Source organism: Tachyglossus aculeatus, chromosome 6 (assembly GCF_015852505.1).
Source record: "Tachyglossus aculeatus isolate mTacAcu1 chromosome 6, mTacAcu1.pri, whole genome shotgun sequence".
Lineage (NCBI taxonomy): Eukaryota > Metazoa > Chordata > Mammalia > Monotremata > Tachyglossidae > Tachyglossus > Tachyglossus aculeatus.
In genome coordinates this window covers 12,787,375-12,850,854 of record NC_052071.1, presented here as the reverse complement: position 1 = coordinate 12,850,854, position 63,480 = coordinate 12,787,375, and the positions used below count along the sequence as shown (strand labels likewise).

The following is a 63,480-nucleotide window of genomic DNA, read 5'->3' as shown; positions in this document are numbered from 1 at the left end:
CGACCCTGCCGGGGAAGCGCGTGGACCACCAGCCAAGCTCAGGTCTGGCCGGGACAGCGGGGAGGGGGCATCTCTTAGATGTGGGGATGTCATACACACCACACACACCCCCGCAGGAGGAGAGCGAGGCAGGGTGGGAGATCAGCACGGGCAGCGTTGCTAGGGCTCAGGGATGTGAACCGACTTTCATCCATCAGTAGTATTTATTAGCACGCTCACTGTGTGCAGAGCGCTGAACCGAGCACTTTGTACCTTTCGCCTGTGCCACTCGCCCAGGGGCCGGTTTCTTGAATGACAGCCACAGCTCTGGGCCCGTCCAAGCGACCGTCCCGGCAGGATGAATTTGGGGGCCTCTGTTTCCCCAGCTGGGAAGCGGGCAGAGTGGGTAGGTGCCGAAAGGCAGCGAGTTCGGTTTCCTTCAAAGCCCTCCAGGTCCGGCCATGGGGCCCGAACTGGGAGAAATGCCAACACCCACAAGAGTATTCGTTAGGCAAGATGATGGTCCGGGAGGGCAGTTAATCATTCATTTGCTTTTTGACAATGTTGATGATCTTAGAACAGTGCCTGGCACATAGTAAGCGCTTCACAAATACCATCATTACTATTATTGTTGTTATTATTACTCAGGAGCTCAAAGCACTTTACGGTCACTGTCATGACGGGGAGCTGGCCCGAGGCGTGGGAGCCGTCAGAAACCCGCGGCAGAGCTTGTGGTTCTCGGTGTAGACCGCATTTCCCTTTTACGGCAGCAGCATGGTGTAGTGGTTGGAGCACAGGCCCGGGTGTCAGAAGGACGTGGGTTCTAATCCCGGCTCCGCCACTTGTCTGCTGTGGGACCTTGGGCAAGTCACTTCTCTGGCCCTCAGTTACCTCATCTGTAGAAGGGGGATTAAGACTGTGATCCTCATGAGGAACTGTGTCCCGTCCGATTTGCTTGTATCCACCCCAGCGTTTACTGCGGTGTCTAGCACATAGTAAGCGCTTAACGAACACCATAATTATTATTATTAAAGCCACATCCTGGCGGGTAGGGGGCTGTCGTAACAGTGCGGCCGGGCGGAGGGGAGAGGGCTCTAAAGACCCGAGATTAGAGCAAGTGAATGTCTCCTCCCGGGCAAAAAAATAGCCGCAGTGTCTTTGTCCGCTAAGCGCTGCCTGAAAGCCCCGGTGCCAACTAGCTACCAAGCCTTCCCGGGATGAGCTGGCACGGATGGCAAAAAGTGGAATATGCCCACGGAGTAAAGGGTGAGAACCAGGAGCCCGTTCGGGGAAAGCCGTTGGCGGTGACCCCTTGGCTCCACCTGGTACTGACTGTTGGCGGGGAGACAATGGTACAGAAAGTCACCTGTTTTTTGGGTTACCTACTTCCTACTGCCCCGGCCTGGACTCCCCCCTGGGTTTCTTTTTATATATATTTATTTTTATGGTACTTGTTAAGCGCTAACTGTGTCCAGGCTCTGTACTAAGCGCTGGAGTAGATACAAGTGAATCAGGTCGGACACAGTCCTTGCCCCCCCACGGGGCTCACAGTCTTAATCCCTAGTTTACAGATAAAGCACTTGAGGCAGAGAGAAGTGACTTATCCAAGTGGCAAAGGCAAGATTAGAACCCAGATCCTCCTGACTCCTCGGCCTGTGGTCTGTCCATTAGGCCATGCTGCTTTTTGGTTCAGGAAGTGTTCTGGGGCCCCAGGCTACTTACGGCCGCTCTTCTTGTCTATCCCAGGTCGGCTCTCTCTTGATTCTGGTTCAGTCCATCGGTGGTATTTATTGAGCCCCTACTGTGTCGAGCACTGTACTAAGCGCTTATGGGAGTTGGAAGACGCGATCGCCGCCCTCAGGGAGCTTATGATCTAGTGGATTGTTCAGTCCAGATGCTGGGGATTCTCAGGACTCTTGGTTTTTGTCAGATGTGATTTCAATCAATCAATCGTATTTACTGAGCGCTTACTGTGTGCAGAGCACTGTACTAAGCGCTTGGGAAGTACAAGTTGGCAACATAGAGAGACAGTCCCTACCCAACAGTGGGCTCACACTCTAAAATGGGGAGACAGGGGGAATTTCGGTTCCATCCCCCACGCCTCCCTTTCGCCGTGGCGTCAGGTTGTGCCCTCGGCTTCATTTAAGGATCATCTCAGAGATGGTTTTCGGGATTGAACTGCCCTGTGTAGCGGAACGGACGCCTTCCCTTCTTCTGGGCCGAGGTCGTGGATCCATTGCTCCTCCCCAGATTGGTATTCCCAAGCAGGCTCGCGTCTTTACCAACGGCGGCTCCTGTTCAGATTGCGGAATCCGAGCCGGCCCTTTATAAACGCTCGATCTCCACCCCGGCGTCATCACACGTGACCGGTTTCCAGAGAATCATCTCTGTGCCCGGCCCCTCCAAAGTCTCTGCTGTGACCGGTCCAGCCGGGCTTTGGGTCCCTTGGCTAACCCCACCGAGGCCTCACGCTTTCAGTTTGACCTCCTGACAGGCTAACCCACCGCAGAGCTGCAGGAAACTGGTGTGGTCCATGCCTTTGAGGTACTTACTGCACTTGCTTTCTGTCTAGGCACCGGCCATGAGAAGAGATGGCAGCTCTCTCCTTGTTCTTACATTCCCCGCTCCACTAAAAACCTCTCTCTGACAGAAGCGGGCGTGACGTGGGACTTCATCTCCTTTGCGTGCGTCAGCTGCGGCCCACAGGGATCTAGGATCTCTCGGGCAAAATGGGGTTGGGGGCAGCTTGGTGGCAAGAGAAAATCCTTTTGGTCCAAGTCCCTGTTCACCTCCATATGCACATGGAATGACCGTTTTTCCCACCCTCCAAATCATTCTAAGGTTTGATCTGCCCACAATCGTTCTCATTTCTGGTATTTCCAACGTGCGTCCGAGAGTTGACCTAACAGCCTTTAACTAGGTTGAGTGGGGTTAGGACGTCCGATTCGAGGTCAGAAAACTTGGAGAGTTAGTTAATCCAAAGTGGGGAACGCCACTTTTTTTATCCACTTAGAGATGGGTGAAATAGGCCTTGGACTTTTAGAGATTTCTGTGCTCCTCTGTACCAGATGTCCCTGATCTGGGGCAGAGGAGCCTGTTCCTTGATCTCTTTCTATTGACATCTTGCCCGGGACTCTACTTGCCATGGGCCTGATGGGTTAAAACAGCCTCAGTACACAGTAAGTGCTCAAATTCCACTGATGATTGTATGTATCCTCATATGTGTAATTAGTTTCAGGACTCAAAACCAAGTTTTATTTTTCCATCTGAAGTGAGTAATGCCCTGGGAAATGTGTAAGTGATTAATTTCTCCTTGGTCCTTTCCTAGCGTGGTGCTGTAGTGTTAAGATTTCCCCAAGTGTTGGGGCGAGGGGACCGTGCCAGTGAGGGCTGCTTTTCAGGATGAGAAGAAATGCTGGGAATTCAGTGAGGTCGAAGAGGGAAAAAAAACCCACCTATGCAAGTTAATACAGGCAATGAGGAACTGGGCCAGTTCTGAAGTTCCTTTTTGAACCTTGCTCAGTGTCTGTCTTAAACACTGTCCTTCCCCCAGAGCACCACGGGACGGGATATTTATTTATTACACACCTTTGTGCACAGGGCGTAGCGCTGAGAGGCAGCAGACTCTTTAAGGGTCTTCTCGCCGAGTGGTGAACGTTTCCCTGAAAGCAGCCGAGTCTTTCTACAGTCAGGGCTGAGGACGGCAGGGATACAGACCGGCTGCGCCAGGGTTTCGAACTCATCGGGTACCCTGTGAAGTCCTCTTTTCAGGCAACAGGGGACTGAGCGCTTCTAAGTTAAAAGGGAGTCTTACGGTGTCTGCGGTTATATCATGTAACTCATCAGCGATGATTTTTGCAACAGCGACGTCAGATTTTAAAGGTCAGAAGGGGTTTTTGTGAACATTTTTGAAATTAGCATTAACGTCGTTTTTACTATCATTCCTTTATTGGTTCTTCAGAGCTCTGGGCATTGTTTGAAGAGCACTTTTCATACCTTTTTAGGTTTTCAGGCGGTGTAGCATTTCTGTGTCTTTCCCCCCCTGCGTTTTGGGTCTGTTTCTTTACTGGAGAATGTATGCAGTTTATACACTGTGCCCCGGAAAACTGTATTAAAAACAACCTTGTTTGGCTACTTCGGTTCAGCTTGAGTTACGTTGAGACCCTGACTAGCTTGTTAAAGAAAAACCATCTCCAAACCTGATACCAAGAGGGATGGTGAAAGGAACCGGCTGATCAAAAAAAAACCATTTGGAGTTTTTATTATCACCGTCATCACCTCCGCTGGGGTGGGGGTTGACCAGCAGACACAGAAACTTCCGTTTGGAAAGCGCAGTTTTCTTCTCCCTTTCCAAAGTCTAAATGGGAATGCACACTCATTTGAGTGTAGCGAAATGGGACGGGTCCAGCCCCTCATTTCCCAAGCCGAGTCCTCCCGGGAAAACATCAGTTTTGGTTTCTCACTTTTCAGCCAGACACTCTGCCTCTCCCCTCCGACCCACTCGTCCGTTTCTGATCCGCAGGGCCGTCGGGGGTCGCGCGGCTTTTCCCGGCTCGGAGAAGCGAGCCCTGGAGCGCGCGCAAAAGCCAAACCCCGTGCGGGTGCCTGACTCTGAGCCAGCCCTCTGACTCGCCAAGGTGGAGAGAGGTGAAACCACATCCCCACAACGCGCCCTCGAAAACTAAAATCTAAGTGGTGGGGGGGGAAGCAAAAAAGCCCCAGAGCACTGGCTCTTGTTTTGGTTTTATTTCGGAGCTGCAAGCAGCTGCGGACGAGGCAGTGCAGAGATCAGATAAGTCAATCAAAGCACGGGGTTCAGTGATCGGCATAAGCGCGTTATTATCCGAGCTTCCTCCGCTTATTCAGAGCGCCTCATTTATTGCACGTGGTTCCAGCCGTCAAGAAATAATCCAAAAAAAACCCGAAAATAGCTCTTGAGAGTTTCCCCTTCGGCCTTAACCTGCCTCAGCCTCCCATCTCAATCCCCGAGCGAAACAGATGGAGCCCACCGTCGCAACGTTACCCGGTTTCAGCCCGTGCTCCTCCCGTAACTTAGTCCGTCCCAAAGTACTTCTGTCCGAAGTGGGTTGGCGCAACGGGGTGAACTTCTGTGGTTAGGATGGTGATGTCGGGGAACTCCTGGATGATTGATTTGGCACCTTGGAGAAGGAAAGAGAAGAAGGCCCGTCTGCTTTGTGACTGCTTGGAACTTTTTTGATCCTGCGTCCACAAGAGTCCAAGACAGGAGCGCTTCTAGCCCTGGAGACGGTAAGACCACACCCTCTCACCTCCCGTGACTTCACTCAGCTGCCTCTGACACCACGGACCACCATCTTCCCGAAATCCTCTCGGGCCTCACTTTGCTTGGCTTTCCTGCTGCTTTTCAACAGATGTCCCGAGGCTTTCTTCTGTGCCCCCTGCTCTTCTCCCTCTACACTCCCTTGTGGGGGGGGGGTTCAGCCACATTTTGTTATTTCTCAGTTATTTCTCAGCCTCCTCGCTGGTCCTCCTCACCCTTCTCTCCAATCTACACTACCTGCTGCTGCGTAGATAATAATAATAATAATAATAATAATAATGGTATTTGTTAAGTGCTTACTATGTGCCAAGCACTGTTCTAAGCACTAGACTAGGGTAGATAAAAGGTTAGCGGGTTGTCCCAGGTAGGGCGCTCGGTTTTCATCCCCATTTTACAGATGTAACTGAGGCCCAGAGCAGTTAAGTGACTTGCCCAAAGTCACACAGCTGACCAGTGGTGGAGCTGGGATTCGAGCCCGTGACCTCTGACTCCCAAATGGCTCTCCATTTCCCAATCCCGGGCTCCCCACGGTTGGCTTCAACCGACTCTGCCTCGTCTTTTGTCGGTAATACTGAAACCGGCCGGCGTGTTCTCCCTAAAATCTCCCCTGCTCCCATCTTTCCCATGTCCCTCAAGAGCTCTCCCTCCTCCCGTCTTCCCACCCTGAGCACGATCCGAATAATAACAATAACAGTGTTATCTTTTTAAGCGCTTGCTATGTGCCAAGCACTGTTCTCTAAGCAGATACAAGGTAATCAGGTCAGACGGTCCCTGTCCCTCACAGTCTTAATCCCCATTTTACAGATGAGGGGACTGAGGCCCAGAGAAGTGAAATGACTTGTCCAAGCTCACACAGCAGACAGCCAGGATTAGAACCCCACTTTCTCTTCCCCACTTCCAGGCCCGGGTCTTTCCACTAGGCCCCGCTTCATTTTCCAGCGGCTCCCACCTCCCTGCTTTCAAACACGTTCAGGTGTCTCCTATCCTAAAAACAGCCTCCCCTGACCCCACGGGCCTCCTCTAAAGTCACCAATGATCTTGGCAAATTCAAAAGTCTCACTCCCATCCTAATTCTTCTCAGCTGCCTTCAACCACACCCTTCCTCCTGAAAAATTAGCTACCCCAACATGTCCTCTCCCGGTTCTCCAAGCTCTCTTTGGCGGGCTCCTCCTCGGCTTCCCCCCCTCCAACCGTGGGAGTCCTTCGAGGCTTAGTTTTGGGGTCCCCTTCTCAAATCAACACCGCAGAAAAGGAAGAGAGGCCAAGAGCTGGGGAGGTCGATTTGGGTATCACCCGCATAGCGACAGTAGTTGAAACCGGGGGAGCAGATGAGTTCTCCAAAGGAGTGGGTGTTAAGATGGAGAACTCGTCTTCCCTATCAGTGTAGACAACATCACCACCCCCCATGTCTCACAAATCTGTCATAACCTTGGCATTAAAGCAGCAGCAAAACCTAGTGGAAAGGGCATGGGCCTCTATGGCAGAGAACCTGAGTTCCAATCCCAGCTCTGCCAAATGCTTGCTGGTGTGACCTTGGGCAAGTCCCTTAACTCTTCTGTGCCTCAGTTTCTGTAACTGTAAGATGGAGAGTCAATAACTCGTCCCCCTCCTACTTAGACTGAATCTCATGTGCGCCTTTGACCATGTCCAGCCTGATTAACTTGTTTTCTACCCTAGCACCTCGAACAGGACTTGACACGTAGAAAGCACTTACTATCATAATTATCAATTCACCTCATTCAGTGTCACAAAATCCCATCAGTTGTACCTAAGCCAAACCTCAAGAATCCGCCCTTTCCTCCTGCATTCAAACTGCCACCGCGCTGACGCAAGCACTTACCCTATTTCATCCCGTTTCTTCCCTCTCCAGTCCTTAATTCACTCGGCCACCCGGACTGTTTTTCTGAAAGACCGTTCAGTCTACACCTCCCCACCCCTGAAGGAACTCCAGTGGTTGCTCTCCCACCTCCCAAATCCAACAGAAACGCTTTGCCCTCAGCTTTAAGGGTAAGCCGGGCTCCCCGCTTCCAATCTTACCTCGTTGATCTCCTTCTACAACCCGCTTCGTTCCTCTGTCACCAACCTACTGACTGTACCTCCATCTCTTCTATCTCGCATCCGGCCCGTTGCCCACATCCTCCCTCTGGCCTGGCCCTTCCTCCCACTCCAAGTTCAACAGTCCACTCTCCCCATCTTCAAAGCCCTCCTGAAAAATCCCATCTCCTCCGAGAGGTCTTCCCTGACTAGCCCCCGCCCTCTCCTCCAACCCATCTCTGCTGTGTACCCCTTAAGCACTCTGATACTGCTTAAGGGATACCTGTATGTATGTATATATGTTTGTACATATTTATTACTCTATTCATTTACTTATTTTACTTGTACATATCTATTTTATTTTGTTAGTATGTTTGGTTTTGTTCTCTGTCTTCCCCTTTTAGACCGTGAGCCCACTGTTGGGTAGGGACTGTCTCTAGATGTTGCCAATTTGTACTTCCCAAGCGCTAAGTATAATGCTCTGCACATAGTAAGCGCTCAATAAATACGATTGATGATGATGATACTCACCCCAAAATGACAGCACTTCCTGGCCATACTCCTTACACTCTATTTCCCCAACCTGTAATTTATCTAGACTGTCAGCCCGCTGTTGGGTAGGGACCGTCTCTATGTGTTGCCGACTTGTACTTCCCAAGCGCTTAGTACAGTGCTCTGCACACAGTAAGCGCTCAATAAATACGATTGATTGACTATCTTACCGTTTACCTCCCCCTTCAGGGCGTCCGCTCCTTAGGGGAAGGGACCGTGTCTACAACCTCTACTGCACGGTACTTTTCCAGGCGTAATTTGTACAGTGCTCTGCACAGAGTAAGCACTGAATAAATACCACTGATTGAGTCGAAGCTTTCCCAAACTCCCCTCACCCGAAATAGCTGTTCTCTCCACTTGCACCTCCTCCCCAGTGTCCCAGGCAACTACACTTCCCCCTCAACCCTCCCGCCTCTATCCCCTTCCTCTTACTGGCCCCCTGGCCTACAACTCTCTTCCTGCTCCACCCCACGATCCATCACACCTCAGCTTTCTCTCCAGCATCAAGGCCTTCCTAAAATCCCCCCTCCTCCAACAGGCCCTCTCCAATTAATTCCCAAGCCCCCCCAAATCATACCCACCCAACAGGCATCCCTACCACCTCATCCTTAGCACTTGTGTAAATTCAAATTTACCTTCAGTTACTTATTCCGATACCACCGCTCGTCCACATTTTCACCTCCCCCAAGAGAGTGTCAGTTCCCTGTGGGCAGGGGCCGTACCCAGGGCCGCGGTTGTATTTTCCCAAGTGCTCGGAACTGCGCACCGCACCCAATGACTACCGTTGGAAAAGCCCGGCTTGGAAGAGGAAAGACTGTGAATTCACAGTCCCAGTTAGGCTCTGCGTCAGGTACCTAATTCTGAGTAGCCCGGAGGCTTAAGTGAGAAAACCGCTGGGGAGGCCGTTCGCCCTTCTGATTGCTTAATCCGGAATTCTCTCAACTACAACACAACGGTTAGTAAATGTATCCTTCAGAAGAGGGGACGGTTATGCCCCTTCAATGAGAGCTTAAGGAAAGAAACAAAAAAGGTGGCCCTCATCCGTCACTCAAGGATGGAGGGCAACCTCAGCCTTCTCCTAACAGTGTACAAAAGTTGCCCCGTCTTCTGGGTAGCCTAGAAGCCAGTCTGCTCTGGAAATCCAAGCCCACCCACTAATTCAGAAATCATACTGCCCTTTAATGATTCCGGCCACTCCGATGTCTTCTAGATCGGGGGCCTTTTAGTGTACAAAAGTTGCCCCGTCTTCCGGGTAGCCTAGAAGCCAGTCTGCTCTGGAAATCCAAGCCCACCCACTAATTCAGAAATCATATTGCCCTTTAATGATTCCGGCCACTCCGATGTCTTCTAGATCGGGGGCCTTTTAGTGGCCTTCCCCTTCTCACAAGCCTGAGCGGACCCCAGGTAGGAGGCAGTCGGATCCAACTCCCCTCCCCGCTTAATAAGAAATGGTATCCATTAAGCACCGACTCTGTGCCAAGCACTGGAGTAGGGCCAAGGTAATGATGTGGTCAGAGACGGTCCCCTGCCCCACACGGGCTCGCTGCCCAAGTGGGAAGGAGAAGACTGAGGCCCGGACAACTGGAACGATTCGCCCAAGGTCCCACGGCAACCAAGTGGCAGAGCTGGGATGGAAAGCCAGATCCCCAGGCTCTTTCCACTAGGCCACACCGGGGAAAGAAAAGAGTGGCTTGGTCCCTCTGCAATTGAGTTGCTAAGGCAACCAAATGCATGTACCGGATCGCCGCCACACTGTAAGGTAAAATAATAGCTTACCCGAGGTCAGACCGTCTGCGATGTCTAACCCTCAGAAGCGGCCACTGGCAGAATCCGAACTGCCTTTCGCGGTGACGCTTCTCCCTATCACCCGACTGCCCACCCTTCTGGGGGTGACTTATTAAAGCGAGCAGATGCAGCCCTGATTTGCTCCGGGTAAAAGGTCCAACGTGCTTCCCCAGCCCGGACCGCGCCGGGATCCGTCCATCTGCCCTTACCGTGGGGGGTGGAGAAGAGGCTGAGCAGGATGATGACGCTGGGTTGGACGCCGTGCTCTATGAGAACTTTCACCGCCTCGATCACAGTGTTCCCAGTGCCTGAAATCAAATAAAACCCCGGCCCGTTAAAGCCTCCAGATGGACACCTGACGGTTTCCTCAGAAGCCCCCGCGGCCTGGCAGTCCGGTAAACCACCCGGGGAGAGGCCAGTCCTTTAGCGACGGGCGATTCTCGTTATCAGAGAGCACGTGCGCGCTTCTCGGGGCCATCACCTGCCCCACGGATCCTTACCCGCTCTCGCGGGTATCTGGGGCCGGTTCCCGCTGGCTGGGAATTAATCAATCGTATTTACTGAGCGCTTACTGTGTGCACAGCACTGTACTAAGCGCTTGGGAAGTACAAGTTGGCAACATATAGAGGCGGTCCCTACCCAACAGTGGGCTCACAGTCTAGAAGAATTAGGGCGAAGAACGGTTTAGCCGGGACACAGATCTGTCAGATCTGGGAAGCCAGTGGGTGAGAGTGCTTCGCTTGAATATGCTGCGTTCTCTAAGTTTCACCTCATTAGATCCCTTCGGTCTCAACGTGTACGTTTCGCGACGGGAGACCTTTTGAAGGTAACGCGGTTTGACTAACGCATATTCTGGTAAAGTCTCGGGTCAAATGCCCGCCCTGGCCCCCGCGTTCAGATCCCCCGGGGGGTCTCGGCCCGAGTTGTATCCCAGGCCAAGGTCCCGATGAAGACAGGCTCTTACTCAGAATTGGGTACATCAGGAGGACTTTCCTTCGGTAGATGTCGGGGGGGAACTTGGCATAGTACACTTTGGCTCTCTGCGTCTCCTCGTCGCTCTGGATCAGGATCTTGCCGATGCGTATGGATCGGCAACAGTCCCGCAGGCCTTGCTCCATCGCCTCCCCTGCAGGGGAAGATCGCGGGGAACAGAGAAGGTAAAAGAGCCCAGGAGGGGCAGGGCCCAGCGCTGGCGTCTACGGTGACTGCCTTTAGGTTCTTTTATAACATCCCACACATACACCGTTTCCATTATTGAGCAGGTAACAGGAGGCAGGGCACTGTACTGAGTGGCAGTAGAAACAAGACACACGCCTCCAAAACTTTGTGAGCCCGTTGCTGGGTAGGGACCGTCTCTATATGTTGCCAACTTGTACTTCCCAAGCGCTTAGTGCAGTGCTCTGCACACAGTAAGCGCTCATAAATATGATTGATTGATTGTCCAGCTGTCTAAAAACCAGCTGTTCTCCAAACTCTGGCCATCAAGTTCCACCAGTGGCTTCACTCATGGATGAAAAGAAGTTCCTGGAACTCACGGTTCTGTTTCCTTGGGATGCCCACTCGCCGTTATTTCATTTACTCCTTCTACTGATCTGAGCGCCAACCTGGTGCACGGCCCTGAACTAGGCTCCCTGGATTATTCCAGAAACCTCGACTGAAAAGCGCTCCTGCCCACAATCTAGGGGGAACGACGTATCAGCGTGGCTCAGTGGAAAGAGCCCGGGCTTGGGAGCCAGAGGTTGTGGGTTCTAATCCCGGCTCGGCTACACGCCTGCGGTGTGACCTTGGGCAAGTCACTTCTCTGAGCCTCAGTTCCCTCATCTGTAAAATGGGGATTAGGACTGTGAGCCCCACGTGGGACAACCTGATCACCGTGTATCCCCCCAGCGCTTAGAACAGTGCTCTGCACATAGTAAGTGCTTAACAAATGCCATTACTATTATCATCATTCATTCATTCAATCGTATTTATTGAGCGCTTACTGTGTGCAGAGCACTGTACTAAGCGCTTGGGAAGTACAAGTTGACAACATATAGAGACGGTCCCTACCCAACAGCGGGCTCACAGTCTAGAAGGGGGAGACAGAACAAAACCAAACATATTAACAAAATAAAATATGTACAAATAAAATAGAGTAATACATACATATATACATATATACAGGTGCTGTGGGGAGGGGAAGGAGGTAGGGGGGGTTCATTCAATCGTATTTATTGAGCGCTTACTGTGTGCAGAGCACTGTACTAAGACGAGCGGTTCGTGGAGAGAGTGCGAGTTATCTCATCTGTCCATCAAAACCTTACCTTTCAAATGGAGGCACTAACCCATCCCTCGTCGAGACCAGAAACAGCAAAGCGGCTGTCTGAATATTTTCCAAGTCGCTCACTGCTGTGGGAGATCGGGGGTCGACGGGAGGCGGTCCACGGATGGGATTCTCCAGCTACGCTTCCTCTCACTCCACCCGCCCTCCCGTCCGCTCCCACAGACAAATGAACGAGCTCTCTCTCCCTCCTTCCCGAACACCCTCCGGCCTCCCCAGGGCCCCAGCCCCGCAACCCAGTGACCATTCCTAACGCTTCAACTTCCCCTCCGTCTATCTCTCAAATTACCCAAGTGGTTTCCGACCGGTCGCTTTTAGCTCTAGCTTGTAGCTGTCGATCGAGATCCGCTTCTACTTTGTATTTATGCCCTCTGTGATCCTTCCCCGGGCCCCAACGGTGCTCTGCCCACAGTGGCTCCTCAGATATTTTTGCTGCTGTTTTGAACCCTTAAAACTCCCGTTTGGGGAGGTAAACAGCTACTGCTCTGGGACTACGAATCCCAGCAGCCTGTGGGTTTTACTCCCATCTGCCCCGCTCAGGTGTGCCGTGAGTGATGGTGAGGCAACTCTCCCCACCCGCTTTGAGGTCTGAGAGAGGAACCCGACCGGCATTTCCACAAAATGCTCGGATCACAGGCCCGTCGCTGTGCTGGGGAACGTGGCTGCAGGAGACATTGGGCAGGCCTTAAAACCTCCAACCCAGGCACAGGGTTAAAGATACAACCTCTCGCTTCTGCCTGCACCGTCACCGATCTCACCCATCTTTACACTTAATGACTCTAGGCCATCATTCGGCCCAGGCTGCCACCAACAAATGAAAGGATAAAAATCACCTGAATTTCTCTCCAAGCACCCTCTCCCCTCTCTGCTTCTCTCGGGAAGATCGGCGACTGCAATTAGGCTACACGTTTACGGACGCCCCCAGGAACCGGGGGAGGAACACAGGTGGGGAAAGATTTTGCAATTAATGATGATGGTCCCTTCTCTCTCCGTGGAAACGGGGAACCACTTCCGTGGGTGACAAGCAAGGAACAAAACACACTACCTACCACTTCTCATGATGCTGACTCCGCAGTTTCCTTTCTCAAATTTCACACCTTCGTACTTGTACCCTGTTTGGGGGCGGGAGAAAAAAAAAAAAGACGCGTTATCCTTCATTAGTGGGGTGACTGCTCGGTCTGATAGCTCCCTTTTCATTTACAGGCAGTGGAAAATGTTAAAAAAAAAAGGGAAAAAGCATTCTCTGGACATTGTCATTTTTTTTTTTAATGGTATTTGTTAAGCCCTTACTACATGCCAGGCACTCTAAGCGCTGGGGTAGATATAAAATAATCAGATTGGACACAGTCTATGTCCTACACAGGGCTCACAGTTTTAATCCCCATTTTTACAGATGAAGTAACTGAGGCACAAAAGAGTGACTTGCCCAAGGTCACCCAGCAGACAAGCGGCAGAGTGGGATTAGAACTCAGATTCCCTCTCGGGCCCACGTTTTTTCCACGAGGCCATGCCGCTTCCTCACTACCTGGTATAGGTAAACTTTCGGGAAGGGAAGAAAGAGAAAACAAAGGTGGCCCGTGAGGCAGTGGAACTAAGGCAGGAAAGAAGGACTTTAGACTGTGAGCCCACCATTGGGTAGGGACTGTCTCTATATGTTGCCAACTTGTCCTTCCCAAGCGCTTAGTACAGTGCTCTGCACACAGTAAGCGCTCAATAAATATGATTGATTGATTGATTCTCCAGAGTCATGCACAGAGTCGTCTCAGAGAGGAAGGGGACATTGGCAGGTGACCGTCATACAAGTTCATTTCCCCCCAAATGAATTCAGAGATGGAACTGATCTCCCCTGATGCCTGCGGGGCCTCCTCCACCTGTCTGACTGAAATCCAAAGAAGGTCCCTCTTTTCCCTGCCCCAAAGCAGCAAGATTGGTGGGAAAGGGATGGATGAAGGGAAGGTGACAGTCCAATTTCCTGGGGGAAGCCGCTTCCCTGGAGCCACCAATTTTGAGGGGGTGGATGGGTGGGGAGGCTGTGTTAGCCCTAAGGGCCGGTTCCAAGAGAAGGACCATCAGCAAGTACTCCCGTTCCTTAAACTCACGAGGCCCAACTTGGAAGTGGGGAGTTTGGGAGTTGGGGTACCCTTTGCCCCGGTACCCTGGCTCATCTGTCCGTCGACCCTCAATCAATCAAGCGCACACAGTAAAGGGTAAATACAGGGTAAGCAGGTTGTCCCTCGTGGGGCTCACAGTGGGACAACCTGATGGCCTTGTATCTCCCCCGGCGCTTGGAACAGTGGTTGGCACATAGTAAGCGCTTACCAAATACCATCATCATCATGGATGATGTATATGTATGTACATATTTATTACTTTATTTATGTATCTTGTACATATCTATTCTATTTTGTTAGTATGTTTGGTTTGGTTCTCTGTCTCCCCCTTCTAGACCGTGAGCCCGCTGTTGGGTAGGGACTGTCTCTATGTGTTGCCGACTTGTACTTCCCAAGCGCTTAGTCCAGTGCTCTGCACACAGTAAGCGCTCAATAAATACGATTGATTGATTGATTGATTGACCCCTTCTCATCCCAACGCAGACCACTTTATTTAGCCGACCCCAGGGAAGGCGGGAAGGGAATGCAGTATTTAGCATTCTCAGGGAACGGGAGGAGCATCCCAGCCACTGGCCTGAGAGTCGGAGGACCCGTCTGCCAGCTGTCTGCTGGGCGACCTTGGGCCTCAGTTTCCTCATCTGTGAAATGGGGGTTCAGTGCCTGTTCTCCCTCCCACTTAGACTGTGAGCCGGAGACTGTGTCCTACCTGATTAGGCTATAAGCTCGTCCTCGTCCCGTGGCAATGTGATATTGTACTCTCCCAAGCACTTACTACAGTGCTCTGCACACAGTAAGCACTCCAATACGACTGAATGAATTAACGTGTATTCACCCCAGAGCTCAGAACACTACCACCATGATAATAATTTAAAAAATAATAAATTTAAAATTTTTAAAAAATAATTAAAAAAAAAAAATCACGACCAGTCAAAAATGCTGAAGAACCCCGGAAAAGTTTGCAGCCATCAGGAGAGCACCGTTTGCTAATTACATTAGCCGAAGAGCAGACCCTGCTAGGACTCAGAAGACCGCACGGTCACACGGAGGGACAGCCGGGCCGAGGAAACCCGGCTGTGTTTACACTCAGAAGACACTCTGTTGATCAGATTATCTCCTAATCTTCCGCTGAGACATCAAGGGAGAGTACTGTGCGCTAATCACATTGGGAGAAGAGCAAAACTGTGCTAGGATTAAGACCACCCAGAACAGACAGCAGCAGGGAAAAAGAAGCTCACCGCGCTGAGTACGAGCTACAACAGTTTGCTAATCGCGTAAACCTTGTTTATGCCCACCCAGGAGGATGATCTGAAAACTACCTTTTTTTTCTTTCCCCTAAAAGAAATAAATACATGACCAAGCCTGTCCTTGGGTGGGGATTCCTCAAGTCCTGGTCATAATCAATCAATCAATCGTATTTATTGAGCGCTTACTGTGTGCAGAGCACTGGACTAAGCGCTTGGGAAGTCCAAGTTGGCAACATATAGAGACAGTCCCTACCCACAGTGGGCTCACAGTCTAAAAGGGGGAGACAGAGAACAAAACCAAACATACTAACAAAATAAGATAAATAGAATAGATATGTACAAGTAAAATAAATAGAGTAATAAATATGTACAAACATATATACATATATACAGGTGCTGTGGGGAAGGGAAGGAGGTAAGATGGGGGGGATGCAGAGGGGGAGAGGAAGGAAGGGGCTCAGTCTGGGAAGGCCTCCTGGAGGAGGTGTTCTAAATGCTGGGGTAGATACAAGCTAATTGTAATAATAATAACCGTGGTATTTGCTAAGCACACTCCTTGGCGTTGGAAAGGGACAGAGGTGACACCAACAGTGCTAACCGTTTTGCCCCGGCCGACGGGATCCGGCCTGCATTCTGGCTCCTGATATTGCGAGTTATTAGAGTTATTACTCTATTATTACTCTATTTATTTATTATTATTTTATTTATTACTCTACTTATTACTCTATTTATTTAACTTGTACATATCTATTCTATTTTATTTTGTTAGTATGTTTGGTTTTGTTCTCTGCCTCCCCCTTTTAGACTGTGAGCCCACTGTTGGGCTGGGGAAGCAGCGTGGCCCAGTGGAAAGAGCCCGGGCTTTGGAGTCAGAGGCCGTGGGTTCAAATCCCGGCTCCGCCACCTGTCAGCTGTGTGACGTTGGGCAAGTCCCTTCACTTCTGGGCCTCAGTTCCCTCATCTGTAAACTGGGGGTGAAGACTGTGAGCCCCTCGTGGGACAACCCCTTTTAGACCGTGAGCCCACTGTTGGGTAGGGACTGTCTCTATATGTTGCCAATTTGTACTTCCCAAGCGCTTAGTACAGTGCTCTGCACATAGTAAGCGCTCAATAAATACGATTGATGATGATGATGATGTCCGCTGTGTGACCTCGGGCAAGTCACTTCACCGCCTCTGTGCCTCATCTGTAGACTGTGAGCCCACCTTTTAGACTGTGAGCCCACTGTTGGGTAGGGACTGTCTCTATATGTTGCCAATTTGTACTTCCCAAGCGCTTAGTACAGTGCTCTGCACATAGTAAGCACTCAATAAATACGACTGATGACAGCCGGATTACCTTGTACCTACCCCAGCGCTTAGAACGGTGCTTTGCACATAGTAAGCGCTTAACAAATACCAACATTATTATTATTAGGGACTGTCTCTCTCTGTTGCCAACTTGTACTTCCCAAGCGCTTAGTACAGTGCTCTGCACACAGTAAGCGCTCAATAAATACGATTGATTGAGTTGCAAGTGGTCCTGACTGGGTTGTATGGCTGGACCAGGAGTCCCCATAGTTCGTGGCCCCTATATCTCCGAGGGGCCACCACTGGCCAGGCCTCAGAGCCCGCCACAAGGCCGAGGACTGGACTGGGGCCCCTCCCGGACCTGCCGTCCACTCACCTGGCCCGGTGGAAGGCCGCTGGGTGGGAGCTGAGTTTTTGGAGCCGTCCACCTTGGGCCACTAAGTCACGGCCCAGGGGTCCTGCCCCACGCCAAGTGCCGCCGGGCTGGACAACCGCCACCCAGGGCCGCTCGCTCACCAGGCCCCGGAGCCCCCGGACAATCCCTGGCCTCGCGGCGGCCGGGAAGAGTGTAAATCTCCCAGCTCCAACTTGGAGCCATACTCGAGAAGGATGGATGGCCCAGGCATCATCATCATCATCATCAATCGTATTTATTGAGCGCTTACTGTGTGCAGAGCACTGTACTAAGCGCTTGGGAAGTACAAGTTGGCAACATACAGAGACAGTCCCTACCCCCAGGCAGTGACAACGCCCCTCCTCATCCCCCTCCCCCTCATATATACAGATGTATATATATGTATATATATATGTATATATGGTTGTACATATTTATTACTCTATTTATTTATTTATTTTACTTGTACATTTCTATCCTACTTATTTTATTTTGTTGGTATGTTTGGTTCTGTTCTCTGTCTCCCCCTTTTAGACTGTGAGCCCACTGTTGGGTAGGGACTGTCTCTATGTGATGCCAATCTGTACTTCCCAAGCGCTTAGTACAGTGCTCTGCACATAGTAAGCGCTCAATAAATACGATTGATTGATTGATTGATGTATATAGGTTTGTATGTATTTATTACCCTATTTTATTTGTACATATTTATTCTAATTATTTTATTTTGTTAATATGTTTTGTTCTCTGTCTCCCCCTTCTAGACTCTGAACCCACTGTTGGGTAGGGACCGTCTCTATATGTTGCCCACTTGTACTACCCAAGCGCTTAGTCCAGTGCTCTGCACACAGTAAGCGCTCAATACAACTGAATGAATGAACAAGGAGGAGGAAGAGAAGCACTTATGTACCTATTTGTAATTTATTTAGATTGATGTCTGTCTCCTCCTCAACCCCAGACTCTTTGTGGACAGGGAATGAGTCTGTCTATGGCTGTACTGTACTCTCCCAAGCACTTAGTACAGTGCTCTGCACACAGTAAGTGTTCAATAAATACTACTGAATGAATGAGGAGGAGGAAAAGGAGGAGAGTGACAGCAAGAGTACAGCAAAGAGAGTAAGTGAATTCACTGAGAGCCTACAGGGGCCAGAACACAGGATCCTCTTAACTCCCCCCTCCCTTAAACCCTTTCTTTCTTTCCTCTTCTACCCCTATTTTCTAATCCCCCCCTTTATCCCCACCACCTTTCCTCTTCATCCCTTCAAGCCCCTAACCCCCCCCCAGTGCCAGATCCCTTCCTGGAAATCCAAACCAACAACTGGCACGCCTATCTAATCTATTCAGTTCTGGATCCCTCAGTCTGGACTCCTGTATCAACGGTGAGGTGGGTGCCCAGGAATCGAATTCGGCTTTTATTCACGGTACTGAGTCCCAGGGGGCCGGCGGTGTGGGTTTTAATGCGATGCAAGCAAGGCCTGGTGGGAAGACCGCGGGCCTGGGAGGCGGAAGGACCTGGGTTCTAATCCCAGCTCCACCACTTGTCTGCTATGTGACCTTGGGCAAGTCATTTTACTTCTCTCGTCTGTAAAATGGGAATTCGATGCCCCTCCTCCCTCCTCTCTAAACTACGTGGGACAGGGGCTCTGTCTGACCTGATTATCCTGTATCTTCCCCAGAGCCTAGGACAGTGCTTGGCCTTTAGAAAGGGCTTAACAAACACCACAATTGTGATTTTTATTGTAGGAGAAACCCTGGGGCTAAGACTTTGGCTCTCCCTCAACTCAGAATGAAAGATCCAATAAACTGGAGAACTCTGGGCTTTTTTTTTTTTTAATTAGAAGGCTAATTTTCTTACAAAATACCTCCCCCTGAACTTTTGCCATTCTCTCCTGCGGGCTGGGCTCTCATTCTTCCACTCTCCGCTCACCCCCGCTCACTTGTTTCAATAACCAAAGAACCTCTGTCTTCTGCTCTCGGCCGCAGTTGTCACACGACTGCCCGCACGCAACTCCTAATTACGGTCCAGGTTGGCCACACTGAATGCAACCCTTGTACATTTGGGGACATTTTGTGACCTTAAATTGACTTTTTGTAGACTGAAGTCAGGACAAAACCAGCTCTAAGCCCACTTCCTCACTAGTCACTTTCCACACTTTAGAAGCTTAAGCGATCAGTGCACAAACCAAATCAACTAGACCGCTTATTCCCTCCAGTCCGCCCCGACTTCGCCATTCCCCCGTTCCTCCTCATCAACTCTCCGAAGAGTGGGTACGATTTTTCCGGTTACCTGTTGGAGTGGTCACTGTGCATTCCGTGTAAGGCAGCTGATTCAACCCTTCCTCCACCACAAGTCGGATCTGCAGGACCAACGGAGGAAACGTTAGCGGGGGGCTCTCAAAAGGTACAATCATTTCGCCTGAAGCAACTTCGGCACAGTGGCTAGTGCGGTCCCTTTAAGCCTGCCATTCAAAGCACAAGGCTAATGATGTCTTTCAGCCTTTTTTCTTTTCTTTGGCGAGGGCGGGGAGGATGGCTGCTGACAGGGATGCATGACACGCTGGATTCAGGGCCACTCAATTCCCTGACTTCTATAACCATAACCTTTTATCGCATCACAGTTTATAAAAAGCCGCCCTGGAACTGACTCACTGGATAGTAACAGGTGATGCCCTTCTTCAAAACACTGCACAGTCCCTCAATTTATTATTGCTTGGTCAGAATCACTCAATCGTATTTATTGAGCGCTTACTGTGTGCAGAGCACTGGACTACGCGCTTGGGAAGTACAAGTTGGCAACATATAGAGATGGTCCCTACCCAACAGTGGGCTCACAGTCAGCTGCCAGACCGCGTCACAAGAGAAAAACACCAAGAGGCCCACTGGTAAATGTGGTCCTTTGGTGGACAGTCCTCCTGTTCAATTTGGTATATTTCTCCTTCAGGCACGATAGAAAGCCAATTATAGAAACCTCCGTTATAAGAACCTTGGCCGGCTTGGATGATTTTTTTTTTTAAAGTTTCGAAAAGCAAACAAAACGGCCGAGTGCCTGTCAAAGAGAGCCGCACCCGATTTGGTTCATTATTCGAACTCTCCTGGCATTCGATTAGTTTGAAAAATGGGCTTTCTACGGGCAGCTTAACGTATGGCCTTAAGAGTATCTGAGAACCGTCTCCACAAAGGGGTAGACTCTGCAGGAAAGACGGGGCTGAGTTGGCAACGCAGGTTTTTCTTCAATCAATATTACATTAGTGATTGCCGAGCGGAAGCGGGGAGGCGCCGGGCTGGGCGCCCTGTTATCGCAACACAACACAACACAACACTCTGCGATTAGTGGGATCGATGCTAAGAGGTCCAAGACGTTGTCAGCCTGCAGCACAGGCAGAGGGCCCTGAAACCTCACCAATACACTGTGCGACGGCTCTTGTCGCCACCTTCTCTGGGGAGGTACTTATTGCACACACCAATCCAGCGCTTAGTACAGTGCTCTGCACACAGTAGGCGCTCAATAAATACGACCAAATGAATCCAAATCCCCCTCTAGATTGTACGCTCGTTGTGGCCAGGGAACGTGACCGCCAACTCTGTTGGATTGGGCGCTCCCAAGCGCTTGGTACAGTGTACTTCGAATCCCGGCTCCGCCAATTGTCAGCTGTGTGACTTTGGGCAAAGTCACTTAACTTCTCTGTGCCTCAGTTCCCTCATCTGTAAAATGGGGAGTAAGACTGTGACCCCGTGGGACAACCTGATTACCTTGTATACCCCCAGCGCTTAGAACAGTGCTTTGCACATAGTAAGCACCTAATAAATACCATTATTATTATTATTATTATTACTGCTCAAGTGATCGGGGAAGCGGCACGGCCAAGTGGAGAGAGCCCCGACCCGGGAATCAGAGGGCCTGGGTTCTAATCCCAGCTCTGCCAAACTGCTTGCTCTGTGACCTTGGGCGAGTCGCTTCACTTCTCTGGACCTCAGTTCCTCGACTGTCAAATGGGGATTAAATCCCTGTTCTCCCTCCTAGACTGTGCCCCCCATGTGGGATAAAGGACTGTGTCCCACCTAACTTGTATCTACCCCAGGGCTTAGAACACTGAAACACAGTAAATGCTTAACAAATACCACAAAAAATAAATAAATACTACTGACCAACTGATTAAAAGGCTAGAATTTCTCTCCTCAGAGAATCTAGGGCTTTAGGGTACTTTAGGCCCATCCTGTCATTCCCTCGTGACCCAGGCAGAGCCCTAGCCGGACATAATCCCATCCCGCGAAAAGACTGGTAACTAAAATTTGGAGAGCTTAAAGTGGGTGCCGGGTTTCTGAGGCCCAAGATCCCAAGCCCAGCTGACTTTGGCAGCAAGGAACATCCCCGCTAGAGAGTGATGGTGGATGAAGGAAGGGGAGGAGGAGCCCAAAATCCATTATTTTATTTTGTTAGTATGTTTGGTTTTGTTCTCTGTCTCCCCCTTTTAGACTGTGAGCCCACTGTTGCGTAGGGACTGTCTCTAGATGTTCCCAACTTGTACTTCCCAAGCTCTTAGTACAGTGCTCTGCACACAGTAAGCGCTCAATAAATACGATTGATGATGATGATGATAATGCAAGTGGCATGAGCTGCCCCAGTCCCCTGACCAGAGTCTTCAAGTCAATACAGCTGAAGTCTAAAGCTTAACTGCCCGTCCCTTCCTTTAACAACTGCATTATTCCCGAGCTGTAGCGTTTCACTTTTCTCAGATGAATACTGCTGTCTCCATGAGGAGAAAGCACTTTACACTAAAGCATGGGCCCTTCACAACTGGCTACCAGGAAAGCGAAAGGCAGAAAGAGGAATGGTTTCAACAGTTCCGCCTGCTGTTCTCCACTGCAAAATGCCAAAGCAAAAGAAAGACGTGCGGGTCCTCCTTTTCCACCCCGGTGAATGTCGGTGCGGCAGTGACGACCACCCCGCCCTCAAATGGAGAGGGCGGCAGGAGGAGGGAACACCAGCTGTCTGTGGCTCAGATGGCGATGCTGCTCTCTGGTCAGTAAACAACAGCTGTACAATCAACGGGGCGGGTCACTGCCCCTGTATCCGCATGGAATTCTCACTCGGCTGGTCTCGACCTTCACCGTTCAAAGGCTGAGAGCAGCTGCCCCGTCTCTCGGCGCTGTCGGAGAAAACCAAGCGATGGGGAGGTCTAGTCACTCAGTCTTTTTAATATCCTCTCCGAGTGCCACTGACCATCCACACGAGGCTAGGTTGTGCCGCGTTCCTAACACGAGGCATCCACCTCTACTTCTGCTTTCTCTACTCCCGTGCTCTGCACACAGTAAGCGCTCAATAAATACGACTGAATGAATGCCTTCTTAATTTTGAGTGCCTTTAAACGTTTGAAGGATTCAGTTTGATCAACTAAATAAAATCCAAACCGCTATTCTCTCAGTGTTAGTCAAAAAATGTTTATCCACCATGCATAGTAGCCGCAGTGTACAATACTAGTTGCTTAATATATACGCATACATGCTATACGATATATATGTAGAGAGAGAGAGAGAGAGAGAATGTAAAAGTTGACTTATTCAGATTAAGGTTTATAGAGGGTGCTCCTACTTAGACTGCCGGTTGTGCCGTGTTCCTAACACAAGGCATCCACCTCTACTTCTGCTTTCTCTACTTCAAGAGCTTAGTACAGTGCTCTGCGCACAGTAAGCGCTCAATACGACTGAACGAATGCTTTCTTAATTTTGAGTGCCTTAAACGTTTGAAGGATTCAGTTTGATCAACTAAATAAAATCCAAAGCACTATTCTCTCAGTTAGTCAAAAATGCTTATCCACCATGCACAGTAGCTGCAGTGTACAATACTAGTTGCTTAATATATACGCACACATGCTATACGATATATATGTATAGAGAGAGAGAGAGAATGTAAAAGTTGACATTCAGATTAAGGTTTATAGAGGGTGCTCCTACTTAGACTGCAGGTTGTGCCGTGTTCCTAACACAAGGCATCCACCTCTACTTCTGCTTTCTCTACTTCAAGCGCTTAGTACAGTGCTCTGCGCACAGTAAGCGCTCAATAAATACGACTGAATGCTTTCTTAATTTTGAGTGCCTTAAATGTTTGAAGGATTCAGTTTGATCAACTAAATAAAATCCAAAGCGCTATTCTCTCAGAGTTAGTCAAAAATGCTTATCCACCATGCATAGTAGCTGCAGTGTACAATACTAGTTGCTTAATATATATGCATACATGCTATATGATATATATATTGAGAGAGAGAGAGAGAGAGAGAGAGAGAGAGAGAGAGAGAGAGAGAGAGAGAGAGAGAGAGAGAGAGAGAGAGAGTAAAAGTTGACTTATTCAGATTAAGGTTTATAGAGGGTGCTCCTACTTAGACTGCAGGGCAGGGACTGTCCAACCTAATTAACTTTTATCTATCTCAGTGCCTATGACAGTGTTTGATACATAGTAAGTGCTTATCAAATACCATTTTAAATTTTTTTTAACCCGTACAGCATTTTTTTAACCAGTACAGCCCTGCAGGTACCTCCCTCTCACAGAAAAGCCATGTGGCCTACTGGAAAGAGCATGGGAATCAAAGGACCTGCATTCTAATCCTGGCTCCACCACTTGTCTGCTAGGTGACCTTGGGCAAGTCACTTCCCTTCTCTGGGCCTTAGTTTCCTCTTCCTTAAAACAGAAGATTAAATCCTACTCCCGCCTACCTAGACTGTGTGCCCCATGTGGGAGGGGATCTGTGTCCAAACTGATAACCTGGTATCTACCTCAGTGCTTAGAACAGTGCTTGGTACACAGTGAGTGCTTAACAGATACCCTAATTATATAAACCCAATACTTATTTTGCTCAAATATCCTGCCCACCTTTGGCAGCAGTCGGACACTGAACTGATCATGAATTCCAGGTTAGACTAGTCCAAATAAATGAGGGTTTTCTGTGTATTTATGTCTGTCTCTCTCTATATATATAAAATATTTTTTGTGGATAGATGTATGTCTGTCTATTGTCACTAAAGGAGGTCAAAAGCAGTTGAGATTGTGATATGTTAGCCAAGCCACTCTGGTTGCCTTCGATCTTTGCAGGACTGGGTTTGCTCAGTTCCTGGATGGGAAACAAAAGGTAACCTCTGTTGCTGACCTATACAGATTTGGGGGATTCAGCGAGCAATGCCACAGGAGCACTGGATTACCATCCCAAATAGAGATATTGCTGAAACACTCCTGAAAAGGCGAAAAAACTAAGATCTCTTTCTACTATGATCGAGGATTCTTTAATCTTTTTGTCTGCCCTAGAGGGTGTTGGCCTCTTCGATGCTGCTATAACCCTGAAGTCTCCCTATGGTTTCAATAGATTTCACTTCACATGCTGAGAAACAGTACAGTTTGATAACTGGGGCCATATATGAAGAAGCAGCAACATGTCAGTATTAGATGAAATGAGTCATAGTGTTTTGGGGGATGAAAAATGTGTAAGGCAAAGTTTTTTCCTACAAGAGTAGAAACAAAAATTCAGCAATCAAGATAAAACTGGAGTACAAAATTTTTCACATCTGAACCAGCTCTGGGACTAAAAGAACCTCTGTCTAGCCCTCAGCAGGGGTCCCTACATTCAAGAATAAAATGGAAATGGAAATCCTCCACCTACCAAGCGATCCGCAGAAAACATGAAGTCCCCTCTACTGGCTGTCCTAAAAGAGAAAGTATACAATTTTAGCCTAAGCTTTATTGGAGAGTACTTACTTCATGCATACTAAAAGTCACACCTAATAAAAGCTAAAAGTTATATATATATATATATATCCACTTATCTAGATAGGATTAGGCTGTACCAATGCGGGATTTTTTTTCCCCAAAATACAGAGCTATAATTTTATTTTGGGAAAACCCACTGAAAAGGCTTGTTTGACGTGAACATACATAGAACAATCAGGGATTTGAGCCTCCAACTCACTGCCAGGCAGTAGCCAGCAGAACAACATTCTCTTAGTACAGTGCTCTGCACACAGTAAGCACTCAACAAATACGACTGACTATCGGCATCCACTCCCTTGGAGAACTCATTTGCTGGCACAGATGATTCCAAAATCTTCCTCTCCAGCCCTGACCCCTCTCTTCCTCTGCAGTGTCACTTTTCCTCCCGCCTTCAGGCTCTCTCTACTTGGATGCCCCACAGACATCTCAAACTTGTACTCTACGTTTTCCCACCCAAACCCTTTCCTCCTACTGACTTTCCCATCGCTGTAGACATCATTCTCCGTCTTTACCGCGTCCTCAGCTCATCTTTATCATTCAACTTGCATGTTCTACTTGCTATTGGGCATTTGATATTCACCTCACCTTCACCTCCATGGCACTTAGGTACATAACTATAAATCATATATTATACATTATTTATATTAATGTCCGTCTCCCCCTCTAAGCTGTTTGCAGGCAGGGAATGTGTCTCCCAACTCTGTTGGACTGTAGTGTCCCAAGCACTTAGTACAGGGATGTACACGCAGTGAGCACTCAAATACCGCTGATGATGGCATCCTCCCTTTCCTTTCCATCAAAACTGCTACCATGCTGATCCTATGCCACTCTGATTACTACAACAGCCACCTCATGGACCTTCCTGCCTCCTCTCCCATCTCTCCCCACACCAGATTATACTCCACTCTGCTGCCCGGATCATTTTCCTAAAGAACTGATCAATCCCTGTCTCCTCACTCCTCAAGAACCAACCCCTTCCATATCAAACTCCTTTACCCGATGGTTTAGGCTTCAGCGCACTCCATCGGCTCTCCCCCACCTACCTTGCCTCGCTGATTTCCTACTATAGCCCAGCCTGTATACTTCACTCCTCTAACGTCGACCTATTCACTGTACCTCAATTTCATCTTTCTCGTAGCCAACACCTTTGCCCACTTTGTCTTTCTGGCCAGAAACGCCCTGCCCTTTCGTATATGGCAGGCCACCACTCACCCCACCTTCCCAGCCTTACTAAAACCACATTTTTTCCAGAGGCCTTCCCCAATTAAGCCCTCCTCATTTGCCCTACTCTCATCTATGCATTTGGATCTGTACCCTTTAAGCATTTGCTATTCACTCTACCCTCTGCCCCACAGCACTTATGTACATATCCATAATGTATATCAATTTCTGTCTCTCCCCCTAAACTGTACGCTCTCTGTGGCCAGGGAATGTACCACGACTCTGTTGAAGTGTACTCTTCCAAGCTCTCAGGTACAGTGCTCTGCACACAGTAAGTGCTCAATAAATATAACAGTCCAAACTGGAGTCCCCATTCCCAACCTCAACGAATTATGGGCACCCCAAGGAAGTCTGCCTGATAGAAAACCAAGCTTTCCCTAAGCTTTGCCAAATGCATTCTTCCTGGTCTGAATTCCTTGTATGGAATCAAATCTCTACGCTCCTTCCAATAATTTGTAACCAGATCTTAAAAGTCCCTTTTGTTTTACCAAGTTGGTATAATCGTCCGTACACAGTTAGGGCTCAATAAATACTGTTGACTGGAGTCGCCTTTGTCTTTCTTCAACCAAATCTTTGTTTTCCAAAAGATTTCTGCTGTTCTCCTCATTTTCTCTGTACTTTGCCCTTCTTCCACAGAGGTGCAAAGGCTAAATACTAAGAGCTCACCATGAGGTGGGTTAACCAAACCAAATCCATCAAACCCACTTAATGACGGCAGCCAGCAGGCCTTAGACTTTGTTTAAAAAGAATAATAATAATAATAATGAAAATGATAGTCATATTTAGGCCCCAATCTACATGCCAGCACCCTACTAAGTACAGGTTAAACAGCTCAGACACGGTCCCTGCCTCACACGGGGCTCACAATGTAAGGAGGTGAAACAGGAATTGAATCCCCATTTTACAGATGAGGAAACTGAAGCACAGAAGGTAAGTGCCTTGTCCAAAGCCACACAGCAGGCAAGAGGGAAGCAGTGTGGCCTAGTAGATAGAGTCTGGGCTTAGGAGTCCGAGGATCAAGTTCTAATTCCTGCTCCGCCACTTGTTAACTTCGGGGTTTCCTCTTGGTAAAATGGGGATTCAATCTTACTCCTTCCTACTTAGACCATGGGACAGGGACTGTATCTGACCGGCACATAATAAGCACTTCATAAATACCATAAAAAAGTAATGGCAGAGCCAGGATTAGGACTACCAGGTTTGGGCTCTTTTCACTAGGTGATGCTGATTCCCCAACTTCCCTGCTTTTTTAGTCAAACGATGGGACTGGCACACAGAACTGGATGAAGTCCTGAGTAATTAAAAATCTCTGTCCGCATCATTTTCAAAAACAGTCCTGTACCACACTTCCCCAATGGAACCTGCAGACACACATTTTCCTCAGTGTTCCTTTCATCACCACCCTTTTTAAAAGACACAAAACCTGTTTTTTAAACTCCCTTACTTTCTCTGAAGAATACTGAAACACTCCAGAATCAATTAAGAATATTGCTAGGGTTAAGAATTGATTCACTCAAGACACGTCTCAGAGCAACTGAATTTAAACAGCAATTAAAACAGCAACGGTGTATTACCCTTTTATAGTGTTGCAGATCATACATATCTGGGTATACGGAGAAATATTGATGTTTCAGGACTACATAACGAGAGAGTATAAATTAAAAACAGAATCCATTTAATAATACCCTGCGACTACAAATGAAGCTTAGAAAAAAAACAAAGAACCACAATCAACCACTCTGAACTACTATATCCAGCAGGCTGTGCTTTGGAAAATTCAAAGCACTTTTCAAGCATTATCTATTCCTCACAACCCAGCTGTCAACTAGCTAAGAGGTAGGAGTCAACCTTACTTCACTAACAGAGAAACGAAGAGGCAGGAAAATTAACAAAGTGTGCTGTTCTGTCCTCGAGTGGCTCAAAAGACTCTGACACTCCAGACAGATCCCATTTTATAGTTACCATTTTTCCTGGGCTTTTCTGGAAAAAGTGAACGATGTTAATGAGAGCTAGCCACTGCAGCAACCAGTCAACAAATGGTATTTATCGAGCACTGACTGTGAGCGCTTGGGAGAATACAACAGAGTTGGTAGACACGTTTCCTGCCCACCACAAGCTTAAAGTCTAACTTCTCTGTGTCTCAGTTCCCTCATCTGTAAAATGGGGACTAAGGCTGTGAGCCCCACAAGGGACAGGGACCATGTCCAGCCTGATTTGCTGGGATCCACCAGCAAGAGAAGCAGCGTGGTTCAGTGGAAAGAGCCCGGGCTTTGGAGTCAGAGGTCATGGGTTTGAATCCCGGCTCTGCCAATTGCCAGCTGTGTGACTTTGGGCGAGTCACTTAACTTCTCTGTGCCTCAGTTACCTCATCTGTAAAATGGGGATTAAGACTGTGAGCCCCCCGAGGGACAACCTGATCACCTTGTAACCTCCCCAGCACTTAGAACAGTGCTTTGCACAAATTAAGTGCTTAATAAATGCCATTATTATTATTATTATTATCCACCCCAGCCTTTAGTACAAAGTCTGGCACCTAGTAAGCACTTAACAAATACCATAATTATTATTATTATTGAGGACAAAGAAAGGCTTCCAAATCCCTGCTGGCCAACAACGGTGAGACCGTGCACGAATGTGCACTGGGAGTAAGGAGACAACTGGACTCCTGTTGTGACAGTGAAGTGGGCGACATTCTTCCAAATGCACACCAAATTCACACAACCCACCAAATGAGTCCTTAAGGAGCGCTGAGCTAATTAAGAAAGCATAGTTGTGTTTCATAAACGGCCCAGAATGCTTTGAGCTCGATATGGGCAAGGGAACGTGTCTGTTAATTCTACTGTAATGTACTCTCCCAAGCACTTAGCACGATGTTCTGCACATAGTAAGGGCTCAAGAGAAGGGGAGCGGTGGGCCGGAAAGCTAGGGTGATGGCAACAAGAACTCCTCACAAGGGTAGAGGTAAAGGGCGGTTTGAGAAACCAACGTAGAGCTGATGGATGAGCAGCCAAAGGGTCCGGGAAAGCCCCTCTCCCACTCCTCCCGGAAGCCCCCCGCTCTCCCCAGCCAAGTCTCTGCCCTGGATGCTGACTGGTCAATAACTCCGGATCGGCGTCCAGATGGTTCTGGTGAATCGGCCAACTTTCCCCCGCTGGGTCCCAACTATTTCCCATTCAACAGCAGAAATCACACTGAGCTCCTACTGAGCCCAGGTCACTGGACTAAATGCTAGCCAAGCAAAACATCAGCATGAAACACACTCCCTCCCTACAATCAACTTCCATTCTAATGGGGGAGGTGGACAGAGAAATAATCACAAGCAGCAGAATTAGAATAAACTTCACAATGTTCCGCCTAAGTATGCACGATGCGCAGAAAGACCTAAGTCTGAGATTTAGTGCGCAGACAACTGGGTTGTAATGCACTTTCCCAAGCGCTTAGTACAGTGCTGGCACGGAGTAAACACTCAGTATGTCCCCCTGATTGATTGATCGTGGGGAAGGGCTTGGAGGAGAACAGCGTTTACCAAGGTTTTGAAGATGGAGAGGTTGAGGCCTGGCAGGATTGTCGGGGGAGGGAGTTCCAGGCCCTGGGGACAACATAAGCAAGAGGGCAAAGGTGGGCAAGACATGGGCACCTCCACTACCTGGAGGTGGCCTTGGTAGAAGCAGGGACATATAATAACAATAATAATAATAATAATAATAATTGCACTTGCTAGGCGCTTACTATTTGGGGAGCAGCATGGCACAGAGGACAGAGCACAGACCTTGTTGTCACAAAGTCAAGAGCTCTAATTCCTCCTCTGCCGCTTGTCTGCGGTGTGACCTTGGGCAAGTCACTTCACTTCTCTGTGCCTCAGTTACCTCATCAGCAAAATGGGGGTTGGGAGAGGGAGCCCCACATGGGCCAGGGACTGTGTCCAACCTGATTGGCTTGTAGCCACCCCAGTGCTTAGTACAGTGCCTGGCACATAGCAAGTGCTTAACAAATGCCATAATTATGATTATTATTGGTTCTAACCCCGGCTCCACCACTTGTCTGCTGTGTGACCTTGGGCAAGTCACTTCACTGGGCCTCAGTTACCTCATCTGTAAAATGGGGATTGAAACGGTGAGCCCTATGTGGGGCATGGACTGTGTCCAACCCGATTTGATTGTATCCACCCCAGAGCTTAGTACAGTGCTTGGCACAGAATAAGCACTTAACAGCATAATTATTATTTTTATCATGAGCACTGTTCTAAGCACCGGGGTGGATACAAGTCAAATCGGGCTGGACTCAGTCCCTGTCCCACTTGGGGCTCACTCTCTTAATCCCCATTTTACAGATGAGGTAACAGGGGCCCAGAGAAATGACTTGTCCAAGGTCACACAGCATACATGTGGCGGAGCCACGATTAGGACCCAAGTCCTTCTGATTCCACGCTGCTTCATGGAGGGAGCTGATGAGTAAGGTGGAGCAGGCTGAAGGAGAGTCCTGAAGACAGAGAAAGACATCTGCTTGATGAGAAGGATCCTGGGCAACCATTGGAGGGACTGGAGGAGAGGAGAGAGATGTGCTGAGCCAGGTTTTGGGAAGATAGGCCAGGCAGCAGTATGGAGTATGGACCTAAAGCGGAGAAACCAGCAAGGAGACTGATTCAAAAGTCCAATCCAATCGGGATGGATGTTTGAACCAGGATAATGGCTGTACGGGGAGGAAGGGGCAGATTTGAGAAATGTTTCTGAGGTAGAGAAGCAGCACGGCCTAGTGGGTGGGTAGACCAGGAGCCTGGGAGGCAAAAGGACCTGGGTTCTAAGCCCAGCTCTGACATTTCTCTGCCGTGTGACCCTAGGCAAGTCACTTCACTTCTCTGGGCCTCAGTTACCTCATCTGTAAAATAGGGATTAGGAGTGCGAACCCCACATGGGACAGGGACTGTGTCCATCCTAATTAGCTTGTACTTCCCAAGTGCTTAGTACAGTGCTCTGCACACAGTAAGTGCTCAATAAATACGATTGAATGAATGGATGAATCCACCCCAGTGCTTAATACAGTGGCTCACACTAAGTGCTTAATAAAAAAAAAAGAAAAAGAAGTTAGGACTTGGCTGGGAGGAAGTCAACTCCTGACTGCGGAGAGTGTGGTCTTGGTGAGGTGAAGGGAATGAAAACTGTACTGCAGTCGGTCAAGAAGGGAACTGGTGAGGTGGAAGTGAGAGCAACACGCATATACAGCCCTTTCAAGGAGTTTGGACAGTGTAGACAGGACCACCATCCTCCCTGTCTCACAAGCCTGTAACCTTGGCTAACACACGGTCAACCTGCCACCAAATCCTGTCGGTTCAACCTTCCCAAAATCACGAAAATTCATCCTTTCCTCTCCATCCAAACTGCTACCAAATTCATCTATCTCCCCTTGATTATTGCATCAGGCTCCTTGCTGACCTCCTGTCTCTCCCGTCTCCAGTCCATCCTTCACTTTGCTGCCCAGATCATTTTTCTACAGAAAGGCTCAGTCCCTGTTTCCTCATTCCTTAGAACCTCCAGTGGATGCCCATCCACCTCGGCATTGAACAGAAACTCCTTACCACAGGCTTTAAAGCCCTCAATCATGTTGCCCCCTCCTATGTCACCTCCCTGATTTCCTACTATTACGCAGCCTGGGCACTTCACTCACTGCATCTCTATCTCGTCTATCTCATCACCAACCCCCTCGTCCACATCCTGCCTCTGGCCTGGAACTCCCACCCTCTTCAAAGCTGAAAGACAATCACTCTCCCCTCTTTTAAAAGCACACCTCCTCCAGGACGCCTTCCCTGATAGCTCTCATTTCCTCTTCTCCCACTCCGTTCTGCGGCCCCCTTGCACTTGGATTGGCACCCTTTATTCATTCATTTATTCAATCGCATTTATTGAGTGCTTACTGTGTGCAGAGCACTGTACTAAGCGCTCGAGAAAGTACAAAACAGCAATAGAGACAATCCCTGCCCACACTGAGCTCACAGTCTGGTGGGGAGACAAACAATAGAAGTAAACAGACATCGATATATATAAATAAAATTACAGATATATACACGTATGCACATACATATTCACCCCTCCATCAGCCCCACAGCACCTATGTACATAGCTGCAATTTATTTATTTACTGTCTGTCTCCCCCTCTAGACTGTAAGGTCATTGTGGGCAGGGGATGTGCCTAGCAACTCTGTTATAGCGTACTCTCCCAAGTGCTTAGTACAGTGTTCTACATATGACAAGTGCTTAATAAATGCAGTTGATTGATTGAGAGGGGATGACAGCTTGTGGTGGTGGGGGGGTTGGGAGATGTAGAGACATTGTTAATAGAATGGAGACTTGAGCACGTTTGAAACCAAATGGAAAGGAGCCCTGTGTAAGTGAGAGGCTGAGAAGAGCAGTAAGGGATCCAGTGTTTTTCAAAGGGAATGGAATGGAATCAGAGGGACATTTCCATCCCAAAATAGGCAACTTCAGCCACCTGAAATCTACCCTTATTTCTGCGTACATAACCTATTTCCACTTCAAAATGAATGAAAAAGTGTTTTTCTTTTCCTTACTGAAAATAAGAGCTCTAGCAACTTGTGCCTTCTGTTCTAAAAACTGTTGAGATTAGTACAGTGCTCTGCACACAGTAAGCACTCAATAAATACGATTGAATGAACTGAATAAATGAAAAGAGAGGAATGCACAGAGAAGCACCGTGGCTCAGTGGAAAGAGCACGGGCTTTGGAGTCAGAGGTCATGGGTTCAAATCCCGGCTCTGCCAATGGTCAGCTGTGTGACTCTGGGCAAGTCACTTAACTTCTCTGGGCCTCAGTTACCTCATCTGTAAAATGGGGATTAAGACTGTGAGCCCACCGTGGGAAAAACCTGATCACCTCGTAACCTCCCCAGGGCTTAGAACAGTGTAAACATAGTAAGCACTTAATAAAATGCCATAAAAAATGCACATGGATTGCCATTTCCTTTCTGTCAGTTTTGTCGCATCCAATGAGCACTGCGCTGTCTTCAGTCGCCTGAATTCAAAGAGTGGTCCCCTGCTGTTTTTCAGGTGTCAAATCTGCACTGTTCCCTTTAAATCAATTTGGAAATGAAAGTAGAGAGACCCGGAATTGAATATGATAGCTACATTATAAGAAAGAACCTAGAGGAGCCTCTAACACCTATATTTAAATCCACAGCCCTGCTGACAGACCCAGATTTCATACGACACACACAGGATTTTGCTGATCTGAATGGATGAAGTTGCTTTTACGGAAACCAAACTCTGGGCTTCATTAGCACCAACCCCTGTACTGTAAATCGTAACTATTCATTTTCGCCTCACAACCATTACACTTAGTCTCTCCCCCTGGAGAATCAACCTTTTGAAAGACATTTAAATGATCTTCTGTCTCTAAGGAGTTCCAGAGGGAAAATCCAATCTAAAACTACCACAGAGCAGGGCCCGGGCAACAGGCACATTCAAAGTCGTCTTGATACTGTTTAATATTTCAACACATGAGCTCTCAGAATTCACTCCATGGAGGGAGAAAAAATGAAATTTAAGCCAAGTGCTCTTTGAATTGTACAGTACAGAAACGCAGTCAAGACGGAGGTAACAGATCTAGCCACTTCTTCGGAAAATGCATCTCATCCCCTTCTTCTCCTCACACGCTACATTAAGGCTTTCTCAGTAGAGACATTATGAGACCTTGGCAAGTACGTCGTGCAGAGCTGAAAATGGATTCACAACTACTTATTTCAGTTCTTCATCTAGTCTTGATGGAAAAAGAAAAATCTATAAATGTGGGTCACTTATGGGTAGAATAAAGATTATTCAGGTTAAAAAAAAAAGCATCAAATGGGAATAATTCTCTGTTCCACACTGTGTGGCTTGGACAACATAACAGCCTCCTTTTTTTTTATGGTATTTTTTAAGGGCTATGTGCCAGGCACTGTACTAATCCCTGGGGTGGATACAAGCAAATCGGGTTGGACACAGTCTCTGTCCCACATGAGGAAACTGAGGCCCAGAGAAGTGAAGTGACTTATCCAAGGTCACACAGCAGACAAGTGGTGGAACCAGGATTAGAATCTAGGCCCATGCTGTATCCACTAGGCCTCACTGCTCCTCCTCACTTGTCTCCACGGATCGTCTTCTTGAAGTGTCGCTCAGCACACACCTCTCCATTCCTCAGGGATCTCTAAATTTGTCCAAAACTCCTCACCATCTACTCCAAGGCTCTCCAGCGACTGGTCCCACTTTACTTTTCCACTCTCTTCATCCGCTATTCCCCTACACACTCTCTTCACTCGTCGCAGGCCAATTTGCTAACTGGATCTCAGCCCACTCTCCTGCCAACACCCTCTCACGCACTGTTCCTCCAAGGCTGGCTTCCCCTCCCACCCCAAATCCAACAGATTACAGCTCTTTGCAATTTCAAAGCCCTCTATAATCCTGCCTCCTCCAGTCTTCCTGGATTAATTCCCACCACTCCAAGGCATATCAACCTGGCAGCCTCTCATGCATGTTTAATTCAATTGTATGTTTCTACCGATCATTCTCTTTGTAAATAATTTTGTGTGTCTCTCTCTCTGCCCTCTCCCTCCCCCGCCATTAGAGTGTAAGCCCCTGGCACATAATAATAATAATGACGGCATTTGTTAAGCGTTTACTAAGATTACAATAAAACCCAGCCTCAGACGGGCGGCTCCCAGCTGAAAACTGAGCACCGACTGCACCCGAGAATGAAGTGGCTCACCCGCAGCAGAAGCCCAGGACAGAGCCTCATTCGCATAATGGTGCCTACTATGTGCCAAGCATTGTACTAAGCGCTGGGGTAGATGCAAGACCATCAGGTTGGACATTCATTCATTCAATAGTATTTAGTGAACACTAACTGTGTGCATAGCACTGTAATAAGTGCTGGGGAGAGCACATTATAACAATAAACAGACACATTCGCCGCTCTCAACGAGCTTACAGTTTGGAGGGGATACTGTCGCTGTACCTCACGGGGCTCCCAGTCTAGGCAGGAGGGAGAGCAGGCACTGAACTTCCATTTTAGAGGCCTTCTCTAGGGCCTCAATTACCCTTCTCCGCCTTGTGTGTCACCTAGGCACTTGGCTGTTTACCCCCTTTAAACACTCTGAAAATCACCCCAGCCCCACGGCATTTACGTCCATATCTCCCATATCCCCTAACTGTAAGTGATTTTAATGTCGGTGTCCCTACCTCTTTGTGAGAAGGGGTCATGACTACCAATTCTGTTGCGTTATACGTTCCCAAGTGCTTAGTACAGCACTCTGCACACAGTAAGCACTCAACAGATACCACTGACTGATTAATTTTCCACACGAGGAAAAAGGGGCAGAGAAGTTGAGTGACTTGCCCCAAGTCACACGGCAGAGTCAGGATTAGAACCCAGGGCTTTCGACTCTCGGGCCCGGGCTCTTGCCACACTAGCTGTCATGAGACGAGGAGGCAAAAGCCAAAATTGTGCAAGGCGCTGCCAACAAAAAACAACATAGCAAATGGACCGTTTTGGTGTGGGCATAATGCCTAAGGAATTGTAGCTCCCAACAATAGCCTCTTTAATCATGCATAGAGCCGAGGGAATTTCACCTTCCGTGGAGCATTCTTAAAGTTTGAAGGACAAGTGTGTCTGTGTATGTTTTCTCATTCCTTTATCTACTGAAGGCTTGTCAGCTTGCATCTGTCTCTTCCATTAGACTGTACAATCATCGGGGCAGTTGCTTAATTCTCCAGAATACTTCCCAGACATCTGGTACAGTGCTCTAACAAATCAATCGTACTTTTTGAGCACTTACTGTGTGCAGAACGCTGTATTAAGAGAGTGCAATATAACAATAAACAGACACATTCCTTGCTCATAACCTAAGGTCTAGAGGGGGAGACAGACATTAACATAAATGAAGAACAGATATGTACATAAGTGCTGTGGGACTGGGAGGGGGGATGAATAAAGAGAGCAAGTCAGGATGAGCAGAAGACAGTCAGAGAAAAGGAAAGGAGGGCTTAGTCAGGGAAGGCCTCTTGGAGGAGATGTATCTTCAAAATGATGTACTTTTCAAGAGGGGGAGAGTATTTGTCTGTAGGCTATGAGGAGGGAGGGTGTTCCAGGCCAGAGGCAGGACGTGGGCGAGAGGTCAGGGGTATTTATTGGATATCTACTGGATGCAGAGTACAGTACTAAGCGCTTGTGATAAGACAATACAGAGTTAAGCACCTTCTAGGAACCTATGACCACTAAATAATAACAATGATGATTTCCCCATAGAGAGGGCCAGTGGCTACAGAAAGGATAAATTTTGTTGGCCTTTATACGGTCTCTGTCCTTAGAAAAAAAAACACATCTATAACTCCCTTCTCCAAGGACTTCATGATTGATTCTTCAACATTTCCCAAAATGAAATGTAGTCCTTTCTGGGAGGAAAAACAGCTTCGGCTAGAAGTGCCTCCCTACTGCAGTTCAGAAGAATAAAGAAGCCTCATCTGTTAGGGAAATGCAACATAAAAGCTTTTCTCCACTTCAAAAAAGCTTACGGGGCTCCTTTCTTTCACTGGAGGAATGCTTCATTTCAAGTTCACATTTAGTAGAAAACTCGGAAAATGTCAAGCACTTGCTCCACTGCTACCTTGTCACTCTGCCATGTTCGGAATAAAGTGCAGTTCCAAGGTTTGTCATACTTCCAGGGTATTGCAAATGTTTTATTAATACATATTTATGAGTTCCTTCCTTCCCTCTTGCAAAGCAAACCCCCAGCGCAGCACTTGAGCCGACCTAATCAGCTGTGAAAGTGAAGGGCAAAAATACACTCTACTACCTGCCAGGTGCAGTCATCAAGGCCACAGACCTTCAGCACGAAATTCTTAGGCTAATGGCAGTGAGGTTAATTATTTACTTGATTCTCAATAGAGTATGGTCGGGTAAACCTTGGAAATACGGCAGTTAATAATCATCCGACATTTTCCTTCAGCCGCCTGCCTTAAAAATCCTTTTTCCACTCCACAGCTCGTACGTCCAAATCAGTTTGAGTTCATTCTTTCTAATGAAAACATGAGTACCACAGAGCAAACACAGGGGAGGTGAAAAATGGTGCAGTACCGATTTTCAGAAACCCCCAAGTGAAGCACACTAAAGGTTCCAAGTCCCCCTACATTGTCAGCTCCTTGAGGGCAGGGATTTGTCTACCTCCTCTGTCACGCTGCCCTTTGCCAAGCGCTTAGTACAGTGCTCTGCGCTCCGTAAGTGCTCAATAAATACCATTAATTTACTGACTCAAGACAGACCTGGGGAGTCGCTGAAGGTTCCCAGGTTTACTGCAGAATGGCTGTCCAAGAAGGCAGTCACCGAAATGGTCCTCATTCTTTCATTCGATCGTATTTATTCAGCGCTTACTGTGAGCACAGCACTGTACTAAGCGCTTGGGCAGTACAAGTGGGCAACATATAGAGACGGTCCCTACCCAGCAATGGGCTCACAGTCTTGAAGGGGGAGACAGACAACAAAACATATAGACAGCTGTCAAAACCGTCAGAATAGAATTACAGCTATACGCACATCATTAATAAAATAGAGTAGTAAATATGTACAAGTAAAATAAAGTCATAAATCTGTACAAATATATACAAGTGCTGTGGGGAGGGGGCGATGGGCAGGGGAGGAGGAGAGGAAAAAGGGGGCTCAGTCTGGGAAGGCCTCCTGGAGGAGGTGAGCTTTCACTCAACCCACGTACTCAATCTGTCACCAAATCCTGTAGGTTGGATCTTCACAACATCACTAAGCTCCACCCTTTCCTCTCCACCCAAACTGCTACTAAGGTGAACCGAGCACTTCTCCTAACCCGCTTTGATTATTGTACCAGCCTCCTCACTGACCCGCCTCCCCCCACTCCAGTCCATACTTCACTTTTCTGAGAAAAACAAAATAACCGAGTCCACGTCTCCCCACTCCTCGAGAACCTCCAGTGGTTGTCCATCCACCTCCACATCAAATAGAAATTCCTGACCATTGGCTGTAAAGCCCTTCACGAGCTCGCCCCATCCTCCCATACCTTCTTGATTTCCTGTTGTGACCCAGCCCTCGGCCCACACCTTCGCTCTTCTAACGCCAACTTACTCGCTGTTTCTTGATCTTTTCTTTCTTGCCCCCCTCTTTCCTCGGGCCTGGAATTCCCTCCCCCTTCCTGTCCAACACACGATCGCTCTCCCAACCTTCAAAGACCTCCCAAAACCACATCTCCTCCAAAAGGCCTTTCCTTACTAGGCCATCATTTCCCTGTTTGCCTTCCTCAGCTTGGGCCTGTACTTCTTAAGCGCCTATGATCTTCTCCCCACCTTCACAACACTTGTGTACCCATCTATATTTCATCTTAATATCCTTCTCTCCCGCTAGACTGTATGCTGTTTGTGGGCAGGTATCATGTCCACCCAACTCTATGTACTCTCCCAAGTATTTAGTTCAGTGCTCTGCACCCAGTAAGCGCTCAATAAATACCACCGATAGACTGATTGATCCCACCAGACATTCATTCTTTGGTGCCACAGTCCGAGACAGAATCCGGGCCGATTGGGCTCGGCATTTTCTTCTCACGTTAGCTCTCTGGGGACGTGCCAGACTGGAATGGCCCATACGTGACTCTGTGTCTCTCAATCTCTCGATCTCAATCTCTGTGTCTCTTGACACACAATGGGAAATCCTCAGGCCTGGACCCGCGGCTAGTTGCAAACCTAGCCTGAAAGTGGACTGGTCTCGAAAGGTCGGGATTTAATAACTAGTATCTGTTAACCGCTTACTATGTGCCCGGCACCGTAGAAGATACGGCTTTCCTAGGCTACCCTCATGCTCTTGGGGCTCTGTCAGATGAATCACATTTTATTTAGTTACGCTCAAAAGCAACTTGTTTGTGTCTCACTTCTGTCTCAACCCACTGATTCTCCATTTCCACCCTGGGTGATTCATAAAGAAAAAGTAAAATGTTACAAAGCTGAGTGATCTTACTTGTGACATTCCACTGACTTATGACTCAGAATTTCTCGACTAATGTAAGTTTCCTCAACATGCTTAGGCCACCATAACAATACTTCGAGGCAGGGGGACAGGAAGCATTTCATAATTTACAGATATACCCTCTTTACTTAAAGGGGCGAATTACCCGCTCTAATTCTTAGATTATGAGCCCAGTGAGGACTGCCAATTACCTAATATCTACCATAGCACTCGATATCTTCATCACTTAATAAATACCAGAATCATTACAAGAAGTCAGAAAACTGGGTAAGATGCATTTTTAAAGCTCTGCACAAACTGGGGAAAAGGCGCCTTAGAATTCAGATTCTGCCAGAAACAGAAAGGTGGACTGTTGGGAGGAATGACCAACTGTAAGCGCAAAGACTGGGCTAGAAGTCCGTTTGGGGGAATCTTTTTTTTACACCCAGGTTCAACACTGACATTTTGAATGACTGAGGTAACTGAGGACCAGACGAGTGAAGTAACTTGCCCAAGGTCACACAGCAGACAGACAGAGGAGCTGGGATTAGAACCCAGGTCCTCCACAACATTTCCAGAATCCACCCCTTCCTCTTCTTCCAAACGGCCATTATGCTGGTCCAGTCTTCTTGCTCAACCGGACTGATGCATGCAATCAGAAAGACTCCCATTGGTGAGCTGGTCAAATGACCGCTCGATATCTTTTTCTCCAACTACCACTGGAGAAGAGCGTGGCTCAGTGGAAAGAGTCTGGGCTTTGGAGTCAGAGGTCATGGGTTCAAATCCTGACTCCGCCAATTGTCAGTCGCTTCACTCCTCTGTGCCTCAGTTCCCTCATCTGTAAAATAGGGATTAAGACTGGGAGCCCCCCGTGGGACAACCTGATCACCTTGTAACCACCCCAGCACTTAGAACAGTGCTTTGCACATAGTAAGCACTTAATAAATGCCATTATTATTATTATCATTTTACACTGCACTTCTCCAATGATCAGATTTGGATAATGCATTCAACTTGATTTTCCCCAATTTTGACGGGGGGAGGGCTCGACTGGACAAAGAGGCTGAAAATACATTTGAATCCTCTCTTCACCCTAGTTTTCTGACAACTGTACTTCACCCTACATTCACACTGGGAACCGGCGTAGGCCAAAATCCTCGGGATCCAGGTGGACTAGATACCTAGTGGGATATAGCAGGGTACCTAGACTGTTGTCCTAATCATTTACATTCGCTCAAACCAGTTCTGTAAATAAATCCACTGTAATGCCGAAACAGTTGCTTACAACATTCTAGTTTCCGAAGTCGACACAGACTAGAACAGCGTCCCAATAAACTTCATTTTTTAAGTTTTCAACTCTGCTCATCTTTGTGTGATCCTAAAACATGGGGTGTCAGCCACAGGAGAACATTTTTTCAGATTAACCTAAGGTAATCTGGCATCCTTAAGGGGGGCTTTGAAGGAGCTGAAAACCTGGGGCTCGGTCTGGCCTGGTTCTCCCCCCGTGAGGCCGACAGTGGACCCCGTGTGTCCTGATACAGCTGGGTTGTGGCAGTGATGCAGTTACGTCGCACTCTGGGGAACACACAAAGACACCCACACAATCAGAGCAGCTCTGCAGCTGGAAGAGGCTCTCCAAACGGATAAAGCAAGGGGAAAAAGGCCAGACAAAGCCCCCAACCCAGCCCATAGTACTGAAGTTCTTTAAAGAGTTGACTGCTGTTACCCCAGAGAAATATTATTTGAGTTGCCCTCCTCTACTGCTTTGGGGTCAGAGTTGCCTGTGGGCTCCCTCTAAGACCACAAATGTCTAATATCGTAAATTGGTGGGACAGAGAGAAAGGCCGGGTACGATTGATCTTGGTCTCCATGGAACAAAAGTAAATCTCCATCGAACTTTTAAGGTCGGTCACAGCTGGAAGATGAATATACAACATTCAAACAGCAAAAGTGGCCCATTCGCAGTTTGCCAAAAAATTATAAGTAGGTGGTCTAAGGTCATAGCCAAATCTGGATTCAAAATCAGATTAAATTTTTTTTTCTCCATGGCTAAATAAAGCCAGTGAGCTTTTACTGCTTTCCTATCTAAAAGTATTATAGTGTCGGTGTAATATACACCAGACACCTGTTCTCCCTCCAAGTTGAGACTGTGAGCCCCAGGTTGGAGGCGGGGACGTGAGTCAGACTGAATTATCTTATATTCATTCATTCGCATTTATTGAGCGCTTACTGTGCGGAGCACTGTACTGAGCGCTTGGGAAGTACAAGTCGGCAACATATCTTTCCCAGTGCTAAGGGCAGTGCTTGGCATACAGGGAGCGCTTAACGGCAGCAATCATTATTATTATCATCATCGTCGTCATCAGTAGCAACATTTGGCCGCGTTCTTGGTAGACTGCCCTGCATCTGGTACTTGGAAAGTACAGAATAATAAAGTGACATGTTGCCTGCCCACAGGGAGCGTCCTTTCTAATGGGGGTGTGCATATAGCTGTAATTCTATTTATTCTGGCGGTTTTGACACCTGTCTACATGTTTTGTTTTGTTGTCTGTCTCCCCCTTCTAGACTGTAAGCCCGTCGGTGGATAGGGACCGTCTCTATATGATGCCGACTTGTATTTCCCAAGCGCTTAGTCCAGTGCTCTGCACACAGTAAGTGCTCAATAAATACGATTGAATGAATGAATGTAAAGCAAATATCCATGCAAGCAGAAATTTACAGAGCCTATCTGAGTCCCCTTCCTTCCTCTCCCCATCCCCCACCGCCTTATCTCCTTCCCCTCCCCACAGCACCTGTATATATGTATATATGTCTGTACGTATTTACTACACTTGTACATATTTATCCGATTTGTTTTATTTTGTTAATATGTTTTGTTTTGTAGTCTGTCTTCCCCTTCTAGACTGTGAGCCCGCTGTTGGGTAGACACCGTCTCTATATGTGGCCGACTCGTATTTCCCAAGCGCTTAGTACAGTGCTCTGCACACAGTAAGCGCTCAATAAATACGATTGAATGAATGAATGTAAAGCAAATATCCATACAAGTAGAAATTTACAGAGCCTATTTATGAGGCCTAAGGAGGGTGTAAAATGATAGGGGCAATTTTACCACACTCAAGGAGAGGGTTTTAGCCATGACCTCGTCCTGGGCAGCCTCCACCTCCAGGATAGTCTAACCTTGGGAAGTTCCCCCTCTGGGTTTATTCGCCATGATAACAATAATAACTGTGGTATTTGATGATAAGATCTTACTACGCGTCAAGCGCACTACTAAGCAGTCTCTATCCCCACATGGGGTGATCAGCATAAGGACTAGAGACTCCCCAATTTACACAATTTACAGGTGAAGAAATCGAAGCACAGAGACTTTCAATGAGGAGGATGCGCTGCTTCTAAGGACTCATTGTGGGCAGGGAACGTGACCCCTAATTCCGTTGTATTGTCCTCTCCTCAGCACTTAGTAGTAATAACGATGATGGCATTTGTTAAGCATTTTCTGCGTGTCAAGCACTGTTCTATGCACAAGCTAATCAGGTTGGACAAGGCCCCTGCCCCACACGGGTTAGCAGTCTTAATCCCCATTTAACAGATGAGGTAACTGAGACCCAGAAGTGGGGTGACTTGCCCAAGGTTACACGGCTGACAAGTGGCGACAGTGTTAGTAAGCGCTTAATAAATGCCATTTAAAAAAAAGTGGCGGAGCCGGGATTAGAACCCACGACCTCTGACTCCCCAGCCCGGGCTCTTTCCACTGAGCCACGCTGCTTCTCTACGATGACGACTGTGAGCCCCCGTGGGACAACCTGATCACCTTGTATCCCCCCAACGCTTAGCACATAGTAAGCCCTTAACAAATGCCATCATTACTACTATTATGGAAAGAGCCCAGGCTTTGGAGTCAGAGCTCATGGGTTCAAATCCCGGCTCCGGCCAATTGTCAGCTGTGTGACTTTGGGCAAGTCACTTCACTTCTCTGTGCCTCAGTGACCTCATCTGTAAAATGGGGATGAAGACTGTGAGCCCCCCGTGGGACAACCTGATCACCTTGTCACCTCCCCAGCGCTTAGAACAGTGCTTTGCACATGGTAAGCGCTTAATAAATGCCATCATCATTATTATTATTGCATATGTTTGTACATATTTATTACTCTATTTTACTTGTACATATTTATTCTATTTATTTTATTTTGTTAATATGCTTTGTTTTGTTGTCTGTCTCCCCCTTCTAGACTGTGAGCCCGCTGTTGGGTAGGGACCGTCACTAGATGTTGCCAACTTGTACTTCCCAAGCGCTTAGTACAGTGCTCTGCACACAGTAAGTGCTCAATAAATGCGACTGAATGAATGAATATGTTTGTACATATTTATTACTCTATTTTACTCGTACATATTGATTCTATTTATTTTATTTTGTGAATATGTTTTGTTGTCTGTCTCCCCCTTCTAGACTGTGAGCTCGCTGTTGGGTAGGGACCGTCTCTATATGTTGCCAACTTGTACTTCCCAAGCTCTTAGTCCAGTGCTCTGCACACAGTAAGCGCTCAATAAATATGATTGAATGAATGAATGACCTCTGACTCCCCAGCCCGGGCTCTTTCCACTGAGCCACACTGCTCCTCTAAGATGAAGACTGTGAGCCCCCTGTGGGACAACCTGATCACCTTGTATGCCCCCAACGCTTAGCACATGGTAAGCCCTTAATAAATGCCATCATTACTATTATTATATGTATATATGTCTGTACATATTTATTACTCTATTTTACTTGTACATATTTATTCTATTTATTTTGTTAATATGTTCTGTTTTGTTGTCTGTCTCCCCCTTCTAGACTGTGAGCCCGCTGTTGGGTAGGGACCGTCTCTCTATGTTGCCGACTTGTCCTTCCCAAGCGCTTAGTACAGTGCTCTGCACACAGTAAGCGCTCAATAAATACGACTGAATGAATGAATGACCTCTGACTGCCCAGCCCGGGCTCTTTCCACTGAGCCACACTGCTTCTCTAAGATGACGACTGTGAGCCCCCTTTGGGACAACCAGATCACCTTGCATCCCCCCAACGCTTAGCACAAAGTAAGCCCTTAATAAATACCATTACTACTATTATTATATGTATATATGTTTGTACATATGTATTACTCTATTTATTTTACTTGTACATATTTATTCTATTTATTTTATTAATGTGCTTTGTTTTGTTGTCTATCTCCCCCTTTTAGACTGTGAGCCCGCTGTTGGGTAGGGACCGTCTCTAGATGTTGCCGACTTGTCCTTCCTAAGTGCTTAGTACAGTGCTCTGCACACAGTAAGAGCTCAATAAATACGATTGAATGAATGAATGATTCATGAATGAATGCGGTGCTCTGCACACATTAAGCACTCCATGAATACGACTGAATGAATGAATGATTCAGGAATGAATAGTGCTCTGCACACAGTAAGCTCTCACTAAATACGATTGAATGAATGAGTGAATGATTCACGAATGAACAGTGCTCTGCACACAGTAAGCGCTCAATAAGTACGATTGGATGAATGAATGATTCATGAATACAGTGCTCTGCACACACTAAGCGCTCAGTAAATACGACTGAATGAATGAATGATTCATGAATGGTGTTCTGCACACAATAAGCGCTCAATTGAATGAGTCATTCATTCATTCATTCAATTGTATTTATTGCGCGCTTACTGTGTGCAGAGCACTGTACTAAGCACTTAGGAAGTACAAGTTGGCAACATATAGAGACAGTCCCTACCCAACAGTGGGCTCACAGTCTAGAAGGGGGAGACAGACAACAAAACAAAGCATATTAACAAAATAAAATAAATAGAATAACTATGTACAAATAAAATAAATAAATGAATCATTCATCCAATCGTATTTACTGAGCGCTTCCTGTGTGCAGAGCACTGTACTAAGTGCTTAGGAAGTCCAAGTTGGCAACATAGAGAGGCGGTCCCTACCCAACAGCGGGCTCACAGTCCAGAAGGGGGGAGGCAGACGACAAAACAAAACATATTAACAAAATAAAATCGAATAACTATGTACAAATAAAACATTCATTCATATTTACTGAGCACTTACTGTGTGCAGAGCACTGTACTAAGCGCTTAGGAGGTCGAAGTTGGCAACCTATAGTGACGGTCCCTACCCAACAGTGGGCTCACAGTCTAGAAGGGGGAGCCAGAGGACAAAACAAAGCATATTAACAAAATAAAATAAATGGAATAACTAAGTACAAATAAACTAAATAAATGAATCATTCATTCAACCGTATTTATTGAGCGCTTCCTGTGTGCTGGGCACTGCACTAAGCGCTTAGAAGGTACAAGGTGGCAACCTATAGAGACGGTCCCTACCCAACAAAATGAAATGAACAGAATAAGTATGTAGAAATAAAATAAATGAATGATTTATTCAACATACGAATGAGGCCGGGGTTGCCCCCCGGGCGGTGTACAAATAAAACGAATGAATGAATGAATCATTCATTCAATCGTATTTATTGAGCGCTTACTGTGTGCAGAGCACTGTACTAAGCGCTTAGAAGGTCCAAGTTGGCAACATCCAACAAAATGAAGTGAATAGAATTAACATGTACAAATAAAATAAATGAATGATTTACTCAATATATGAATGAAGCCGGGGTTGCCCCCCGGTCGGTGTACAAATAAAATGAATGAATCATTCAGGGCTTCGGAGTCAGAGGTCATGGGTTCGAATCCCCGCTCGGCCACGTGTCTGTGTGACCTTGGGCAAGTCACTTCACTTCTCTGAGCCTCAGTTACCTCATCTGTAAAAGGATTACGACTGTGAGCCCCACGTGGGACAAGCTCATCACCTTGTATGCCCCCCCAGCGCTTAGAACACTGCTTTGTACATAGTAAGCGCGTAACAAATGCCATTATTATTATTATTATTATTATTGAGCGCTTACTGTGCGCAGAGCACTGTACTAAGCGCTTAGGAGGTCCAAGTTGGCAACATAGAGAGACGGTCCCTACGCAACACAATGAAATGAATAGAATAAGCATGTACAAATAAAATAAATGAATGACTTAATATAGGAATGAGGCCGGGTTGTCCCCCGGGCGGTGTAGAAATAAAATGAATGAATGAATGCATCATTCATTCAATCGTACCTATTGAGCGCTTACTGTGCGCAGAGCACTGTACTAAGCGCCTAGGAGGTCCAAATTGGCAACATAGAGAGACAGTCCCTACCCAACAAAGTGAAATGACTAGAATAAGCATGTGCAAATAAAATAAATGAACGATTTACCCAATATAGGAATGAAGCCGGGGTTGCCCCCCCGGGCGGTGCACAAATAAAATGAATATTGAGCGCTTACTGTGTGCAGAGCACTGTACTGGGCGCTTAGGAGGTCCAAGCTGGCAACACAGAGAGACGGTCCCTACCCAACAAAATGAAATGAATAGAATAAGCATGTACAAATAAAATAAATGACTGATTTAGTCAATATAGGAATGAGGCCGGGGTTGCCCACCGGGTAGTGTACAAATAAAATGAATGAATCATTTATTGAGCGCTTACTGTGTGCAGAGCACTGTACTAAGCGCTTAGGAGGTCCAAGTTGGCAACATAGAGAGACGGTCCCTACCCAACACAACGAAGTGAACAGAATAAGCACATACAAATAAAACAAATGACTGATTTAGTCAATATGGGAATAAGGCCGGGGTTGCCCCCCGGGCGGGCGTCGTGTGGGGCCTCACCTCACCATCATCAATCGTATTTATTGAGCGCTTACTATGCGCAGAGCACCGTACTGAGCGCTTGGGAAGGACAAATTGGCAACATCTAGAGACGGTCCCTACCCAACAGTGGGCTCACAGTCTAAAAGGGGGAGACAGAGAACAAAACCAAACATACCAAGCCCCCAGCGCTTAGAACAGTGCTTTGTACATAATAAGCGCGTAACAAATACCATTATTATTATTAATGAGCGCTTACTGTGCGCAGAGCACTGTACTAGGCGCTTAGGAGGTCCAAGTTGGCAACATAGAGAGACGGTCCCTACCCAACACAATGAAGTGAATAGAATAAGCACGTACAAATAAAACAAATGACCGATTTAGTCAATATGGGAACGAGGCCGGGGTTGCCCCCCGGGCGGGCGTCGTGTGGGGCCTCACCTCACCATCATCAATCGTATTTATTGAGCGCTTACTATGTGCAGAGCACCGTACTGAGCGCTTGGGAAGGACAAATTGGCAACATCTAGAGACGGTCCCTACCCAACAGTGGGCTCACAGTCTAAAAGGGGGAGACAGAGAACAAAACCAAACGTACCAAGCCCCCAGCGCTTAGAACAGTGCTTTGTACATAATAAGCGCGTAACAAATACCATTATTATTATTAATGAGCGCTTACTGTGCGCAGAGCACTGTACTAAGCGCTTAGGAGGTCCAAGTTGGCAACATAGAGAGACGGTCCCTACCCAACACAATGAAGTGAATAGAATAAGCACGTACAAACAAAACAAATGACTGATTTAGTCAATATGGGAATAAGGCCGGGGTTGCCCCCGGGCGGGCGTCGTGTGGGGCCTCACCTCATCATCATCAATCGTATTTATTGAGCGCTTACTAAGTGCAGAGCACCGTACTGAGCGGAGCGCTTGGGAAGTACAAATTGGCAACATCTAGAGACGGTCCCTACCCAACAGTGGGCTCACAGTCTAAAAGGGGGAGACAGAGAATAAAAACCAAACGTACCAAGCCCCCAGCGCTTAGAACAGTGCTTTGTACATGATAAGCGCGTAACAAATACCATTATTATTATTATTATTGAGCGCTTACTGTGCGCAGAGCACTGTACTAGGCGCTTAGGAGGTCCAAGTTGGCAACATAGAGAGACGGTCCCTACCCAACACAATGAAGTGAATAGAATAAGCACGTACAAATAAAACAAATGACTGATTTAGTCAATATGGGAATGAGGCCGGGGTTGCCCCCCGGGCGGGCGTCGTGTGGGGCCTCACCTCACCATCATCAATCGTATTTATTGAGCGCTTACTATGTGCAGAGCACCGTACTGAGCGCTTGGGAAGTACAAATTGGCAACATCTAGAGACGGTCCCTACCCAACAGTGGGCTCACAGTCTAAAAGGGGGAGACAGAGAACAAAACCGAACATACCAAGCCCCCAGCGCTTAGAACAGTGCTTTGTACATAATAAGCGCGGAACAAACACCATTATTATTATCAATGAGCGCTTACTGTGCGCAGAGCACTGTACTAAGCGCTTAGGAGGTCCAAGTTGGCAACATAGAGAGACGGTCCCTACCCAACACAATGAAGTGAATAGAATAAGCACGTACAAACAAAACAAATGACTGATTTAGTCAATATGGGAATGAGGCCGGGGTTGCCCCCCGGGCGGGCGGTTGGCGTGTGGGGCCTCACCTGTCGCGGATGATGGTCTGCAGCTCCCGGATCTGGTCGTTCATGGGCAGCAGCTTCAGCTGCGGCCCGATGGGGCCGGGCCGGGGCAACGACTGGGCCAAGGTCTCCTCGCCCTCCGAGGGGCGGCTCAGCGGGGGCGGGCCGGGCTCGGGGCCGCTCTGCTGGTTGTGACAGGGCATCGTGACGAGGCGCCGCAGGGCCGCCGCCATGCAGCGGCACCCGCCCCTCTCCCCCCCTCAGCGCGACGCGCAGGCGCACTGCGCACGCGAGCCCCGACTTCCGCCCGCCGGGCAGGCCTCCCATTGGCTCCCCGCCCCGTCACTCCGCCCGCCCCTCCCCCGTGAGCCTGACGTCATTCATTCACTCCGTGAGGAGAGTGCGAGTTATCTCATCTGTTCATCAATCAATCGTTTTGATTGAGCGCCGGTTGGGACAGGGCATCGTGATGAGGCGCCATGCAGCGGGACTCGCCGCTCTCCCTCAGCCCGCCGCGCATGCGCGCCCCGACTTCCGCCGGCCGGGCAGGCCTCCCATTGGCTCCCCGCCCCGTCACTCCGCCCGCCCCTCCCTCGCGAGCCTGACGTCATTCATTCAGGCCGTGAGGGAGGCGGGCCACGAGCGATTCGTGGGGAGAGTGCGAGTTAGCTCATCCATTCATCCATCCATCCATCAATCAATCAATCAATCAATCGTATTGATTGAGCGCCGGTTGTGACAGGGCATCGTGACGAGGCGCCGCAGGGCCGCCGCCATGCAGCGGCACCCGCCCCTCTCCCCCCCTCAGCGCGACGCGCAGGCGCACTGCGCACGTGAGCCCCGACTTCCGCCCGCCGGGCAGGCCTCCCATTGGCTCCCGGCCCCGTCACTCCGCCCGCCCCTCCCTCGCGAGCCTGACGTCATTCATTCAGGCCGTGAGGGAGGCGGGCCACGAGCGATTCGTGGGGAGAGTGCGAGTTAGCTCATCCATTCATCCATCCATCCATCCATCAATCAATCAATCGTACTGATTGAGCGCCGGTTGTAACAAGGCATCGTGACGAGGCGCCGCAGGGCCGCCGCCGCCATGCAGCGGGACCCGCCCCTCGCCCCCTCAGCGCGACGCGCATGCGCGCCCCCGACTTCCGCCGGCCGGGCAGGCCTCCCATTGGCTCCCCGCCCCGTCACTCCGCCCGCCCCTCCCTCGCGAGCCTGACGTCATTCATTCAGTCCGTGAGGGAGGCGGGCCACGAGTGATTCGTGGGGAGAGTGCGAGTTAGCTCATCCATTCATCCATCCATCCATCAATCAATCAATCGTATTGATTGAGCGCCGGTTGTAACAGGGCATCGTGACGAGGCGCCGCAGGGCCGCCGCCAAGCAGCGTGACCCGCCGCTCTCCCTCAGCCCGCCGCGCATGCGCGCCCCGACGTCCGCCGGCCGGGCAGGCCTCCCATTGGCTCCCCGCCCCGTCACTCCGCCCGCCCCTCCCCTCGCGAGCCTGACGTCATTCATTCAGGCCGTGAGGGAGGCGAGCCACGAGCGGGTCGTGGGGAGAGTGCGAGTTAGCTCATCCGTTCATCCATCCGTCAATCAACCAATCGTATTTGTACTTTTGTACAAATTTGTACTTCAGTTCAATTTGTACTTGAATTCAATTCAATTCAATTTGTACTTCCCAAGCGCTTAGCACAGTGCTCTGCACATAGTAAGCGCTCAATAAATACGATTGATTGATTGATTGAGCGCCGGTTGTGACAGGGCATCGTGACGAGGCGCCATGCAGAGGGGGCCGCCGCGCATGCGCGCCCCGACGTCCGCCGGCCGGGCAGGCCTCCCATTGGCTCCCGGCCCCGTCACTCCGCCAGCACCCTTTCCCCGCCCCCTCTCCGTGAGCCTGACGTCATTCATTCAGTCCGTGAGGAGAGTGCGAGTTATCTCATCTGTTCATCCATCAATCAATCGTATTGATTGAGCGCCGGTTGTGACGGCATCGTGACGAGGCGCCATGCAGCGTGACCCGCCGCTCTCCCTCAGCCCGCCGCGCATGCGCGCCCCGACGTCCGCCGGCCGGGCAGGCCTCCCATTGGCTCCCGGCCCCGTCACTCTGCGCGCCCTTTCCCCGCCCCCTTCTCGTGAGCCTGACGTCATTCATTCACTACGTGAGAGAGGTAGGCCACGAGCGGTTCGTGGGGAGAGTGCGAGTTAGTTCATCTGTTCATCAATCAATCAATCGTATTGATTGAGCGCCGGTTGTGACAGGGCATCGTGACGAAGCACAGTAAGCGCTCAATAAATACAATAAATACGATTGATTGATGAACAGATAAATCGCACTCTCTCCACGAACCGCTCGTTCTAGTACAGTGCTCTGCACACAGTAAGCGCTCAATAAATACGATTGAATGAATCCCCCCCTTACCTCCTTCCCCTCCCCACAGCACCTGTATATATGTGTATATATATATTTGTACGTATTTTATCAATCAATCATTTATTGAGCGCTTACTATGTGCAGAGCACTGTACTAAGCGCTTGGGAAGTACAAATTGGCAACATATAGAGACAGTCCCTACCCAACATTGGGCTCGCAGTCTAAAAGGGGGAGACAGAGAAAAAAAACCAAACATACTAACAAAATAAAATAAATAGAATAGATATGTACAAGTAAAATAAATAGAGTAATAAATATGTACAAACATATATACATATTTACAGGTGCTGTGGGGAAGGGAAGGAGGTAAGATGGGGGGATGGAGAGGGGGGCGAGGGGGAGAGGAAGGAAGGGGCTCAGTCTGGGAAGGCCTCCTGGAGGAGGTGAGCTCTCAGCAGGGCCTTGAAGGGAGGAAGAGAGCTAGCTTGGCGGATGGGCAGAGGGAGGGCATTCCAGGCCCGGGGGATATTTTATTATTTTACTAAGCGCTTAGTACAGTGCTCTGCACATAGTAAGCGCTCAATAGATACGATTGATGATGATGATGATTTTATTTTGTTAATGTTTGGTTTTGTTCTCTGTCTCCCCCTTCTAGACTGTGAGCCCGCTGTTGGGTAGGGACCGTCTCTATATGTTGTCAACTTCCACTTCCCAAGCGCTTAGTACAGTGCTCTGCACACAGTAAGCGCTCAATAAATACGATTGAATGGATGAATGAATGAATGAATGAATGCGAGGCTCCGCAGGGGGACCCGCCCCTCTGCCTCAGCCCGCCGCCCGGCCGCGCATGCGCGCCGCGATTTCCGCCGGCCGGGCTGTCCTCCCATTGGCTCCCGGCCCCGTCACTCTGCGCGCCCTTTCCCCGCCCCTTTCGCCCGCCCCGCCCTTGAGCCTGACGTCATTCATTCCGTCCGTGAGGGAGGCATTCATTCATTCATTCAATCGTATTGATTGAGCGCTTACTGTGTGCAGAGCACTGTACTGAGCGCTTGGGAAGTACAAGTTGGCAACACATAGAGTCGGTCCCTACCCAACAGCGGGCTCACAGTCTAGAAGGGGGAGACAGAGAACAAAACCAAACATATTAACAAAATAAAATAAATATGTACAAATAAAATAGAGTAATAAATACGTACAAATATATATATACATATATACAGGTGCTGTGGGGAGGGGAAGGAGGTAAAGGGGGATTCATTCAATCGTATTTATTGAGCACTTACTGTGTACTGAGCGCTTGGGAAGTACAAGTTGGCAACATATAGAGACGGTCCCTACCCGACAGCGGGCTCGCAGTCTAGAAGGGGGAGACAGAGAACAAAACAACACATATTAACAAAATAAAATAAATATGTACAAATAAAATAGAGTAATAAATACGTACTAATATATATACATATATACAGGTGCTGTGGGGAGGGGAAGGAGGTAAGGGGGGGATTTATTCAATCATATTTATTTATTCATTCATTCAATCGTATTTATTGAGCACTCACTGTGTGCAGAGCACTGTACTAAGCGCTTGGGAAGTACAAGTTGGCAACATATAGAGACGGTCCCTACCCAACAGCGGGCTCACAGTCTAGAAGGGGGAGACAGAGAACAAAACAAAACATATTAACAAAATAAAATAAATATGTACAAATAAAATAGAGTAATAAATACGTACTAATATATATACATATATACAGGTGCTGTGGGGAGGGGAAGGAGGTAAGGGGGGATTCATTCAATCGTATTGAGCACTTACTGTGTGCAGAGCACTGTACTAAGACGAGCAGTTCGTGGAGAGAGTGCGAGTTATCTCATCTGTTAATCAATCAATCGTATTTATTGAGCGCTTACTGTGTGCAGAGCACTGTACTAAGCGCTTGGGAAGTACAAGTTGGCAACATAGAGAGACGGTCCCTACCCAACAGTGGGCTCACAGCCTAGTGGGGGGAGTGCAAGTTATCTCATCTGTTAATCAATCAATCATATTTATTGAGCGCTTACTGTGTGCAGAGCACTGTACTAAGCGCTTGGGAAGTACAAGTTGGCAACATAGAGAGACGGTCCCTACCCAACAGAGGGCTCACAGTCTAGAAGGGGGAGACAGACAACAAAACAAAACATAGTTTATGAAAGAATGAATTGTACTTTCTCAGGCGCTCAGTACAGTGCTCTGCACACAGTAATTGCCCAGTAAATACAATTGGATGAATGAATGAAACGCCTGGCACATAGTATTCATTCATTCAATCGTATTTATTGAGCGCTTACTGTGTGCAGAGCACTGTACTAAGCGCTTGGGAAGTACAAGTTGGCAACATACAGAGACAGTCCCTACCCAACAGTGGGCTCACAGCCTAGTGGGGAGAGTGCGAGTTATCTCATCCGTTAATCAATCAATCAATCATATTTATTGAGCGCTTACTGTGTGCAGAGCACTGTACTAAGCGCTTGGGAAGTACAAGTTGGCAACATATAGAGACGGTCCCTACCCGACAGTGGGCTCACAGCCTAGTGGGGAGAGTGCGAGTTATCTGTTAATCAATCGTCTTTATTGAGCGCTTACTGTGTGCAGAGCACTGTACTAAGCGCTTGGGAAGTACAAGTTGGCAACATATAGAGACGGTCCCTGCCCAACAGTGGGCTCACAGCCTAGTGGGGAGAGGGCGAGTTATCTCATCTGTTAATCAATCAATCAATCGTATTTACTGAGCGCTGACTGCGTGCAGAGCACTGTACTAAGCGCTTGGGAAGTCCAAGTTGGCAACATATAGAGACGGTCCCTACCCAACAATCAATCAATCAATCAATCAATCGTATTTATTGAGCGCTTACTATGTGCAGAGCACTGTACTAAGCGCTTGGGAAGTACAAATTGGCATCACATAGAGACAGTCCCTACCCGATAGTGGGCTCACAGTCTAAAAGGGGGAGACAGAGAACAGAACCAAACATACCAACAAAATAAAATAAGTAGGATAGAAATGTACAAGTAAAATAAATAAATAAATAAATAAACAGAGTAATAAATATGTACAACCATATATACATATATACAGGTGCTGTGGGGAGGGGAAGGCGGTAAGGCGGGGGGATGGAGAGGGGGACGAGGGGGAGAGGAAAGAAGGGGCTCAATCTGGGAAGGCCTCCTGGAGGAGGTGAGCTCTCAGCAGGGCCTTGAAGGGAGGAAGAGAGCTAGCTTGGCGGATGGGCAGAGGGAGGCCATTCCAGGCCCGGGGGATGACGTGGGCCGGGGGTCGATGGCGGGACAGGCGAGAGCGAGGTACAGTGAGGAGATTAGTGGTGGAGGAGCGGAGGGTGCGGGCTGGGCAGTAGAAGGAGAGAAGGGAGGTGAGGTAGGAGGGGGCGAGGTGATGGACAGCCTTGAAGCCCAGGGTGAGGAGTTTCTGCCTGATGCGCAGATTGATCGGTAGCCATTGGAGGTTTTTGAGGAGGGGAGTGATATGTCCAGAGCGTTTCTGGACAAAGATAATCCGGGCAGCAGTAAAATGGGGATTAAGACTGTGAGCCCTATGTGGGACAGGGAAGGTGTCCAACCTGATTACCGTGCATCTGCCCCAGCGCTTAGAACAGTGCTTGGCACATAGTAAGGCTTAACAAATACCGCAATTATTATTATTATTATTATTGTTATTCACCTACCCCTAAAACTAATGCTGATAGTCCACCCGTTTGGAACCACGGACCCTGGATAATCAAGAGCCGTTGGTACAATAATAATAATAATTATGATGGCATTTATTAAGCGCTTACTATGTGCAAAGCACTGTTCTGAGCGCTGGGGAGGTTACAAGGCCATCAGGTTGTCCCACAGGGGGCTCACAGTCTTAATCCCCATTTTCCAGATGATGTAACTGAGGCCCAGAGAAGTGAAGTGACTCGCCCAAAGTCACCCAGCTGACAATTGGCGGAGCCGGGATTGGAACCCATGACCTCTGACTCCAAAGCCCGGGCTCTTTCCACTGAGCCACGCTACATGTACATACAGCCTTAGAACAGTGCTTTGCACATAGTAAGCGCTTAACAAATGCCAATTATTATTATTATTATTTAACTTCTCTGGGCCTCTGTCACCTCATCTGGAAAATGGGGATTAAGACTGTGAGCCCCACGTGGGACAACCTGATCACCCTGTATCCTCCCCAGCGCTTCGAACAGTGCTTTGCACATAGTAAGCGCTTAACAAATGCCAATTATTATTACTATTATTATACAGCCACGCTGTACGTGAAAATCTGGGGACTGACTTGCAATGTGGGGTTGTTCTGGGAATTACCTATTCCCATAACTCAATACCCGAGCCTTGAAAAGGAATCTAACTCTTGAAAACGGTCATTTAGGCTGAGGCGCCAAGCGATTCTGTCACCTGGAAATGCCAAGTCTTGCACTGACTCCAGGGGAATCTGATACCTGAAAATAGTAAATTTTGCCCTGTGGGCATCGGTTTAAACCCTTCGTGAGGCCCAGCCCTGAGAAGTCCTCCTCCCGCAGTCACCCAGTAAGTTTATTCCCTTTTTCCACACACTCACGAACTGGAGAAGCTGGCCGCAAGCTTCCCTGACCATCTTTCTGCTCCATCTCAGGCGGCAGCATCCGAATTCCAAGTTTTTCAGACACATCGCGTCAGAATATGCCGGGGGAAAGAATGCCGGACCTGCCAGGGCCTGCGATTTGGATGACACATATGCGATAAACGATCGGAATCTGGGCTGGAGTTGTAGGGGGAGAAACGGGGGATTGTCCCCTTAACCAGTCTAAAAAAACGGACCTGAAACCCATTCATTCAATTAATGGGGTTTATTAAGTGCTTACGGTGGGCACAGCATTCATTCAATCGAATTGAGCGCTTACTGTGTGCCGAGCACTGTACTAAGCGCTTGGGAAGCCCAAGTTGGCAACATAGAGAGACGGTCCCTACCCAACAGTGGGCTCACGGTCTAGAAGGGGGGGACAGAGAACAAAACATATTGACAAAATAAAATAAGTAGAATAAAAATGTACAAGTAAAATATAGAGTAATAAATACGTACAAACATATATACATATATACAGGTGCTGTGGGGAAGGGAAGGAGGTAAGGCAGGGGGATGGAGGGGGGAGGAGGGGTACCTTGTGCTGATTTAGCATTGCCACTACACACCAGAAGTAATTGAAAATGTGAGCCTACCTAAAACACAAAACAACACTCGGCATCGAATTTTAAATGAGAGTCTAGTGACTCATGATTGCCCTGTAACATCATCATCATCATCATCATCATCATCAATCGTATTTATTGAGCGCTTACTATGTGCAGAGCACTGTACTAAGCGCTTGGGAAGTACAACTTGGCAACACATAGAGACAGTCCCTACCCAACAGTGGGCTCACAGTCTAAAAGGGGGAGACAGAGAACAAAACCAAACATACCAACAAAATAAAATAAATATCATCACCTGTCTACGTGTTTTCTCACCTGTCTACATGTTTTGTTTTGTTGTCTGTCGCCCCTTCTAAACCATGAGCCCGCTGTTGGGCAGAGACTGTCTCTATATGTTACCGACTTGTAATAATAATAATAATAATGGCATTTATTAAGCGCTTACTATGTGCAAAGCCTTGTACTTCCCAAGCGCTTAGCGCAGTGCTCTGCACACAGTGAGCGCTCAATAAATACGATTGAATGAATGAATGAATGAAGAAAAGTGTGTAGGTGGTGGAAGGTAAAAGATAACCTTATTTTCTATTATTGCCACAAGTTCAATATCAGTGCATACAGATGAAAACATTGATTCATTTTCTATCACCACCCTGGGCTTTCTTTAATCAATCGATCAATCAAGCGTATTCATTGAGCGCTCACTGTGCGCTGTACTAAGCGCTTGGGAGAGGACAATACAACAGAATTAGCAGACATATTCCCTGCCAAGAGGCCCTCCTTTCCTCTTCTCCTACTCCCTTCTGTGTCATCCTGACCTGCTCCTATCATTCATTCCCACCTCCCAGCCCTACAGAACCTAGGTACCTATCTGTAATTTCTTTATTTATATTACCGTCTATCTCCGTCTTTAGACGGTAAGCACACTGTGGGCAGGGAATGTGTCTGTTTAGTGTTATAGTGTATTATTCCAAGCACTTAGCACTGCGCTCTGCACACAATAATCACTAAATAAGTATGATCGACTGACTACGACTTTACAATCTAGAGGGGGAGAAACAGTCGAAATATTACTGATATCCAAGCAGTCCCTCTAAGACAGCTCGCCACGAGAAATGGATTCTTCTTCAGGTTTTTGCGGCTCGAGGCCAGACTCTTATTTCCTAAAGCTTGTTGAATCCCCAAGTTTTCACACCCTCTCTTCCATATACACCTCTGAGTGTCAGGATGATTTTCTGCGCTACAGAGGACAGTCTGCCCTCACGCTTTTGAGATCCAGGATCCTCCAAAACAGCAAAAAATTGCGAGTACCGGCTGCAGTCGAAAAGCCCGCTGCTCCGCAAGCTGCATTATTAGACCTAGTTATCGGTGAATTGCATTGACAAGATGATTACAATGTGCCCAGGCTTTGATTTATTAAAAAAGAAGTTAGTCCGTTTTCTTCTAGCGCGCGCCCACCTACAAAATTACCGACACGCATCTCTTAATTATCGCCAAGCCTGAATTCTCAAGGAAATCCAGGCTGTGAGTGTTTGCGCCACTCTGGTTATAGCTTGGCTGTTGTTTCCATTGTGATTTCTCTCTTTTAAAAGTTCCCAAATGGGCTGAGGGGGGAAAAAATTTGGCCTCCACTGAAGCCTTGCACTTGATATTTCATTTTTTTTTCATTTAGTCGCATTTATTGAGCGCTTACTGTGTGCAGAGCACTGTACTAAGCGATTGGGAAGTAGAAGTTGGCAACATATAGAGACGGTCCCTACCCAACAGCGGGCTCACAGTCTAGAAGGGGGAGACAGACGACAAAACAAAACATGTAGACAGGTGTCAAAATGGTCAGAATAAATAGAATTATAGCTATATGCACATTAACAGGGACCACATCATCATCATCAATCGTATTTATTGAGCGCTTACTATGTGCAGAGCACTGTACTAAGCACTTGCACTGTACTAAGCGCTTGCACCACATGTGCTCACAGCTGCGGCCTCTGGTCTGTGGCTTAGTGGATAAGACTTTTAGACTGTGAGCCCACTGTTGGGTAGGGACTGTCTTTATATGTTGCCAACTTGTACTTCCCAAGCGCTTAGTACAGTGCACACAGTAAGTGCTCAATAAATACAATTGATGATGATGGATAGAGCACGGGCCTGGGAGTTAGAGGGACCTGGGTTCTAATCCCGGCTCCGGCACTTCCCTGCTGTGGCTTAGGGCAAGTCACTTCACTCCTCTATGCCTCAGTTCTCTCATCTGTACGATGGGGATTTAGACTGTGAGCCCCATGTGGGACAGGGTCTGTGTCCAACCTGGTTACCTCGTATGTACCCCAGTGCTTAGAACAGTGCTTGGCATGTTTCATCTCCATCCATACCGCTACCCTGCTCGTTCAAGCTCTCATCCTATCCCGTCTGGACTACTGTATCAGCCTTCGCTCTGATCTCCCATCCTCGTGTCTCTCCCCACTTCAATCCATAGTTCATGCTGCTGCCCGGATTGTCTTTGTCCAGAAACGCTCTGGGCATGTCGCTCCCCTCCTCAAAAATTTCCAGTGGCTACCAATCAATCTGCGCATCAGGCAGAAACTCCGCACCCTGGGCTTCAAGGCTGTCCATCACCTCGCCCCCTTCTACCTCACCTCCCTTCTCTCCTTCGACAGCCCACCCCGCACCCTCCGCTCCTCCGCTGCTAATCTCCTCACCGTGCCTCGTTCTCGCCTGTCCCGCCATCGACCCCCGGCCCACGTCATCCCCCGGGCCTGGAATGCCCTCCCTCTGCCCATCCGCCAAGCTAGCTCTCTTCCTCCCTTCAAGGCCCTACTGAGAGCTCACCTCCTCCAGGAGGCCTTCCCAGACTGAGCCCCTTCCTTTCTCTCCCCCTCGTCCCCCTCTCCTTCCCCCCATCTTACCTCCTTCCCTTCCCCACAGCACTTGTATATATGTATATATGTTTGTACATATTTATTATTCTATTCATTTATTTATGTATTTATTTTACTTGTACATATCTATTCTATTTATTTTATTTTGTTAGTATGTTTGGTTTTGTTCTCTGTCTCCCCCTTTTAGACTGTGAGCCCACTGTTGGGTAGGGACTGTCTCTATATGTTGCCAACTTGTACTTCCCAAGTGCTTAGTACAGTGCTCTGCACACAGTAAGCACCCAAGAAATACGATTGATTGATTGATTGATGTAGTAAGCACTTAACAACTACCATCATTAGGGGTGGGGAGGGAGGGAGGCTCCTGTTGGGATCAGCCTCCGAAGCTGGTGGCGGCTACAAGGTACAGAGCCCAGACCCTGGGGGAGGCTCCTTGGGGTTTCTACCTCGTTATTGGGGACTTGGGAGGGAAGTGCAGGGACTCCTGGCACGCTGCACTTCCATCTCATCTATCCTCTTTGTGCCTCGCCCATCCCCAGGACCACGGATAACGGAGAGTGTCTACTGAATCAAATGAAGTTACAAATGAGCCACAAATACACGAAAGCCCCTATGCAGAAATGAGATGGTCGCCTCCACCTCTTTATTTGGGCCTTCTTAGAAGCAAGTTCACTTTTCGGAAGTTACCGTCCAATGGGCACAGCTGACCCTTGGGCAGGCCTGCCAAAAGGAATCCATGTCTGGTTCTCCCATCGATATCGCTTCAGCAGAGAATTAATTTAAATGAAATACTTCTCCTTTTCTTTTTCTTAACAGCGGGGGGTCAATTTAGCAAAAATAATGGAGTCTTCTAGAAAGAGCAAAGGTTTCCTTTTACCGTAGAGTTCTGGAAGCATCTAAGGGGCTATGTTGGAAATGATCAAACGGTATCGTGGGTTTAGAATTGACCTATAGAACGCATCTAAGTCCAGCCCTACTTAAAACGCCATCGCTCTCATTTTGATTTCCTCTAGCTAAAAAGCCTCCCATTCTAACTGAAAAAAAGATTGACTATGTCCGCTGAAGGGACAGAGGGAAAATGACAAAGACAAAAACCCTTCCTCTCATCTTTCTACAGAAACGCTCTGGGCATGTCACCCCACCTCCTCAAAAATCTCCAGTGGTTGCCTATCAACCTCCGTACGGAGCAAAAACTCCTCACCCTCGGCTTCAAGGCTGTCCATCACCTCGCCCCCTCCTACCTCCCCTCCCTTCTCTCCTTCTCCAGCCCAACCCGCACCCTCCGCTCCTCTACCGCTAACCTCCTCACCGTACCTCGTTCTCTCCTGTCCTGCCTTCGACCCCCGGCCCACGTCTTTCCCCTGGCCTGGAATGCCCTCCCTCCAAAAATCCGGCAAACTAGCTCTCTTACCCCCTTCAAAGCCCTACTGAGAGCTCACCTCCTCCAGGAGGCCTTTCCAGACTGAGCCCCCCTTTTCCTCTGCTCCTCCTCCCCTCCCCATCGCCGTGACTCCCTCTCTCTGCTCTCCCTCCTTCCCCGCCCCACAGCTATACAACTGTACATATTTATTATTTATTTATAATATATTTATTATATTAAATATTTATTAATATATGTATTATTCTATTTCATTAATGATGTGCATAGATCTATAATTCTGTTTATTTTGATGCAATTGACGCTTGTCTACTTATTTTGTTTTGTTGTCTGTCTCCCCCTTCTAGACGGTGAGCCCATTGTTGGGTGCGGACTGCTTCTACCTGTTGCCAAATTGTACTTTCCAAGTGCTTAGTACAGTGGTCTGCACACAGTGAACGCTCAATAAATATGATTGAATGAATTAATGAATGAATCTTGGGACATTGAACCTCCTGCTATTAGAGTGTAAGCTCCCTGTGGGCAGGGAGCATTTCCTTCTTTGTTTTGTCCTTCCCAAGCGCTTGACAGAGTGCATTGTACCAGGGGAGCTCTAAATACTTTTACTTCTGTTTCCACTGTGCTCATCTCTCTTCTGCCCTTGATTCATTTCTTGTATTTCATTCATTCAAGTGTATTTCTTGAGCACTTCCTCTGTGCAGAGCACTGTACTAAGTGCTCGGGAGAGTTCCGGATAACAATATTAATTCAATCATATTTACTGAGCGCTTACTGTGTGCAGAGCACTGTACTAAGTACTAAGTATTGTACTATTGTACTAAGTACAATATCACGGACACATTCCCTCCCCGCAGCGAGCTTACAGTCTGGAGGGATGGAGACAGACGGTAATATAAATAAATCAATTCTATCATCATCATCATCATCAATCGTATTTAATGAGCGCTTACTGTGTGCAGAGCACTGTACTAAGTACTAAGTATTGTACTATTGTACTAAGTACAATATCACGGACACATTCCCTGCCCGCAGCGAGCTTACAGTCTGGAGGGATGGAGACAGATGGTAATATAAATAAATCAATTTTATGTACATAAGTGCTGTGGGGCTGGGAGGGGGGGATGAACAAAGGCAGCAAGTCAGGGCGACGCAGAAAGGAGTGCCAATTTGTACTTCCCAAGCGCTTAGTACAGTGCTCTGCACATAGTAAGCGCTCAATAAATATGATTGATGATGATGATGATGAGAAACGGAAAGGGGGGCTTAGTCAGGGAAGGCCTCTTGGAGGAGATGTCCTTCAATAAGGCTTTGAAGCGGGGGGATTATTTAATGATCACCTAATGAGCTTGGGTTCCTTAGCTTCTAGGAACTTTCAGTCTAATGGACAAGCGGTGATTTCCCTAGTCCTTTCAGAGCAATTCGGTCCTTCCCTAACTAGGAAAGGGTTTAGGTCCAAAATGAAAATTTTGTGACAGCTGTGGTTAGAAAAGCAATTTCTTTGAAGTGAAACTAATATTTAGACGACACTCCCTTGCATTCTGCACATATCTTTAAACTCTGGTTCTTCCTCCTGTAACAGTAACATTAATGATCACGGTATTTGTTAAGGGCTTACTATGTGCCCAGCATTGTTTTAAGCACTGAGGTAGACCCGGGGTGATCCGTCTGGACACAGTCCCTGTCCCACATGGGAGTCACAGTTGAGGTAGGAAGGAGTAGGATTTAATCCCCATTTTACAGATAAGGAAACTGAGGCACAGAGAACCGAAGCGATTTGCCCAAGGTCACACAGTAGACAAGTGACAGAACCAGGATTAAAACCCAGCTCCTTTGGCTCCCCAGGCCCGTGCTCTTTCCACTAAGCCATTTCCTTTCTCTAATTTACTTCACCGGCATTTTTCCTCCGGTAGATTATAAATTCGTTGAGGGCGGTGATCATGTCCATTAACTCTTGCAGTATGCACTCAATAAATCCAACTGATTAATTGATGGATTATACATCACGCTGTTAACATCAGCATTAATAAGTTATTAAAAACATCCCATACAAGCCCCAAGGCATTGAAAGGGCTCTGTTTGGGAGAAGTTTTGTCTGGCCAGTGCTCTCCCTCCGAGAATCGCCGATGTGGATTATGGACCACCTGTTGCAGAATATCAAGCTTTAAGTCGAGGGCTGGGGTGTTGGTTGTACAGACACACGCTCCAGATAAATAACGATGTCCCCCATTTACATGTCGAAAATTGGAAGGGTTCAAAGTTCAGAAGGCTTTGGTGGAGTGGAAGTTGGGCCTCTCAGTTGGGACAAGATCACAGGCAGCGAGGTGGAAAAAACTCCCAAAAACCAAATAAATCAAGACTCCAATCTGCGCACCCAGAGATTGTGTGTATGTATATATTTTTGTACATATTTATTACTCTATTTATTTATTTATTTTACTTGTACATATCTATTTTATTTTGTTAGTATCTTTGGTTTTGTTCTCTGTCTCCCCCTTTTAGACTGTGAGCCCACTGTTGGGGAGGGACTGTCTCTATATGTTGCCAATTTGTACTTCCCAAGTGCTTGGTACAGTGCTCTGCACATAGTAAGCGCTCAATAAATACGATTGATGATGATGAAATATGTACACAGTTTAGGTATAGTGTTCCGCGCCCAACAAGCACTTAATGAGCGCACAACAAATGTGATTGATTGATTACTACACAGATGTTCTTCATGTTTGAAGAAGATGCCGCTGGCAGGAAATTCACCTACGACTACAGGTGTGGCTGAAAAGCCGAATGGATCAACGCGTTTAGAAACAGGGCAAGACCTGCGTGACATAGGGGCTATTACCCTGGTGCTGCCATTCAGGAAATTTTGTTTATTACCTTGTGCCTCCATTTCCCCCTCCCTTCAGCACTGATCCTGAAGGATACTGTGAGCCAGAGATGAATGGCACCATACGTTCAAAGGGTGACCTCTTTATTATTATTGTATTAATGCTTGGGGGAGAAAAGAGAAAAAGAACAATCGGAGAAAAAAGTCTTACCTTGAAGCAGACCTTTGTCGATTTCTTCCGGGGAAAAGAAGCGATGCTTCTTCATCTGCTCCCCGGGTTTCATCCCCACTTGAAATCGGAATCTTGTCTTGACTTCAGGATCCAATTGTGATGTCACAGAAGGGAATGTGGGATTTTTTTTCTGCCTGGCTAACACGATAACTCTGACTTCGTTTACATGCCAATTCCTCTTTCCGGTGTCTAATATTAGCATA

At 47.9% G+C, this 63,480-nt stretch overlaps 1 protein-coding gene across 3 annotated transcripts; it reads right to left on the bottom strand.

The window, feature by feature from the left end:
* Positions 1-4,214: 4,214 nt before the first annotated feature.
* Positions 4,215-63,275, bottom strand: UPRT (uracil phosphoribosyltransferase homolog). Of its 3 annotated transcripts, none has more exons than XM_038747830.1 (7): positions 55,363-55,450; positions 48,412-48,569; positions 19,292-19,361; positions 13,019-13,081; positions 10,614-10,775; positions 9,859-9,957; positions 4,215-5,138 (listed from the first exon to the last, which is right to left on the bottom strand). In XM_038747830.1, the coding sequence occupies exons 1-7, from the start codon at positions 55,424-55,426 to the stop codon at positions 5,032-5,034; spliced, it is 723 nt and encodes a 240-aa protein (XP_038603758.1). In that variant the 5' UTR covers positions 55,427-55,450; the 3' UTR covers positions 4,215-5,031. The 3 variants fall into 3 exon arrangements, with proteins under 3 accessions (XP_038603758.1, XP_038603759.1, XP_038603757.1); XM_038747831.1 differs by lacking the exons at positions 48,412-48,569; positions 55,363-55,450 and adding exons at positions 24,651-24,693; positions 63,257-63,275 and having other exon boundaries at positions 4,225-5,138; XM_038747829.1 differs by lacking the exon at positions 55,363-55,450 and adding an exon at positions 24,651-24,693 and having other exon boundaries at positions 4,225-5,138; positions 48,412-48,615.
* Positions 63,276-63,480: the final 205 nt, after the last annotated feature.

Coding starts and splice junctions, on each gene's coding strand:
- UPRT (XM_038747830.1), bottom strand. CDS start 55,426: ATGCTGCCGCCTGAGATGGAGCAGAAAGATGGTCAGGGAAGCTTGCGG. Junction 10,776..13,018: donor AGTCAGCATCATGAGAAGTG/GTAGGTAGTGTG, acceptor CTTCCCCTGCAG/GGGAGGCGATGGAGCAAGGC. Junction 5,139..9,858: donor CCTCTTCTCCACCCCCCACG/GTAAGGGCAGAT, acceptor TCCTTCTCCAAG/GTGCCAAATCAATCATCCAG.